Source organism: Camelus ferus, chromosome 24 (genome assembly GCF_009834535.1).
Source record: "Camelus ferus isolate YT-003-E chromosome 24, BCGSAC_Cfer_1.0, whole genome shotgun sequence".
Classification (NCBI taxonomy): Eukaryota; Metazoa; Chordata; class Mammalia; order Artiodactyla; family Camelidae; genus Camelus; species Camelus ferus.
The window spans coordinates 21,408,249-21,480,337 of record NC_045719.1 but is presented as its reverse complement, the minus strand read 5'-3'; the positions used below and the strand labels follow the sequence as shown (position 1 = coordinate 21,480,337).

The window sequence follows — 72,089 nt, the reverse complement described above, 5'->3', positions numbered from 1 at the left end:
ACACTGTGAGGCATGAGGGAAGGATATTATGAGAAATGTGGTACATGAAACTGAGGGAAATAAAGGGCGGGTGCAGGGAATCCTGGGAAGAAGTTTGAAACACCGAAGATGAGAAATTTTCTCAGACTTATGGGTACAAATTAAATGAATGATTGAAATACATTTTAGTGATCTCGAGTACTAATAATTTCTTATTATCATATTTAATGTTTCTGACTCAAACATAAGACATGACAAATAAACATTAAACATGTATTTTAGAAATGTTAAGATTTGGTGGAGGGGAGAGTGTTGAAAAGTTTAACCTGAAAAGTTTCCACATTGTCTCCAGGATGATAGACAACCTCGTTCCTGACTCTCGCAACTGAGAATGAATGCTTGATGCTTCAAAGAATAACACGAAATTGCTTTTGAAGTTCCTGTGATTTTGTTCAGTCTTGATTTGGGTCCTGTTGAATGCAGGCCAGATGGGACAAACTGAAAAACTAAACAGCAGATGTTGGTAGATACCCTGGCAGCTGTTTGATATCCAGCCACATGAATTATCAAAATAAAGCCTTATCTTCAGGGATTCTGACAAGAATGGAAATATTTTGGAATAGTGCTACACCAGTGGATTCTGCTGTGAGCAAGGGTCGAAGTTAGAAAGTTTCCTAGGGCAGAACATGGATTTATTTGGAGGGGCATGAAAAAAATAAATCTTCCAGGCTCCAATGTGATACTGCGTATAACTCTGGTAACTCTGTAAGAATTTAATCTGATTTGGCTGAAGAGATATTTAAGCTTTATTTTCCTAATTTTGTACTTCTGGGATTTCCTATGATTTGCAGAGCTCCCCATAAGAATATTCTTGGTAATTCTCACCTCCAAAAGACTCTTAATAACACTGCTATGATCATCCAATTGATTTTTGAAAGAATGAATTTGGCATTTGTCACTCTTTTTTTCCGTTTTTCTTTATAGACACAAGTATTATTCTCACATTTGGAAAGGCACACCTACAAGATACAATCTAAACCACTCAATAGACACCCCCCCCCCAATTTCTAAGATCCTTCTGAATAAATATGCTATGCCAGCTAGATGTATTTCTGTCCCCCAAGCTTATTTTGGTCATTGGGCCATTGGATTGTTCGTTATGTCATCTCTCCTGTCACATCAGTTATTCCCCATTCGTATGTTTCTATTGTTCAGAGATGAAAGGTGTTCATGCAAAGGCTGTCCTTGACCACTGGGGCTCAGGAGAGCTTCGCTCGATCTGAACGCCTCCTGGAGGGCCGGTGTGCAGGACTCAGCTGACCTGGCTGCCTGGAACTCGTTAGAGGCATCTCTCCCTCGCCCAGTGTTCAGTGGTGCTGGTAGCTTGAAACTGATTGACGTGGGAATATTTACACCATGGAAATTAGCAAATGCTGCAAATTTGGTTATTTGCCACCCTGCCCCGCCCCCAGAGAATCGGTCCTTAAACGTTTGCCAGCACACCGTAGGGTGGTTAGTACATCGAGAACTTGGGGTCTGTTACGCACCGCCTTGGGTTGCCAGCTCATTGTTCACCTCCACGCGCTTTTCTCCCCAGCAAGACTGTTGGGCATTTGAAGGTAGGATAGTTTACTTACATCTTTTATATTTCTCCACACACTTCATCATATATAGCGTTCTAGAGAACTGAATACACGCTTCATAAACATTAACTGATCAAAACAGCCTCAAACTTTAAAAAGGAATGGGAATTTTTTCTTTTTTGTCCTAAGTAGAACTAGAATAAACTTGCCATGTGTCTCCAGGAAACATATTCTGATTTCTTAACAAACAGTATGATCACTGGTTAGCTCTTTAAAAATGTATAAACAGATGAGCCAAACAAACTACAAACCAGGTTACCTATACCATAACTGTTAATAAATATTATCTCAGTTCAAATATCTACTCATACGAAAGCTCAAATAACAGGGTAGACACAGATACTAGCGTTGGAAAATAAAAAAGTTACTCCTAATTATCAACGCTAGGGACGGGGTGAATTGTAAGTCTTAGGCTAGAAGGGAAGTTTTAAAGCAACTTTTTCAGTTTTGTGAGACTACACATGCCCAGAGTGATGACATGCAAAACTGCGACTAATTCTCTTACTTCCAATAACTCAGTTTTTTTTCCCCCAATAATCCACTGTAACCCTTGTGTGACACATCATTTTTCTCCTTTATGAATGTGATGGGAGTAATTCCTTCATTCTACTAAGCTCAGTGGAGCCTCTTCTTTTCCATTGTGTTTCTGTGAAACTGTCTTGATGGTGCTGTTAGCTAGCAGAACCTAGGGCTTGTTTTTCTTAAATGAGCAGTGAAGTAGGCCAGGGTGATTTAGAGTCAAGCGTATCAGCCGGGGACGATGAGTCGTGAGTTCTACAGTCTGCCACTCACATACACGAACACATGCTCACCTACGCACTTACCCCAGTTGTGTTTATCTGTGAGGGTGATTATGAGGATCACCATCAGATGTCAGACACAAAGTTATTTTGAAAAGTAAAAATGTAAAAAAAAAAAAAGTACAAATAAGGAAAAAGTAGACAGTTAATATTAGAGGGAAATTTCTCTGAATTCATAAGAGAAAGCAGGGATCTAATAATATTTATATTTTATTTTTATCTGTCTGCTTTTAAAACCAACCTGTCATTAAGGAACAAACCCAGTAAAACTGTTCTATTAAGAGTGTGCAAAGTGCCATGCCGTGTGTTAGGAAAAAAGAGATGTGGTGAGCATCTTAATCTGCTTGGCTTCTAGTTCGGAAGACAAAAACACTGAGGCAAAATCAAGGGAAATACAATTAAATAATGAATTATACAGTAGAGATGAAAAGAACTGGAGGAGCTGACAGAAAAAGAAGGTGAGTGAGTAAAGCGATGGGGGTGTGGACATGTCTCTGGATTAGGAGGACTGTGACTGCGACCTTAGGGATGGCGCACAGTTTTGACATGTGGATGGAGAGCCATTGCAAAAGGAAGGAACAAGAATTTTAATCTTCTCTGATGAATCCTTTCTCTAAAGACTTCCATCTAGAGCCAAACTGCTTTATTCTATTTTTTTATTTTTTGAAAATTTTACACTTGCCTTAAAGAAGGCACTTTGGTCTTTAAATGATCCTGAATGAGTATCTAAGATGTTTGTGGCTTACACTTTTCTCATCACATCTCATCTTCCAGCTGGATCAGAGTGAAATAAATAAACCATGGAAGAAGTGGTCCTCACCTTTCGTTAATTCCTTGGCTAAAACGATGCCACTGGAAACTCGGTAAAACAACCTTCTCATCCTGAAATTGCAGTGGCCGCCAAAGCAAACCAAGATGGACAACACAAAGGGCACATCAACATACTGTACATATTGTGGGGAATCTTGAAGGTCAGAGCATGATCTTTTACTTCTTAGTGACACATAGTGCCAATATTTGTCCGCTCTTACTGAAGACCAAAGCTCAAGTGAAGGAAAAAAACGCATTGCATGACATTTGTTTTCTGTCCTATATCCTATTGTTATAAACAACCAGCTGTGGTGATTAAATGGTTGGGATTATTTTTTTTTCATGAAACACTGTCCAGACACATTTGCAATGAATTACAAGGAGACAGACCAATATTCCAAAGGACAATGAATCTCCTCTCAAATTTCATGATTAAAAAATTAAACGTCTACCTTATAATTCTTTTTCCTTTAAAAAAAAATTATCCTATGGCACCTGATCTGAAAAGAGGCTGTCTTCTCTGTTTGGGAAGGTGTGTTCTGTAGATTTCACAGATACCAACATTGTGGAATTCTGAGCTGTACGGGACACCTGTTCCTGAGTAAGCAGAGTGTGTCGTGATTATTTGTAAGGACGTGGTGCTTGAACTGGGGCCCACAGGGACAATCCAGGAGTCAAATGTCCACATTCTAAAACCAGATAAAGACTTGGACTTATTTCTAGCTGGTGTCTACGTTCAAAAATATCTGAACTTGCGGTTGAAATTGGATCAGGACTCCATAGGCGGCAAGCCTATCAGTCAGGATGTTTTGTGGTTTGGGGTGTCCATTCATTTGTTAACGAAACCTGACAAAGTCTGGCCATGGACAGTGACGGGTATGGCCAACAGCCACTGCGGCAACCAGACTGGTGCACATCAATGAATATGGGCTTCCTAAGACTCTCTCTTCCAGACCTTGGTGACTCCAGCTGAGCACCAAGGACTGAATAGCACTCTTAGACTGTCGGCAGGAGCAGGGGTAGTGCTGTTAGTGTAATCAACTCTCTCAGCAAACAAACTGTACTCACGTAGCATCAGCGGTACTCACGGTCTGGTGAAGGGGAGGAGCTGAAGGACATTTAACACAAAAGTGATGTATTTCAAATCATCTCCTGAACATAAAAGCCTGTTGTTCTACATATCTGGAGAAAACTAAAATTAAAAAAGACACCTGCACCCCACTGATCATAGCAGCACTATTTACAACAGCCAAGACACAGAAACAACCCAAATGCCCATTGACAGATGACTGGATAAAGAAGATGTGGTACATATATACAATGGAACACTACTCAGCCATACAAAAAGAAGAAAACAATGCCATTTGCAGCAATATGGGTGGACCTGAAGATTATCATTCTGAGTGAAGTGAAGGAAAGAAAAAGAAAAATGCCATATGACATCATTTATACGAGGAATCTAAAAAATAATAATAATAATAAGGCCACAAATGGATTAAATCATTTTGATTCCTTGAGTATGTGTGAGCACATCTGACTGTCCTTTCTGATTGGATTTCTGCATTCTGTTGATTCTTATTTTGTAGTTGGCTTTATTCCTTTGATAACTATGTAAGTTTAAAAAAAGCTAAAGCTCTAACCTGTTCTTAGAAATAATGATCAGTACATATATTAAACTAAAAAAGTGTGCAGTATACTGTATGTATGTATTTACATACCATATAATGTGTATGTGCAGTTGAACTGTAAAAAAAAGAAAAAAAAAACGTGTTGTTCTCTGAACTTGAACAAAAATAAGAGATTGGCCTAAATATTTTAAGACTGCAAGGATACCAAATCATAGTGTCAAACGGATAATGCAAGGGGATGTTTTCTGTCTGTCCTTGGATTTCTCACACTTCCCTCTGCACCACTGCACATCCCTGACGCTCTCTGCACACACACCCCAGTTTGGAAAACCCAGAGCTGGATGTCATTTGGCTGTAAGGCGTGAAATGCCAACTGAACTTCGTGTTTCTTTCATATGGTCAACCTCCTGTCTCAGAGTTTGAATTTCAATTGGCTACCATCGGTTGCCAATGATAAAACTGTCTATATGTGGGCACAGGCGCCCACTTTATCGCCATATTCCTGGTGACTTCACTAGCTTGTGTGTGACTGTTAAAAATCTCCTTCACTATCTTTCCCTTAAGATCTGTCTCATAACCCTCCTCCTGGTCCACATGCTCTTCCAAGGGCAGAAGAGTTTCTTTTCAATGAGAGGACGTTTCCAATATGTCTTAAGCAACTGTGACCTAGAGCAAACAGAGTCTAGGCAAATCAAAAAGGGTCAGTCAAGGAGAAAATGAATCACAAAGGAAAATGTTTTATCTCTTAACGGAACCTGGCAAGAATCCCAGCAACTCTATTGGCCTAATTCTGTCAACTGATCAATATCAAGAGTTCTTTCTACCAGGAAGAGTAGCTGATGTAGGTGACCAGGGCACTTCCTAGAGGGAAGACGGTGTGATGTAAAAGGTTTTCAACCTGGAAAACGATTGGCATTTTTTCCAGTACCCATCACCGTCCACCATCCTTGAAAAACTGGCTTCAAAAATTTCACATAGAGAGCTTAGAGTCTACTTTCTCAGAACAATTCTTCTTTCTTCCTGAGTGCAGGCTGCTGGGGTGTCAATTCCAAATTCTTATGCATGAGTAATCTCACCACACTCGGTAATATATTCCTCTTATGAGAAAGTAATCAAGTACAATGTAACTGATGACTTTCCTGATTCAGTAATCAGTAATTTGTGATCAATTTTACCTGATGGTGACAGGCTGGTGTATAAGTTAGTGCTAATGTGTATTACAGCATTTTATGTCTGTGGAGCCTGTCAGCTGAGTAAAGGAGGGAGGCTGGGATGGAGAGCTCCTCCGCCTCCATCCGTAAGTGGTCCACCACTGGCCTCCTGGTGTTATTAAGGCAAAATTGGAAAAGTTTCCAGAAGATTAAGCAGAAAGCTTACAACTTGCACAAGAGTCTCAATTTTCCAGTGGCTCTGACAGAAGGATAAATCTTCGGCTGTTTTAACTAAAATGTAAGCAAACCCAATGTCTAACTACAGTAAACAAAATTTATTATGATTCGGACATGGCAGTGGTGTTTACATCTAGGTTGACAAAATTGCCAATGTGTGAGACCCTTAGCTAAGAAAAATGTAGCGGGCTGTTTCTTATCCATCAGGCAAAGGAAAGGGGAAGTTTTTGAGAGCTGTGGACACACAAAGTGACTTTGAACACTCCACTTAGACTGTTCGTGCATATGAAACCAGGCCCAGCTTTAAACACACATGAAGTAAGTATCAGACTTTATGGTGTGAGATGCATCGAACTCTGCTCGAAAATAAATTCTCATATTAGATGCAACTAGTGTGTTCTTTCTCTTATTTGGTCCTAAAATTATTTTCAAGGTGGGGTTGATTAAGCCGTTATAACCCATAACTCCTGGCCTGAGAATAGTGACTCATACATCCTTCTGTCTCCAGAAGAAAGACCTGGAGGAGGTGGGGGTCCAAAGGATGGGTTCAGGACAGAAGTTAAAAAAAAAAAAAAAAAAGGGCACCCAGAATCCAGGTTGCCTGGACCATGCTGTTGTGCAAAGTGTGTTCTCTGGAAGAGCAGCATGGAGAAGAATTGAGGCTGATTGGGAGACCTGTTTACTTCACATTTTGACTGGTCCTGACAGTCCTATCTGATTAAATTAAAAAAAGCATGCTGGGCACAACAAACCAGCCGCGTTCAAGCCTGTTCACTGCATGCTGCTCTGGCGCCGTGGAAGCCCAGACCTTCCACCATGTAGCCATTCCTGCTGTAGGGCTGTGTGTAGTGAGCAACGGGTTGACTAGTTGACTGGAGGGTCTGATAAGGTTTTGGTGGGGCCCAAATATGAAGATTTCATGAACAATGTGGAGCCTACATTTCTTCCTATAAAACCTCAGCTTTCTGCTGAAGATGCATGAAATCTTTTCAACAGGAAAGTTTAATTTTATAATTAGAAAAAAAAAATCAAACTCCACTTGATAACTGTACCATGATAATTCTAACTAATATCAAAGTATACTTTTCTAATACCAGAAACCCTGCTGAGAAGCCTTGCAGAGCAGACCCTTAGGAGTTTGGAAGGAGAAAGAAAATGAAGAGAAGTGGGTAGAAAAGAGAAAATGGGGAAAAGACATTTCATGTTCCTCACCAGACTGGCACTAATGGCAAGAGGTGTATAACTTTTTCAGATTTCTCTTGCTTTGAATTGGAACCCAGATTCCTGTGAGCAAAAAAATTGGTTCCAGATGGAACTCACCCAGGGCTCCAAGCCCTCAGTCCCAAAAGTTTCCAATCTGGAGTTGGAAAGAAATTGTTTATCGACAATCAAAAGAAGTCCCACCACGCACAATGCAGGGTATCTTGTTAAACCAAAGAGAATGTGAGAAAGGGTTGAACTTGCATAAGCAGGCAGGACACTCCCAAACATGCCTCACAGTTCTAAACTTCAGTCACAAAGTACGTCTGGTGTTTGCCATTCGCCTGATTGCTTCCTGTTAGTCACCTCAATGTTGACATCACCACAGTTTAACTTGTGAACATCCGTCATCACCATAATCACAAAGACCAGTGTTGGGTAATTTAGGACCTACACGTACTTGCCCTAAAGCCTAATAACTGCTGAGTCAGGAGCATCATTTCACTAGAATTTATTTATTTATTAGAAATCTCCATAAAGTGTCCTGCTTCTAACTCAGAAACAATTTCCTTCATTCTGTTCTAGACTTGCTTTCCTAAAATGTATTTTATTCCAGGTGTATGAACATTATTCCTCCCATTTTCACCATCAGATCATGAACTCTAACAAATGAGTTGTCTAAAATAAACAGTCATTGTGTGCTGTGTATGATTTGCCGTGTGTTTTTTTGTGTATACTCAATGTTTTTCTTTTTCTTGTCTTCTCTTTCTTCCTCTCACTCTTCCTCCGTCTTTCCATTCTTTCTCCCTCCCTCTCTTTCTTTCTTTCCTTCTTTCCACATACCAATCTTCTATTTTGGTTGCTTTTTCTCTCCAGACCTGCAATGCACACCATTTACTTATTTTCATAGGCTACAGACTCACTGTTCTGATTGCTGCAATTACTTCTCAATATTTTATGTACTAGTTATTCCAGAGTTGCAATTTCCTTTTATTATGGAAATAAAATCTTCCCATTGAAACACCTTTAAAAAATTAATGATTTTAGCTTACTGCCTTTGACTCCTGTCCTTTTCTCACTCACAGTATCAAGGATTAGTGTTCTACTTTTGCATGCACCATTTATGGAGTTTACTTACTGACATTTTAGTTAACTTAAACTTTTTGAAATCTTACATTTCATGTTCTACAATGAAGCAGAGTTTTTACCGTGCTGCCCTGCTTGTAATTAGCCACATTGTTCATTTCTTTTAACTGTTTACCTAGGATATTTTACCTACCCGGAGCCTTGGTTTAAATGTGCAAGATTTAAAATTAACAGTAGCTTAAATACATATACCATATTCCTTCCAATGTGCTACTGTTAATCGTCAAACACACATAGATCTTTGAGTAAATGCATAAACAAACACATACATATATTCATATTCATATAGAAAATAGTATGTACTTATCTACAGGTATAATTTCTTCTCCATCATTTCAATCAAACTCTAAGCTTTCTTCACTTTCCAATTCTAAATATTTTTCTGAAGCATCTTTGGCCAATGGCAATTACATATCAATATGACATGCTGATTTTCAAAATGCAAACTTAAAATCTTAACCTTATTAGCACCTTTTAAGATACATCAAATGATTTAATCCACATTTACTATTGACCACATTGAAATTCTTACTTCCAACTTTCTCTCATTATAGTAATATTGCTTGAAGTTAAATAGTTGCTCTTAAGTATCAACTGAGAGTTTTTGACTGATAGATGGTTGCTGTCTCAGGGACAGTTCTTCAAAGCATAATGTCAGGCACATTAATCTTTCCTAAGTCTGAAAAAAAAAAAAAACGTTTCTTATGTGAGCCAAGGGATTTGGCAACTTTGTTTGTCTAGGGTTGAACTGACTGTCTTGAGATGTGCAATACTTTTTCGTTTTAGTATTGTGTCATTACACAGTTTAATAAAGTGTATTACAAGCAACTTCATGTAGAACAACAATTACACAACTCATGTAGGGAATTCACCATATTTTCAACACTAAGACCAAGTCTGAACAGTTCTTCTATGCATCCCATATGTTACAAAGAAATGCTGAGGCCCTCTGGTTGTGTAGTTGGATCGGCCAGGCTAACACTGGGGAAGTTACCCAACTAACCTGAGTTCTGACTTATTTTCTCATAAATATATTAGGGGGAATAAAGCTTATTCCACAGGGAATAAATGAGAAAATGAAATGTGTCCTCAGCATGGTGCAGTGGTATGAAATAAGTGCTCACTAAATGGGAGATTTGAAAGAATAATAATGATACCAAAATCATACTTCAATCATTCTTGTAAATACCAGAGATTTAATTTTTTTTCCCAAGGTGTGTTGGCTTTCAATATAATAGTTTATCTCTGTAGTGGCTGTGTAAGTATTGCAGGGGTAAAAGTGACATCAGTCACTTGAATAAAGCTGAAACTGACACTCACAGAATGATTGACTTACCCAGGGCCCCAGGGCTGGTTTGCTGAGACCTGGGACTGGATCCCATGTCTCTGGGTGAGTCTCACACTGCCCTGTCATGTCTCTGTTTGGAAAGCGGTGCAGGAAAGGAGAACCACCCAGGATCCTAATTACAGGCATAAGAATCAAAGAAATTTCCTAGGTTTTCTTTCCCAAAGGGAAAATGTGGGCTGTTTAGAAAGATTTTATGCAGTTTGAGTGGAGCCTTCAAGGATGGACTGAAACTCATAGCAGTTTGTGTTGCTTTTAACCTTGATATGGCAGGTGAGGCTGGTGTCCTTCATCATGAGGCTAAACACACCTGGTCAGGAGTCAGAAAAACGGAGGGGGATCCAAGGGAAGATGGAATCATTGCAGGCCCATCTGCTACCCCCATGAAGATGGGAGCCAGAAGGGAAGTGATAACTTGTATGAGCTACAAAGTGACAGCAAATATCACAAAAGGGAGGAAGGAGAGAGGGAGGGAAGGAAGGAAGGAAAGAAGGTAGGAAGGAAGGAAGGAAGGAAGGAAGGAAGGAAGGAAGGAAGGAAGGAAGGAAGGGAAAGAAAGAAGTCTCTTTTGGCCAACCCTAACTGGAAATATACAGGGAGGAAATACAAATGTAGTTCAGCCAAGCTGACACTTTACAAAGCTGCCCCAGGAGATTATAGCAAAAGGTGTATATTCACAAATGCTCATTTGTGTGTCTACAAATGCAACTAGCAAGGCAGGAAAATCATGTTACCCAAAGATGAGGTTGTTGTATGTGCTGTGCCTAGAAAATCCTTCTCTGATTCATTCTTTTATTCATTCAACAATACTTTCTTAAGTATCCATCCCACGTAAGGTACAGTACTAGGTAGAAGTTACAAATATACAATTAATTAACAACATTAATCCATTCAGCAGATATTTGAGTGATGTCTGTGTTCTGACATCACTTGGTACCCAGAACAGTGAGACAATATGCAGTCCTTTCTCTTTGCCTACATTACGTCAAATAATGACATTGCAGGCTGTGTGAGTCTGCTGTATCCATTTTCCAGGATAGAAGACTGACACCTTGAAATTATTAAACAACATGCCTTAGACCATCCAGCTAGTGAGTGGTAATAGCAAAACTTGAACCCAGTTCTGTCCGGGACCAAAACTAGTGCTCTCAATATGTATGTGATACTGGCTCCCGTTTGTCATTTATGGACATTTCTTCCTTATCCAGTAAACTCTAAACTCCTCTGGGGCCAATGCATATGTCACATTTACTGTTTTATACTCCTCCCCAGTGTCTGCCACAGCACAATGTATATCCATCAAATCAGCTTCTTCTGTAGTACAACCGTGAGACGTTAATCCATTGGGGACTTTATTTTGCAAGATTCTTGCAAGTATTTATTGAGTCCCTCCCACATGCCAGGCCCTGCTGGGGGTGCCTCAGTAGACATCATACTAGGAAGAACTTCTCTTGTCACAGAAGCTGCAGGAGGAGTGATGTGAACAAAGTTGAATACGTTTCTTTACCCCAGGATTTCTTACAGCCTTTAACATGCTTGTAAAGCAGCTCACATTCTTTAAAAGGGACATCGTGTACAAGACTGTCTCTGCTTGTCTGGTCAAAAGTCACTTTTCCTTATTTACTTGGTTATCTATCTATTTATTTATTTATTTTCACTGAAGTGTAGTTGATTTAAAATGTTTTGTTGGTTTCTGGTGTACAGCATGGTGATTCAGTTATGCATATATATACGTATTCTTTTTCATTATAGGTTATTACAAGATATTGACTGCCATTCCCTGTGCTATAAAGCAGGACTTTGTTGTTTATCTGTTTTATACATAGTAGTTAGTATCTGCTAATCCTGAGCTCCTAATTTATCCGTCCCCCTGCCTCTTTCCCCTCTGGTAACCATAAGTTTGTTTCCTATATCGGTGAGTCTTTCTGTTTTATAAATAAGTTCCGTTGTCTTAATTTTTTTTTAGATCCCATATATAAGTGATATCATGTGATATTTGTCTTTTTCTGTCTGATGTTCTTCACTTAGTATGAACTTTCCCTTTTTTGAGAACTCTCTGAATTATCAACACCATCCTAAAGATGAGATTTCCAGAATTTTGCACAAAACCCACGTCTAAAGAATCTGGCAGAGAGCACGGTGGGACTTCTAACATTGGAACAGAAGCTTAAATGGCTTGCTTTGATTCACATTCCTAACACTGGCCCCATGCCTGACTCCAGGGAGAGTTTTTGTTCATAAAATATCTCCCCTTTCAGGTTCCAACACCCCAATAATATCTCAGTTACCTACTTTTTCAATAAGTTGTTAAATAATTCTGTTAGCTAATAAAGATAAAAGTGTAACATTCTTCATCCCCCCAAAACAAAATGTTTGCCAAAATCTAAAATAATGTACTTTTAGTCAGCTTAATGTACCTTAGTAATTGGTGTTGGAGCAATTTGTGGGCAAATTCCACTCATCACATAGGTAGCTACTTACATGCAGGCCAAGTCTCCTGCAGCATGACCTATTGGATCACAGAACACGAGACAGCAGGGTATAGATGGTCCAGCTGGATCCTGGTGCAACTGCTGAAAACACACCGGGAGAAGGTCTTCTACCATTGATGAACCAAGAACATCGTTGCCAAGGGAAGCGTCAGAGCTCAGGATTAAGAGGAGGCTTTAGAGCCATACCAATAACCTAACCTCTTATTAAGAGTGTCCCCTTGGCTAGATTTATGCTTTCTCAAAGCCGTATTAAACAATATGTGTGAAGTCTACATGTTCAGGGATGGCCTTTTCCTAAGAAAAAAATTGTGGTGTTCACTAAGGCCAAAGAAAAATAAGAGATCAAGTTAGAGCCTCTACAACAGGCATTCATTAAAAAAATTCTTTTTTGGTAGTGGGGATAATTAGGTTTATTTATTTATTTTTTGATGGAGGTACCGGGGATTGAACCCAGGACCTTGTGCATGTTAGGCACGCACCCTCCCCCGTAACAGGCATTTTTTTATGTGTGTACTTCATGTAAATTGAACAATAGAACAATGTATTTTTCTTGGCCTACACTGAGATGAGATCTTGATTCTCTCAGTGGCTTACTCCCTCAATCCTCCCATATATGTATATGTATCTATATGATATGTATTACATACTTGCATTATGTATTGATATTGATATATGTTATCCATGTAATGGAACTGTCCCCATTTGGCAAGCAAAGAGACCGAGGCTGAGGGATTTACCTGTGATGACACAATGAGTACATGGAAGAACCGAGATTGGAAACTGAGTTTCTTTCCCTCCAAAGACCATGCTTTGTATTGTGTTCCCATTCTCTCCTCAGTAACCAGAATTAGCAACTCATTTCCCTTTCCTTAGGTTACTGTCTTTGTTTGTCAGTGAATGAGCAGTAAACAGATCATTTCTACAGTGTCCCTTTCAGTTCTAATTCTCTTTGAAGAGAAATGTAACACCGTCACAACATCTCCTATGAGCCTGAAAAAATATATTTATATCCTCTGTCAATTCCATCTCCCCATTTTTGTCATTAATATTATTATTTTTCTATATGCCTAGGCTTCCTGGGTCCAGCATCCCTGTCTTCCTGTCAACTTTTCAAGTAAAGTGATGCCTCTCATAACATTTTGGATGCCACACCAGTTAATCCCATCGATAGAGGGCTGCGCAATCAAGCTGACAGTTGGGTGATGATTTGAATCGTCCCTGACTCATTACTTTGTGGAGGATTTGGCACGCCAATCAGTGGGGAATGATGTGTCGTGCCTTGAAGAATGACAGTAATCCATTTTCCACCAACTGACGTGATGAGTCCTTGACAGAATCACAAGTTATGGGACCAAAGCCAAGCATGATTTGGCACGTGCCTCTCAGCACTGCCATTTTGCAGGCCCTTAGGGTGTTTATCAAAGCAGTAGTCTTGTCTTCTGCTGTCATCAGCCACACATTCTCAGGAGGCACTCCAACCTTAATAAGCTTGCACAGGTAAGTCGTGGGTCAACTTCCTTGACCTCACCTGGAATACTTGCCCAAAGGGTATCTGTAAAGAAATAAATTGGGCCTCCTAATTACTCCCACCCAGGCTGACACACTTAAATTTATACATCTAAGTGAGAGCTGTCTTTCAAAGTAGTCATTTTCAGAGTAGATACATTTATTCGAACCAGGTTGTCAACATTCAAAATGCATTTGGAATTTCTCTTCTGAAATTGTCTTCAGTACTAGTGTTCAAGTCCCACTACTTTCAAACGGAACTTTTTGAGGTCAGAATTGTATCCTCAGCTTAAAATCTTCCCTGTTAGTCTAATTTGCCACTTGCCTATTTCCCCCCAAAATCCATTCTTAAGGTGTTGAGAATATTTACAAGATGTACTTATAGGTCTAAATGAAAAGCCAAAAGAAGCTTCAAATTTTCTTCTAATAATATCAGACCATTGGATTAAAAGTCCATGTCTCTAAGGTGGTTAATTTGAAAGCCTTGTTATTGTATGACAGATTTTAATGAGTAAGTTCCCATGTATTTTTTTAATGTTAGCAATTTGTTTCTGACACAGTATGTTAAGCACCACCAAGTTGTTTAAATGACTTTGTAAGCTACACCCTTCCTCCCTCCATGTCATTGCCTTATTTGCAGAATACTTTTGGAACATATTACCCTGTCATGAATGATCAAATCCTTAAGTATTATCCCCATATTTTCTAAAAAAAAAAAAATTGACAGCTAGTCCTACATGCTACTGAAAAAAGATTTGTGTCTTGCCTCCTAGGATACGTTGATTAGTCCAAAGAGAAGGATTCCCCATAGAGAAATCTGGGATTCACTATTAAAAAAAAATTGCAGAATCCCTGACAAATACCCAGAAGAGAAGCTTAAAGAAAAGCTCACCATTTCTCAAGCTCGTCCAAGTATACTGGGCTTTCAATGACTATTTTGGTGACCCATTCTTAAACGTGAACAGTCAGGGACCATGTGACACTTGAGGAAAATGGGTTTTATTAGCTTAAATTGTATTTAGCAACATCTCAATAATCCCACTATCTCTGTTAGGCCTGTGGCATTCTTTTCATGTACTGTCTGTCGGGTTTGGATATCTGTAGCAATTCTTGCAAAGTCACCTCTCTCATTCTTTATATTTGTAATATTTTATCTCCTGTCATTTTCTTTCCTGATTATTCTGATCAGAAGCTAAATGATTTTATTGATCTCAAAAATCACTTTGGTTCCATTTATTTGTCTATTATTTTTCAATTTCATTTTTTTCTACTCTGTTATTATTTTCTTTATTCTGCTTAATTGTCATATAATTTGCTTTTCTTTTCCTGGTTTCTCAATGTGAAAGCTGAGATCATTGATGTGAGACTTTACTTTTTCTCATATAGGCATTTAGTGCTATTAATTTCCCCCTAACTACTGCTTTGGTGGCTCCCACAAAATCTAATCTCTTTACATTTTCATTCAATTCAAACCACTTTCTAATTTCCCTTTCAATTTTTTCTCTGACACGTGGGCTGCTTAGAAGTATATTATTTAGTTATCAAATATTTCAAAAAAATTGTCCAGATATCTTTATTTAATCCTGATTTAATTCCATGATATCAGAGAACATACTTTGTATGACTTATATTCTTTTAAATGAATGTTTTATTTTATGACTCAGGACATTCTATAAATGTCAAGGGTCAAGTGAATTGATTATGTTGTTTAAGTCTTCTATATACTATTGCCTTTCTGTCCACTTTTTATATCCATAAAAGGGCTTTTAAAGTTTTGATTACATGCATGAAGTTCTACATTTCTCCTTGCAATTGTTATAATTTTTGCTCCATGTATTTTGAGGCTCTGTTCTTAGGTACATAAACACTTAGGATTGCTGTTTTGTTGATGATTTGATTCCTTTATCATTATAAAATATCCTTCTATATCTCTAGTTTTATTCTTTACTCTAACATTTATTTTGATATTAATCTGACTTCAGTTTTCTTTTGATTAGTGTTAGCAGTGTATATCTCTTATCATCCTTTTACTTTTAACCTATTTGTATCTTTTATTTAGAATGAATTTCTCACAGGCATCATATAGAGGGTTTTCCTCTTTTTGTCTAATCTTATGATCTCTGATGTTAGCTAGACCACTTACATGTAATGTAAATGATTATTGATCTCTAATCTTGTTTTTGTTTTCTATACGTCTCATCAGTTCTTTTTCCTCTATTTGCTTTATTTTCCATTAATTATTATGATTGTATTTATTTTCTTTGTTGGCTTATTATGCATTATTCTTTGTTATTTTTGTGGCTGCATTAGGGTTTATAGAATATGTTTTAAACTTATCACAGCCAATCTTCAAATAATATTGTACTAATTCATACATAGTGTAAGATTGTTGTAATAGTATATACTTCCTTTTCTCTTATCTTGGTTTTTGTGCTATTGTTATGTATTTTAGTTTATGTTATAAATCTTATATTTTAATTATTTTCATTTAAACAGGAATTTATAATATTTAAAAAAAAAAGAAAGAAAAACTCTGACATATTTATCTTGCATAGTTGTTCTGTGTTATTATTTCCTATGTATAAATGCATATTTATGTCCTAGCCAAGTTATCAATCTCATGTGAGCATAGACGAAAGTAGGAGTCAAATAGATGATTTTTCTACTTTTTGACTTTTAACCTTCATACTAGTTTTATAGATGGTTAATTCCCTATCTTTACTGTATGTTTGCCTTTACCAGTGAGATTTCTTCTTTTATAATTTTCTTATTTCTTATTATGACTTTTTCTTTTCTGCTTAAAGAAGTCCTTTTAGCATTTTCTTATAAGGCTAGTTTAGTGGCGATGAACTCCTTTGGCATTTGCTTGTCTGGGAAGCTCTTTATCTTTCCTTCAATTCCGAATGATAACCTTGCCAAATAGAATATTCTTGGTTTTAATTTTTTTCCTTTTAGTACTTTGAATATGTCATGCCCGTCCTCTCTGGTCTGTTAAGTTTCTGCTAAAAAATCAGCTGATAGTCTTATGAAGGTTCCTTTGTATATAATTTTTTTTTTGTCTTGCCTCTAAGATTTTGTGGTGTGGGTCTCTTTGGGTTTATCTTGTTTGAGACTCTGTGTGCTTCCTGGATTTGGATGGCTGTTTCCTCACCAGCTTTGGGAAGTTTTCAGACATGATTTCTTCAAATTGGTTTGCTATCCCTTTTTCTCTCTCTTCTCTTTCTGGGGCCCCCTATAATGTTAATGTTAATACATTTGATGTTGTCTCAGAGGTCCCTTAAACTCTTCTCACTTTAAAAATTCTTTACTTTTTCTTATTTTGATGGGATGATTTTCACTCCACTATCTTCCAGATTGCTGATCTGTTCTCTGTATTCTCTAATCTGCTATTGATCCTTTTTTTTTTTGTATAGTTTTTATTTGTTATTGTATTCTTAAATTCTGAGCAGTTCTTTTTTTAATATATTTTTCTATCTCTTCATTGAATTTCTCACTGAGTTCATCTGTTCTGATCTTAAGTTCAATGAGCATCTTTCTGACTATGTCTTTGAATTCTTTATCTGGTAAGTTGTATATCTCCATTTCATTTAGTTCTTTTTCTGAGGTTGTGTTTTGTTTGGAAGGTATTCGTTTGTCCTCTAATTCTGCTTAGTTTTCTTTGTTTGTTTCTATGTATTAAGATGTTATTCACTACATATTGTGGTCTTGAAAAACTGACTTTGTGTAGAAAGAATCTTATGGGGCCCAATGGCACATTCCTGCCTGTTCACCAGAGCCAGATACTCCTTGGTATCCCCCGTGTGGGCTGCGTATCACTGCCTCTTAAGGTTGGGCTGCAATTATTGCAGGCGTACTGATGGGAGCGGCTCACTCCTTGGCCTAAATTCTACAGATGCATTGGTGGGTGGGACTGGACTCCAGCCCAGCTGGCCAGGACATCAGTCTTGACTAATGCAGGCATCTTGATGTGTCAGGCTGGGCCCCAGCACACCTGGCTGTAAGGCTGGGCTGTCACTGTTGTGGGCCTACTGGTATACAGGGCTGGCCCTCTGGAGCAGGAGCTGCTCTGGAGGTGCTGGTCAGGGTGGGTGGTTGGTGGTATGGGAAGTCCTGTTCCTCAAAGGAATACTGGGAGCAGGGTACATGATGTTAGCTAGGTTGATGGAGAGTGCCTGCCACAGCCAGACCAGCTAGATGGAAGAATAAAAAGAAAAAAAAAAAAAAACTGTCAGAACTTCTGCCCTAAAGGAAAGTTCCACCAGATTCCTGCCCTTGTAGCACATGCCCTAAAATTAGTCAATGAATCTCTATCTTATGTGACCCCAGCACTTTTCAAGCTGCTGCTTCTGTGCTGGGGCTCAGCGAGTTAGTTTGTGTGTGAGCCTTTCAGAGCAGAATCTTGGTTTCCCACAGCCCTCTGGCTCTCCCACATGTAACCTGCACTGGTTTTCAAAGCAAGACCTTGTGGGAACTCATCTTCCTGGTATAGGTTCCCCAGGCTGGGAGCCCAATGTGGAGACAGAACCCCTTGCTTCTCAGGGGGAAACTCTGCAGTTATGATATTTCTCCTGCTTATGGGTTGCCACATCTGGGCTTTTGGTTGTGAATAGACTGCATCTCTGCCCCTCCTACTCATATCAATGTGGCCTTTTCTTTATATCCTTAGCTGTAGAAAACCTGTTTGACTATTCTTCAGAGACACTTATTTTACATGTAGTTGCAGCTGTGGTGTGTCCATGGGAGGAGGTGAGCTCAGGAACTTTCTACTGTTCATCTTGATCTGCCCTTGATACACTTTAGATATTTTAGCTGGAACCAGCTCTAGGTATATGCATCATTTTTAAGCAATTAAATATTATGAAACAATGAAAATAATTGTATGCTTTTTTTCCAGGTTTGGAGTTGATTACTTTGTCTTTGCAAAGTAGTGGAAACAAGACTACATGGTACATTGTGACTGCACATCTTGAAATCTTCTGCAGAGAAAATATATTGCCTTCCCTTGTGTCACTTAAATATTGTAAAATTCTTATGAATAAGAGGAACTGGGAATGACAGAAGAATCTACTAAAATTTTTGCATAGCCAGTTAACTAGGCAAAGATCTGTCACTTGTCAAATTTTAGAGATTTATTAGTTCTTTTTTTTTTTTTTTTTCATATCTCTTCCACTTCTTCCTGAGGTCTGAATTGTAAAAGCTCATCTAGCATCAGAATCCTCAAGGACAGAAGCCACATACTTCTATTCCTTTATTAAAAAATCCTGGTGCTATATTTTTAACTGAACTTCATATACTCGGGATGGGACGGCCAGACCCTTTTATTGCTTTGCTGATCTGCATTATGTCTTCTCTGCAAAAAGGCTCCTGTTCTTTCAAACTCCTCTTCTTTCAACTCCTTAGGTCCAGCATCAGAGACAACTCAAGATGTCTGATTTTATATAAAAGATGATAAATGAGTACAAATAGATCGCAAGGTTATAAACAAATCAGGATTTTAAGATATATTGGGCATGGGTATATTGCCAAAGTTTTATATAATCAGCATGTAGAAGGAATCATGAAAGGGTGAGCCCACTGAGGATTCAAATATTATGTTATTGTTGCCACTGAGGCTTCAGATCACAAATAATTTTATAGAAATACTGGATGCAGACTACGTAAATATTTCTAGCATCATCCTCCACATACATATAATCTGTCCAAGTCTCCAGTTTTGATTCTGTAACCTACTTTCATCACATGATTCATTTGCTAAAACTTTTCTTGAATTCCTTTTGTTTATAAGTAAGTAAACCTTTCAGGCTTTCATCATCTCACCCACTTATTACCTTTTTTATTCTTCTCTTCCATTAACCTTCCACTCCAGGTGGACTAAAATGTCTATCCATACTCCAAGTCTAAAAAATTTTAAAGACTAGCAACAATAAACACCAACAAAAATGGAAACAAAGCCACTTTATGCTCCTTTATACTTGTATGTGTTCAAATTGCCATGTCCTATCCTCTGGTCTCATACCCTGACCACAGCTTGGACCAGGGTGTCCCTTAACCCATGAGTAAATCCTCTGTGAGATGGCTATAAGAGAGTTTCATGATCTATGAGGTAGCTTGGACGGTTTTCCATGTCATCAAAAGACCCCTGTTTGGATCTTCTGTGTGAGTGTGATGAGGTCTTAATGCTTCCTACTTCCCACTGGGAACCCAGGCACCTCTGTTCATTAACATTAGTGAGACCCTCTGTCTTACATCAGTGATTACAGCCCACAAGGAGACTTCCCTTCTGCGACCTCCTAGATCAGTTGTTTTCAGACCCGCTTGTTTGATGTTAGTCAGCTTTTGACAACTTTTCCACCACAATGTTTGTTAAATTGTCATTGCTATTTATATTTCCAGTGGGCTTAATTTCAATTTTCCAGCTATATTTTAAACACCTTGAGGGTCTACGGTATGTTGATTACATGGTATTTTGAAGCATCTGTTTTGATTTCAGGGATCCTTTGATGCAGCTTAAAAGCAAATGCTAAATTACCGGGAAGATGGGTTCATAGTAGAAGGTGCCCTAGGATGATCAACTCAGATATGATATGACGTTCAGGAATGGTATGAAGAATGGCGACAGGGCTTAGACAGGATGTGGTTCAGATGTGAGACAAGGGGCATGAGTACCTGCTGCTTGAATGGTTAATTAAGTAATTGGCATGCTTTACTTTCATTATTTGTACATGTACTTTCATTATTGTACATAATTTGTATGTACATGGAATATATAAAAACGATCCCAGTCACAATGTTCAGCTTTGGAACATGGCCTAAGCCTTTTGAACTCCCCTAAACAGTAACTAGTTCCTCTAAAACCATTTATCACATGAAGTGATAACTGACTGACTGTATGGCCTTCTAGAAGAAGCATTTCTTCTATCATATCCATAGCTAAGGATTCATTACCTGGAATTACGTTTGCATTCTGGTTGAATGATGCAATTGCTCATCTGTAGTTAATGCACTTCAGAATCATTCATACACTGCTCTTTACTCAGAAGCTGGATGTAAAGGTGGCAATAAATGTGGGAATAATTAAGGAAACCCTTATAGAGAAATCTCCCTAGAGGGTTAAGATGTCTCCTGAGAATGAGGCTGTGTGTGATGAGAATGCTGTGCCTCTTCACTGGATATGCAGACTGGTGGGTGCATTCCTGGCTCCATCTTGTTCTCGTAACTTATTTTTCACTTGTTTCAGAGTATTTCTGTGCAGATATGTTTCAATCCTCATCTCTACTTCAAGTCAGTCCAAGTTAAAATTGTCTTAATGGAAGACAGAGGCACAGATGGATTTCATTTGGTAGCAGTATGTTCTGGGATGGGAGAATCTGTCTTCAGGAGATATAACATTTCTCAGGTTGTATCTTCTGTTACTTGTAGGAAATGACCGAGTTGGAAATCATTTGAGATTCAGCATGTAAGAGGCTCTTATGAGTGCCCTATAATTTTATGGCTTTTCTGTGTGAATTGGAGAAATATGCCTTTTGTCTGTGAATGCATGGTGGGGAGAGTGAGTAATGCCTTCCTGAAATTAAACAGGTGTGCCTTCCTTCTGTGGACTGCCTCCTTACATCAGAAGCACAGCTTGGTGAGCCCCTACCACTTACCCTCTTGTCTGTACCCTTGGGTGACGCACAATCTACACAATCATATATGGCAGCCCTGTCTGGTTAGGACAACGTTGTAACCATCCGTCACAGAATATTGGTCATTTGCATACAATGAGTGAAACTTGATTTATATAGACATTTATATATTGTTTATGTTATTTATGTATATTTATATATTGTTTAGCCACATAGATATGTGTTTCTTTTATTAATACACACCTCCGATCTTCTAGAAATACTTGTATTGGGGTTATATGTACTAGGTTCAGCAGGTAGGACAGAACACCATGGAACAAGGAAGCCATCAATAGTTCTATAAGAAAACATCATCATCAATCTTATTTTAATGGATTTATAGTGATAGTCAAATGTGAATAGAAATTGGACCAGATCTTCATCTGTAGCCAGGAAGAAAGCATGCAGCCCAAGAACATTGTGGAAAAGATCGACTTTGACACTGTGTCCAGCATCATGGCCTCCTCCCAGTAACTTTGCAGGCATTTAATAAAAATTTGTTGACTTCTTAAAACATTTCTTTGATATAAATAAGATTTTTATTAGTGAAGTAAAAAAAATAGTGAAAAATAGTACACTGCCTGCAACTGGGAGCGGGCCGACCCAAGAGAGGAAACATGGCGCCGTTCCATTGTTGTAAACACAGCAGACCTGCTTGGCATCTACCATATGTTCCCTCCTTCTGCAGAGGACACTTCCTCTAACAAACACAACTTGCTTGGTGCGCTGCATCATGTAAGTCAATTGATGGTTTCCCCGTGTTCTAGCAATCACCTCCCATTAACCAACGAGTCCCAAAGGAGTGTTGGAGTGGCTGCGTAGTGTGGAACAGTAAGAGTATCCAAAAAAGAGAAAATGGGTCCCTTTCCTTGAAGAACTTGATATCTGATTAAGTCCGTGACAGGGCAACATAAGTCTTATTGTAATCAAGAGTTAAGTTCCATCTTCTTGATCTCATTGTCAGAAATCAGGGAGATCCAACTCATGTATTAGAGGTCCAAATGTGCTACGTTTCTGGATAACAGAATTTGAGTGCATATTTCATTTATTTTTAGTATTGCTAGACGCTAAAGGTAGACAGCTGCACTGTCCTCGGGTTTCCTTCCCAGAAGAGAACAGCAGGAAAAACTTCATCACCCAGTCCGTGTTTCCTCAATTCTAACAGCGACTCTCTCAGATCAGTCCAGGTGAGAACTAACAGAAGGAAAGGCAAGACAAGTTCTTTCTCCAGAAGTGTGTATGTGTTAATGGCTGTGTGTTTATGTGTGTGTGTGTGTGTGTGGGTAGGGGGGTGGTATATTGCAAATATCAGACTTTAAGAGCTGAAAGGTGCCTTAAAAACTGTCACATCTTATACCATCATCTTAGAGATAAAGACACAAAGACCCCTGGAGTGATTAAGTGATTTGCTCAAGGTTACACATTTTAGCCTTTAGCTCATGGAAATTATTATTACTTTTAGTAAAGCACAATCCAGCACTGTTCCAAGGGGCCAGGACTCTGCACCAAACTTTCTCTTTCCTTTTCCGGTGTCATCAGAATCTCCCACTCTTTATTGTGGCGCCTCAGGAGGAAGCAAGGGAGTCTTAAAAACCATCCAGCTCTCCAGATTCAATTGGCAGGTTAATCTAAAACAATTTTTTATGGCACAATAAAGGGCCTGGGAACAGTGGAACATTAATATTTGTTTCCCAAAGAGTGGACCCTGAGAGAATAAAGCTGCATGCAATTGAATTATGGTACCCAGAGTTGGGGGGGGGGTGATGCCTTTCGCGTTGCTTCATTTTACATCACCATTAATCTGGCAGCAGACAGCAAAACCTGCCTTACCGACTGCCGCCAGAGCACCCCGAGAGAGATGTCACCCCCAATCCGCAGGAAGTCAGGCAGCTCTCCGAAGTATCTTAGGTGATTACAATCTCGTTTTCATGATGCAGTCTTAATAAAACAAAAGATGGCCCTCTGACAAAAATATCATCCGGTTTTTACAATGTAAAATACAGCAATTTTATCAGCATTAACGCTGATTGGCTGCCATTAGCCCCTTGCCTTCTAATAAAATTTATGATACCTTTCAGGAGCCCAATTTGATAGAAAGTGAAGTGATTGCCCCCTGCTTAGATATCTCTCTGGCATCTATTCCAACAATAATGCAGTAATTTTATGCATGAAATAGCACAATTGGCATAAATAGTTATAATACTGAGTGCTGTCTAAGGAAGCTGGCTGGTGGAATATTAGAAAGCGTTTCACACTTTTGAAACAGGTAATTAGGATTTTTCTTCATGCTCATACAAGGCAGACTGGAGTTTCATTTTATATTTCATGTTTCATTAAAATATAGGTGTTAAAAAATAAATGTTGAATTTAAAACTGCAGATATTATGAAATTAAAGGTAGTCTGTGGTAGGGGTAGGGGTTCGAAGTGTGTGATGGGACCAAGGAATGTTATATTTAGTTACAGTGAGGTGTCATTTTTTGAAATAGTTTGGACAGGTAATGTAGCCTTATTTCAAGTGTGTTACTTTGGAAAGAATTGATTTAGAAATAAGTTGCATTCAATCTCCAGGTCTTTAACCCAAGAAGCAGTGTGTTGCCTCAATTTAAACTCTAACTGAGGGCTATGCTCTTCATTTAATTGGCAGGTGAAGGTAGACTTTGGGTCACGCGGGATTCGCTGAGCAGTTTTGAACTTTGCATTGGGCTCAACAGTTCCCTGTCTATTCCACGTTTCCATCCTGACCTCGGCTGCTTTCTCAGACCCAAGCCAACCCCCAGTGGAAGCTTTTTGATTCTCTTGAACTGTGCTGTGGTTTTAGGAGGTGGGCAAAGGGCTGTAATGACACCATTGTATTAACCTCCACTTATGACCCAGCTGAGGGCAGGCTTTTAAGTTTTCCCAGCTGTGTCATTAAATTTGTTGCTCTGGCCCCACTGACATGACACCATTGCAATCCCAGCCATAGACTAATGACCACTGTTGCAAAGGCAGCAAGTTATAGAAGACAGTACACAGGGCTCAGAGTATAGAAAACTGGGCTTTTGACTTGTTTGTCCATAATTACACATGTGGAATTAGTACTGACACTGAAACTTTGGGTGCCTCAGTTTCCTCATCCATAAAATGAGAACTGTCCCTTTTTGAAGTTTGTTGTGAGAATGCAATTGCAAAACAAGCTGAAAAAGAGAGGAAGCCAAGCAACAATCCACGGGTGCACAGGGTATGGCTATGCTCCAGTGAGAACACGCATGCAAAATGAAAAGAATAATGATTTTGGACAATAAAAAATCTTATTTTTTTCTTATGATGTTTGGAGATATGAGAGCGAGCTGTGTCAGTGGTTTAAGGAGATATTACAAATTGTTCTCCTAACGTAACATGTACAAGAACCATACCATAGAAAGAGCAGTAGCATTTATTGTGATGAAGTAAAATTGCAAAGTTCCTGGCAGTTTCAACAGAAAAATCATAAAGTAGGAAAGAAACTCAGCATAACTAATAATCTCACTGTAAATTCTGTTCATTATTCCTATCCTGTTTTCTAGGTATTGCAACATAGAGCTGTGGCCTGTTAAAGTTATAATATATTCACATTCTCAAGCAACTCTGCACAAAATATTTAGCCCACCAGAGAGGTGATCATGCAAAGGAAATTGGGGACAAATGCCATTTTCATTAACCTTTATCAATGACATCATCCTAGACAGAAGTCACTTCATGTTATAGTTATGGTGCATCCATAATTAGAGCACCTTACTCAAAGATTTTTGAGTATTTTTTATAAAAGCCATTGAGACTCACATATTCCTCTTAACTTTCTCTTCCTTTATGCCAGTAGGATGATCCTTCTAATTCACAAAGCTGATTATATTCTTTTTGCCATGTGGTGGAGAGAATGTTTGCTCCCCAGGAGAGAATGCCATGGAAGAGACGTGCTAGCCTCCTTTCTCCACATCCTCTCACTTGCTCGCCCGTGAAGGGGGAAGGAGAAGGTTCAGTAATTAATAAGACTGAGAAAAGAGCCCGTGTCTCAGCCCACCTTCTTGCTTCTCTTTCAGATCTTCCTGGCTGAAGGATGGGCATGTCTTGTCGGCTTCCATTTCCCTGTAGTGAGAAACTTTGAGTTCAGTTATGTTGTTTGGTTCACTGTAGTATCTACAGCATCGAGACCCTGGCACATAGTAGGTGCTCTATTAGTATTTGTTGGATGAATGAGTAAATATACCTATGTGTGGGGGAGTGAGTCTGGGTACCAAACTGGAACACATGTTCTCCCTGGGGTGGGTTGCCTGGAGGTGTAGACTAGGAGGAAAAACACTAGGAACCCTGATGATGGCCATCTCCCCACATTCTCAGATCCAGTTTTGTCAAAGAAAGTGGATACTTTCTCATCGGCTTGATTCCTGTGTCTTTTTTTTTCAATTTAATTTAAAGCTTGTAGAAGAGAGGACTGTGATGTACTTTTATTCCCACTTACCAACTTTCACTATCTGCTTGAAACTAATAATTCTAATTTGTTTAATACATAAAGTTCACATTTGTTAGGATGACCAACAAGAACTTTCATAACTTCACACAATTATTCTATAGGAAGAATAGTGGGGCTGGGGTGGACAACTGAGAGCCTCAGTCAGGGGTAAATGAATGAACAGAAGCTCATGAGGAAGACTGACAAGAAATATAGAGAGAATAGAACTGATGTATGTTTCAGTAAAACATACGTGATAAAAATTTGTTGATCAAAAATATTTACATGATAGAGAAAATTACTGACATGATATGCTAATAATAGATACTATTCTTATGTATTTTAATAGCCTTTTTAAAATGAATTTTAAATGTGATTACATCTGACATTTTTTTCAGTTTCAAGATGGTTCATTTTAAGCTCAGACACCTGGGGTCTGTCCACATATTTGTATCCCTAATATGAACTTTGGCTCCAGTCACAGAGAAACATACTCTTATACTTCCAGTAAAGTAGTGCAGAATATGCCTTTTGAAGAAGCAGACTCGTGCCATTGGGAATTGCCTTTTAGATATCTCAAATCCAGGAGGAAAGCTTCTGTGAACTCCCTAAGGTATAAGATGAGGAACCTAAGAGTTTTACTTCATCTAGGTCGTATTCATCACCCTGATTCCCTTTGAAAATTAGCAACGTGCCTTATGCTCTGAAGAAAGAGACATTGATCAGCAGAGGAAGGAATTTCCACAGCCAAGAATCAGAAATTATTGGTACACAAATTTCAGAAAGAACTAGCTACATATAGATTTCACTCTGAGTCTACTTTCGCCCAAGAGCAAAGTTTCCATACGTGAGACTGAAGAGCTAAAAAGAAACTGAGCTGAGCTTGAAAAAGTTCACTTTTTCATTAGTTTATTGATTTAGCGAATGCTGATTGGGATCATGAGTTTGGGGGTTGGCTTTGTCCTCGGCTTGTTTGACAAATTATTTACACTTTTCTGGACTCAGTTTCCCCATTTTGTAAACAGGATAATAATAACTTTGCTGTAATAACTTTACTGTATTATTGTGAAGATTAAATAATATGTACAGAATTGAGTACAACGTTCACAAAAATGATTCCTTTTGATCTTCTTTCCTCTCTCAACTCTTCCCAGTTCCCTATTCTCCTATTCTAAGGGTTGGGGAAGCAGAGATGACCCAGATGTTTCATTGCCCTTAAGAGTTGGCAGTTTAGTGGAGGAGCCACATGATTTAAAAGCAAACTCACTTGTCAAAATGGTAAGCACTATGCATAGGATCCTGTATGCACGCTTAACTCTGCTTGGAGCTTCCAGAGAGGGCTTCGTAGAGGAGTGTCGCAGAGTCGATGGAGCACACCGAACCACAGGAGAGAGCGAAGGTGCTAAGGCCGAGAAACTGCAGGTGTGTTTCCATAACTAGAGCATCAGGTGTTTACAGATGAGAGATCGGAGACGGAGCTGAGCAGACAGAGAGAACCCTGCTAGAAGCTGAGGACCTTCCTCTTTGGGTGATAGGGATTAAAGACAAAAGACTTTAAGAAGAGATTAGCTGGGTCCATCGAATTTTTTTAAGAAGGTCACTCTTGTGACCACATGGAAAGTAGAATAAAAATTGCTTAGGAGTCAATTCAACTCATTCAGGAAAATGTCTTTCACAAAAGAAATGCAGCTAAGGAAAGACCGATCTGAGAGACTTTTAAAAGATGTAACAGAGAGTTGTATGGAATTGGAGATGCTATGAGGGACACACCGAGTACACTCTCCACTAAAGCAAGACTGCACGTTTGAAGTCTGGATCTAGCTGGTAGAAGCCCATTGATGTCGCACGTCAGTGCTCCACCTCACAAGAATTACCAGAGCCACAGGGGAGACTGATCCGCTTCTGTGATAGTTGCCTCTGTTGGTAAAGGGGATAGTTTCATGTTATCCATAGCTCCATAGGTAATGTCTATGCTGAGCGCCATCACACAAACCCTAATAGGTTAAAGGAGGAGTGTGGAGAGAAGAATTTGACTGCTTGAGGCAATTTATGGTAACAAGAGATCCAAACATTTGTGTGTCAGAAGAAGCAGACTTTGCACATGATTTGTCTTCTCCTGCGGATGTGGTGGATCCATACTGGCATCTGATTAATTAATCTTTTACTCAGCTATGTCTTCCTTGATAATATCTAGAGAAATTTGCTGCTTAACACGTATGCATTGGCATAGACAACTGTGACCCCTGCTCCCACGTGAATGGATCTCCCTCTTCCCACTACACTCCTCCCCTTCCTGACCCTCCACCATGGATGATTGGACCTCCCTCCTCCCTACTCCATGGGTCTGGAGATTGACTGGAAAGATGTAGTCAGTATATCAATAAAATTCCGAGATATTAGTTATTTAGAACAGACTTTTTTCCCCCCTCCAATCAATATGCAATTGTTATTTCTATAATCTCCAATGTTAAATCCATAATAAAAAAAAGTCAAGATTCCGTATTCTGGAAATACTAATGTGATACGCAAATACCGTTATTTAACGTTCCACTTGACTTAGTCTTCTTTCCTGAGCAGAATTGTTTCTGGAGCATTGTGTCTTCAGTGGCTGGTGTCTTTTTTGGCCCCCAGGTGCATAAGCTTTGCCCCAGAACCAAGTACATGGAAAATTCTTTCAGATACTGTTAGAGTGTTTCTAACTCTGGGATCAGAAGTAATTGGAAGAAGCCCTTCGTGCTGTAGAAGAACTGCCCTCCTTTAGTTTTGAAGTTCTGAACACAATGTGAGGAACTAAGAGGTAGAAGAACATGGATGGGGTTTCTGCCTTCAAGAGCCTTTACCCTTTAGATGGGATTAAGGCTCCATGTGTATGGAGAGCCATGTAACTATACACTACAGTGTACGATCAACTGTCGGATTATGTGGATAAATGTGCTAAGTTATATATAAAACTACATAGAGTGAAAACAAATACTCCACAAAACAATTGTATAACAGAACGATGTTAGACGAAAACTCACAAAGCAAAACTGTTCAAAGAGGAGAGGATAGGATTTATTTATCGTGAAAGCTGACACTTCGTACAGGTGACAGACACTGTTCCATGCACAGGGACACAGTGGTAAATGAGGTAGTAAAAGCTAATGGGGTTTATAGACTGGAAGAAAGAGAATAGACAAATAATTATTGTAATATCTTTGGGGGCAGTGATGTGAAGCAAAGAGGCAATTCAAGAATGATACGTGAGCTTGGAACTGACCGAGCTGTGGGACCATTTATGCAGATGGGGACCGACTACATGTGGGTGAGAGTGTGAGGTGGTGAGAAAAGGCCTCAAGAACTCTGCACTGATCTATGTTGAGTTTGGTGTTTAGGAATCTGTCGATTCTAGAGTTGAAGGGAGACATAAATGTGAGATGTTAGCCAACAGGTGATGCTCAAAGCCGTGGACTGATGGATTGTCCAAGGCAGAGGGTGACTGTTGACAGAATGAGAGAGAGAAGTCTAACCTCAGGTTGGGAGGGTGAGGACAAACCAGCCAAGGTGACTGAGAAAACAGCAGCGAGGTAAGTGGAAAACCAGGATGCTGACATGACCCGGAAGCCAAGTGAATAAAGTGTTTTAAGGACGAGGGAGTGATAAACTGCGCCAAATGCTTCTGTGGAGCAGAGGAAGATTAGAACTGAGAAGTGACTCATGATTCAGGAGCACGGATGTTGGCTGACCTGACAAGAGCAGTGCCATGGGGCTGGGTGGAAGCCTTGTTGGAGTGGCTTCAAGATGGAATTGGGATTGTGGAAATGGAAAGAATGAGCTTAAATAACTTCTCCACGAATTTTCCTACAAAGGAGAGGAGAAACACATATGAGGGGAATGTGGGTCCCAGGAAGCTGTTAAAATGAGAGGCATTACAACCAGGATTTAGGCTGATGAGAACAGTCCAGTGGGGAGAGTGGCTGATGATGCAGTAAAGAGAGAGAAATAAAACTGCAGGAACAAAGTCCTCTGTGTGTTTTAGAGAGGGTGGAATCCAGTGTGCAAGGGCGATATTTGACCTTCAAGGTGAGCAGGAAAAGGTCCTTCACTGTGACAGAAGGGAAGCATGCAAGGGGAGAGTGCAGGTGTGTTGGTGAATTTGGTGATGGGGGTGGAGATGTTCTCTGACTTCCCTGTTTTATCACTAAAATTAAAGGTGAAATCATCAATGGGGTGAGGAAGAAGAGGGAGCATTAAAAGTTTGAGGGTAAAAGAAAAGTAGTGACTGCGTTCTAGAGGAAATCTTTAGAGTGGAAGTACCAGGGAAATAGAGACAGACCACAGGGACATTCTGGGATCCTACAGGAGATGGATGGTTATAAACTTAGAGTGAAACCAGGCAGCATTATCATGTTGTTTTCATTTTTCTCCCCAACCCGCATTCCATAGCTTTAGCGGGATAGGTAAGGAGGTAAGTTTCACCAAGAAGAGGGGGGAAGGCAGAGGAGAGGGGGTGGTATGCAAGGGAAGGAGTTAAGAGGTTGACCCTGGAGTGTGAGCTGAGGAAGGAGGAAAGAGAAGGCATAAGATGGGTCTTGGACAATGAAAAAGTTATGGATTGGCTACAGATTGGACAAGAGCGTTGATGAAATATTGGTTTGCCGGTAGTGGCATAAATATACTGGGGATTCATGAAGTGGGCTTATAGCTGAAAGTTTTGGAGGAAATGAAGTTACTGGTAGAATAAATTCTAGGGTGTGCTATGGGAATGGGAGGACTTACTGAGGCGGGTAAGACGTGTGGTCAGCATAACCATGTGCAGTTTGAAAATGGATATTGTGTGGAAAAGCAGGTGTGAATGAATATGAGAACAAGTGGATTAAGCCTAAGGATTCATTTGACAAGGAATTTAAATGGAGATAATGAGATATGACCTTGATACCTGAATGACAACACTGGCATAAAAATAATGGTCATTTCTATTCCCAGTCTCTTATTAAAACAAACAAAAGCATATGACATCAAAAAGAAATACAATCTCCACGAGATCTGTTCTAAAGAATTGCTCTGTTTTCTCCTGTGACTTGCTAGTCTAATACCATTTGTAAGAATTCAAAAGCATCCGGGTTGCTATATATGGTTGTAAATGAATCTACACTTGTTTCTAGCAACACTGTCTTATTTTTGAAATCCTATAGCTACTGCAAAAGCATAAATGAAAATAATTACGTGCTATTTAGGAAGATGTAGGTAAACGCATTTAAATTTAAAAGGAAAATGCGTTCAAATCAACAGTGGTTGAAAATACTTCGGGAATTAATAAGAAAGATATTCCTTTCTATACCTGATTCTATATATATATATATTCTTATTGAAGTATAGTCAGTTGACAATATTGTGTCAATTTCTGGTGTACAGCACAGTGCTTCAGTCATACATGAATATACATATATTTGTTTTCATATTCTTTTCCACCATAAGTTACTACAAGGTATTGAATATAGTTTCCTGTGCTGTACAGTAGAAACTTGTTGTTTATCTATTTCATATATATATTAGTTAGTTTCTGCAAATCTCAAACTCGCAATTTATTTCTTCCCACCCCTTTCCCCACCCCGGTAACCATAAGTTTGATTTCTACATCTGTGAGTCTGTTTCTGTTTGTAAATAAGTTTGTCTTTTTTTTTTTTTCAGATTCCACATGTAAATGATATCATATGGTACTCTTCTTTCTTTCTATACCTAATTCTGTATTTTCTTAAAATGTATTTTAAATGTTGACATATTTACTTATAATTTTGAGCAGTTCTTACTCAAGAAAGAATATTTTAATTTGAAAACAAGTGAGCTTCCTCTCTGTTATCTGTTCCTATTTAAAAACCTGAGTCTGTGCTGTGAGACGCCCAACCATGCTCTCTTCTCTCCTTTACCTGCTGATGTGTCTCTGGGAGGACTGTGGGGTGTTCGTGAATTACAAAGTGAGGACAAGTGAAGCCATCCAGATGTGGAATGTCTTCTTGCCAGAGGCTCCTGTGGCTCTTTTTCCCCAGACCAGTCATGAGCACGTTGTTATAAAAACAAGAACATATATTAGAGATAAAAGATATTCACTAATTTAAAAAAGCTGAGTCAATTAATAAGTCAAACACTGCTCAAATAAAGTTTTATATATATATATATATAACTTTTCTATTTACTCGAATAAATTAATTTTAGTTGTTTGAGAAACCATAACGAGCCAGAAAGAGCTACTTTGGCCACCGGCATAAATACTTCATCAGGCTGTCCTGCCAGGTGCCTTTGGAACAGACTCACTGTAGTAAATCGCATTGAGACAGGCTCCACTGACGTGGAAGGTGATGGTAGGCCCAGGTAAGGACAGTTGATTATCTTACTCTCCATTCCGGAAACTTCTGGAGTTTGCACGATCAGACTTGCCTACTCACGAAATTAGACCCCCCCAGGAGCTCCTCTTCTTAAATGAAGGGCAGCTGGTTTCAGGGAAAGGAAGATGTGCCTGAGACCAGACTCTTAACCATCTGTTCAGTTCCTGGTTCTGAACAGGATTGTCGGGCAAACATAGTTCTTAATTGCCCTAAACGTCTATGTTTGTTGCCCGTGAAAGAGTAAGGTTTCCATTTACTCAAAGGGCTTTTTAAGGAAAAAGGAGGGAGAGGTAAATGTTTATTTTTTCCAACACATTCTACGTGCCAGTCACTCCTGGGCAGTTTTCATGTATTATCTCATTTAGGCATCACCTTCATATTGGAAAGAAACAGAAACAATGGTCTTAATCTGCTTCTCTTCCATTCACTGCAGAGCTCACAGTTTTGATAGAAAATAAAACATAGAAAAATTAACTAGAGGATAACATAACAGAGTTAAACAAGCATAAGACTCAGTTATAGGCTATGGTCTAGGGAGGTTTGGTAAAGAAGGAAGGTGTGATTGGGTTGGAACTGGTACATGAAGAAAAATATTAGTCTTGAATTAGAGAAGTTTTTACAAATTAAAGGATTTGTTGATGGGTGTGTGGAAGGGAGGCACTTATATAATCAGGATTTGAATTGGGGACCAAAAAAAGAGGTAAAAAATCTGTCACAGTCTCCTGAGCTTCTGCGTAGCTCAGAAGAGCACCTCACCCTGTCATCAATGGAGGTTAAAATTGTTCTAGAATATTTCACAGATTAAGAAGACTGGTCAGTCTTACACACAGGATGTCTTACCCATTCTGGGGATGGTGTTCCATTACACTCTGTTTATGTACTGTTATCTCTCAACATTTTTTTTTTCTGAATACAAATAACTTTGGGAAGAAGATCAGTTATGTGGATAACCTCAGAGTAAAGTCGTTTCTAAAATCACTTTCCTTCTTGGCAGAGAAAGAGCTGCGTGAGTGAACTGGGCACATGTGCTCGTGGCCGTGGCAGCTCGGGACTCAGGTGGACCCGCCTGGCTTTTTGTCTCAGCTCTGTGTCTCTGGGAAAATTTCTCCACCATTTCAAAGCTAGTTTCCTTGACTCTCTGAAGTCAAGACAAAAGTAATAACCAATTTCTCAACTGTGAAAGGTCTTCAATGAAGTTCCTGGTACATCGTAAGCAATCTGACATGTTTGTTGTTTTTAATCATAAGACATGATAGAGGGCTAGAGAAAGGCTAGTGAGGGGCATGAGGACTTGGGCATCCAAAATGTCTCAAGGATGCTGGCAAAAGGAGAGAGAGAGAGAGAGAGAGAGAGAGAGAAACAAAGAATATCTCAGCTAACTTTATGATTTTCCATTGGACTGCCCTGCAGAGGAACTCAGAGAACCGTTTTGTAAATGGGCCACAGGATTTATTACCAATATAATCTTTTGCAAATTAGTAGCCATAATGTCCTGCACCTGCGGCATTCTAGAATGCCTCCTGTCCCCTTTGTCCCTTTCTTCCCTTCTTTTCTCCTCATGGCTCTCTGAGGATCTTTGGAAGATAGCGTGTCCTGTACCCCATTCCACCAGGTCTGAAGCCATCACCCCCAAGCAGCAAGGACACACTGGCTGCCCTGGGCCTGGGGACAGAGGTGGCGGCACATTGCTGGCCATCTGAGTGGTGCTTCTTATTGTCCCACATAGAATCATCCATCACAGACCGGCAGGTGACCCCAGTAGTGCCAGGGAAAGTCAGACCAATTTATTAGCAAAAGGGACGAAGCCAGAGCAAAAGTGGACGATGTGGGCATGTTCAGCTTCGTCACGAATTTCAGTGTTTGGTGGTTTGGGCGATGTGCCCAAAGTAGCGTTTTGAGGCCAGCTCCCTCCTCGGTCTTCCCAGATAAGTTTCTAATGAACTTGAGACTAAAAACATGTCTGCTGCCCTCCCTGGTTGCTCTGGTCTGGGCAGCAAGATAATGTTTTCTTCCCTTTGCAGGAGTGTAGAAGATACTCAAGGTTATTATTATTACTATTTTTTCCTCTACAGGATGAGACAATTCAAGTCAGTTTGAAATATTTTAAAAAAAAAACCCAATAGTATTTTATTATAAGAGCATCTTTTCAGTATGTTTTCATTCATTTAAAATAAAAACCCTGTTTCAAAGTTTCTTAATAATATTACTATCTTATTTTTTGAGCAGAAAACAATATTAGATTTTTACCAATCTTTTCTGGGTTATTATTTTAGATATAGAATTGTGGATGAGGGGAGGGTACAGCTTAGTGGTAAGGTGCATGCTTAGTACGCACAAGGTCCTGGGTTCAGTCCACAGTACCTTCATTAAAAAAAAAAATAAAGTAAATAAATATATAAACCTAATTACTTCCTCCTCCCCCAAAATTAATTAAATTAAAAAAAATTGTGGATGAGTTATTTAATCTCTTGTGAGTTTGTTCACCTTTAAAATAACAAACACCCAAGCCATATTAATCTGGCCAAATTCCAAGTTAAATAAAGTTTTAGGAAGTTCCCTATCTTTGATGCTTTTGTGTACAGATTGGGGACAGATGAATACCAACAGAAAACTATTAGAGAACAAAAGGGGACAATTCTAATCTGGGGCCAATCTGTGCAGTACAGAGGGTAATGAAGCTGGGAAGATACAGGTGGGAGGGGTTAATGTTAACTGAGTAGCCAGCTCCGGTTTCACAGAGGGTGTGAAATTAAACTAGGTTTTGCCAGATGGATCGGCTAAGGGTTGATACGGAGAACGTAGGAGGGCGATAGATATAGAAATAATTGAGTTGGGAAGGGGCAGGGTAATGTTAACAGTGGCGTTCACACGTGCTGTTAGGCAATACAGCTGAGACAACATTCAGACCAGGAGAACATTCCATCGGTCATCGAGCTAAATAGTCTCCCTGTTTCTTTACAAAATACTTCAAAAATGTACAGAGACAGCATCGGCCAAAGCAATGCTAAGATTGGAGTCAAACAAACCTGGGCTTCGCTTTCAACTTTGTCACTTCCTAGCTGAGTGCCCCTGGCCAAAGGATGTCAATGTCTCTGTGTCAGTTCACCCACCTCTAAGACGGCAGTAAGAATGCATCTACCTCATAGGGGTTCTGTGACGAGCGAAAAGATGGATGTAAGTCAGACATAGTTCTCACTCGGAAAAGATCCATGGTGGTCCCTAGTTTTGTGATTGCCATTGCTGTTATAAATTTTAGTGGTAGCATTAGTGTTCTGACCTTTTCAATACGATTAGATTGATTTTTTTTCTTTTTTAATCGAAGTATAATCGATTTATGTTGTGTTAATTTCTGATGTACAACACAGTGATTTATTTATACATACATATTTTTTTCATATTCTTTCTCATTATTGGCCATTACAAGGTATTGAATATTGTTCCCTGTGCTCTACAGTAGGACCCTGTGGTTTACCTATTTTATATATGGTAGTGTCTACAAATCCCGAACTCCCAATTTATCCCTCCCCACCCGCTTTCTTCTCTGGTAACCGTAAGTTTGGTTTCTATGTCTAAGATTGGATTGGTGTTAACTGGCATTGGGATATAATTACATGCATACAGTCACGAATACAAGGTAGGGGGCCTACATCTAAGGGGACCATATACCCCTGAGGCAATCTCCATCAATACCTGTGGTCTTGACGTAAATACTGAAAACGCTTTTTTTTTTTTTTTCCCTTCTCAAATATGTCCTGGTTTGGCCAAGAAATTATTTGGTCGTATCTCTCATAACCAATGCACAACAGAGAGTTCTGCAGCTTTTTCAGCAGGAGAAATGATGGGATGGAAGCAGTGTTTTAGGGAGATTTTTGTGGTGCTGACATCTAAGAAGCCTACAGAGGGTAAAAGGCAGGAAGAAACGCAAGGGACGTGCTCTTTCTGACAGCACCCTAGACCCAGGGATGATGACGGTGAGGGGCGGAGTTTAAGAGATTTCCTGGGAACAAAAGCCGGGCCCAGGAGGAAAGGGGCACCTTCTCCTTCCTCAGCTGACCCCTAACCTCTGACCCTTCACATTCCTCATGTGGTTCTCAAGCGCTTTTTATGCAATCCTTTGATGGAAACCCTACGATCAGGGGGCCAACTCCAGTCCATCCTAAGAAGGGGGATTGAAACTCCGAATTACTGTGTCATATAAGACATGTGGCATGAACGATGCAGACTTACATCAGAAATAGTTCTTCTGCAGTGATCTCTGACTTCCATGGGTGTATGATGATAATCGTCCCCTGTTCAAGGTGCTCTGAGCACTTATGCTGAGTGACCCAGCATCACGCTCCAAACCTGGGCCTGTCCTATCTCATATCTCAGTGCACATGAGTCTCAAAAGGAGTAGACTTCCCCGTGAAGGTGGGGCAGTTTAACTGAGACCAAAAAATCCACTTTATTACATAAAAGAAAAAAGGCAGGAGGGATAGGATCAGGGACTCTGGTGGCTGGAGAGTGATTTCATTTTTTTTTTATTTTTAATCAAAGTAGAGTCAGTTACAATGTGTAAATTTCAGGCATACCTATAGATACACATACATATTCATTTTCAGATTCTTTTTCATTATAGGTTACTACAAGATATCGAATATAGTTCCCTGTGCTCTACAGAAGATATTTGTTTTTTATCTAGTTTACATATATATAGCAGTAAATATTTGCAAGTTTGAGATTTGGAGAGAGGATTCTTGGCTGAGAACAGTGATGGATGATATTAGGGAGGGAGAGACTGGACTGCGCAGGGCAGAATTCTCTGCATGATTTAGGTGAAAGCAACGGAGACAGACTCCAGGAGGGTGGAGAACAGAGACTGAAGCCTGGGCACTGTGTTGGGGAGAGCAGACAGGAGAGGATCTGTGACATTGGAGACAAGACTCTGGAAAGACAGATCTCTATTCTGGGTATCCATGTGGTTGTGGGCTGTGGGGTATGCACTGTAAACCTTTCTCCATCCACCAAAGGTAATCACTGAACACAGAGCATTCACTATTGCTGTCTTATGCTTCTGGTGCAGGGCACTGTGGGGAGGAGTGGCCCTGCGGCTAAGTGAGGACAGTGAGGACACTGGGTGAGTCTGTTCAGACCCCATGCAGCAGACTTGGAGCTCCATTTGTCCGTACCCTACAGATTTGAAATCTGGACTGGGAGAAAATCGGATGCAGAAATCCTGGTTTTGGGGATAGATGCTTCAGATGTTTTGTGCACAGACTCTGGGCCAGTCAAGTCTGAAAGAAGACCAGACATGTCTTCTTTGGGAGTGTTTTCCTGAAAGCCCCAAACTAATTAAGCTCAGAAAGTTCTAAACGCTAAAGAGGAGCTCTTAATTTAAAGAAAATCTAAAGTGAACCCTCTGGTAAAGCACAGAATCCTTTTGTAATGCAAATAACCCCTCCCCAGTGCCATTATATTATCTTGTAAGTTTCTGAGTTGGGAGAACGCTGGGCCCACCTGTATGCCATTCACAACGCACTGAGGAAGCAGAGCATAATAGATGTGAGCCCTAGGAATATTTCAACCCGAGCAGCATGGTTCACTGTTGTCTATGACATGTTGTTAAATTATTGACACCCAGCCAGGCTTTGGGACACGGGCTCTGCTGCTCAGCGCTAACAAAGCCACCTGAGAGAACGCGGTAATGAGAGAGCAGGGACTTGGTCCGGATGGGGTGAGGCTTCTGGGCGGCAAGTCCTGCCAGAACAGGAGAGGGCTACAAATTATTTGGACTGACCACTCTTGCAAAAAGAAGCATTAATGAAATTCTTACAACAGATGGCAAACTGTCTTTGGATCCTCTGGTGGGGGAAAAGGGAAAAAAAAAAACTTTCAAAGAATATTTTATAGGAATGTATCACACAGAATCCACTTACTCCGAGGACACACAGAGCGCTATCAAAGAGACATTCAGCTAAATTATTGAACAGAAGATGACAGAAAAGAATTAGAGGAAGAAATTTTCTCATCTCAAGTTAAAACAACAATCCACTCTCTAGCCACGGGTAAATCTCTGGGTCCAGATGGTTGCCCGACAGAATTTTAGCAAACATTTGGAGAGATAATCAGGCCTGTAACAGTAGATAATTACTCACTTGTATATGGCTCAGTGCCCCCTCATCTACGTTACTTTCTATAGCAGGTTTTTTGCCAAAAGAAAGGAAGCAGACCCCTGCTCTATTTTTTCATTTGTCGCATTCTCTCTTCTCTCCGAACAGTTGCCAAGAGCCATCTTTTTTATTTCAATGTCCTTATGAAGACCTCTGAGCACATGGGGAAGGGGAGGAGACATTTAACATCGCTGACATGGGATAGGAAAATAGTGACTGGGAAATTCTCCAGGAATACAGGTGAAGTTTCACTTGTCAAGAAACCTCCTCCAATGAATATGTTTAGGGTAGGGGTCTCCCGTTACCCTACTCCCTCACTTCCTACCCCTCGTCTTCCTAAGGGGAGGCATAAGCGCTGGCTTTTGGGGAGCATGCAGGATTGAACACCTGCGCCCGTCCCCTCTCCCCGCCCACCCAGAGAGCATCACGTGTGGAAAGGTCGTAGACGGTTTCAACAGCATTAGCTCACAGCTATTCTGCCAGGGGCTTCATGGAGGCTGATGAGTTTAGCTCCAGTCTGTGCTCTAAGGCTGAGAACAGCCAGGATGAGGCTCCAAACTGCAGGCTTCACTGACCAGAGTGGCTATAAATGTCTCTGCAAATTATTAATGCTCTGGGAAGACCATCATCTTCGGCTCCTGTGGATGCTTCCCCCTCTGCTGCGGAGCATTTTACAAAGGCGAGCTAATTAATCCTGTCACCAATGCCAATGATTCCGGGGTGATTTTTCCCCCCATTCTGTAGATGGAGAAACTGAGCGCCAAGAGTCCTAAGTCTGAGCTGTCAACACTTTGAAGATGAAACAAATTTGGAACAGCCAGTAATTAGTCATTTCCACCTCAGGGAAATCTGTCTACCAGACATCCATGCACAGACAGCACAGTAAGGGTTATTGATTAATGCAGTGATCACAGTTATCATTTACTGAGTGTTTAATATGCCCTGCACTGGCCATATGGCAGAGGGCTCAGTTCTCACCATCCTTCAGAATGGCGACTCTCATCCTTGGCTGTGTGATGGATACCCCTGGGGAGACCTAAAACTCCTGATTCCCACCCCCCAGATCAATGAAATCAGAATCTCTGGTAGGTGGGGACCAGATATCAGCATTTTTTTTTAAAGTTCCCCCAGGCGATTTTAATATGCAACCAGAGGTACAAACATTTTGGAAAGGAAACTGGAAGAGAAATAGAGAAAGAGAAAGATACACAGAGTGGATGATACCATGTTGTTGGCTTTCATTTTGTCTTTCAGTTATGAGACTTGAGTTGTAAGATGAGCAGGAAGGGCTAGTGGAGAAGAAACATGAAGGAAACAGAAGAGAATGGGTCATTAACAGACAAACTTCCCAGAGGAAATGAGACTGAGGATTCGCCATCTTCTCCTTTATGTCTCTTTGTGCACTTACAGATGCCTACGGGAGCATCTATTACCCTAAATTTTTTGTTTGCATGTCTGTCTTCTCTCCAGACTACAAATTGCTTGAGGCATGGAGCAGTAGGGTCATCACACGTATATCCAGCACCTTCAGAGAATGTCTGAGAAGTAACAGTCTCTCAGGTGTTGAGTAAATGAAATAACGAACTTGGGGAATCTAACAGAGAAGCCTCTCCAAGTGTCTTTTACACAGTGTTTAAAAGTCATGCCATGAATCATCCTTTTAGACTAAAGCTCTGATGACCTGAGTTAAGAATTGGTTGCAAGGATGTTAACGACATACCGTGCTACGGTCAGGCATTTGTGCCTCTGCATAAATTGTTTTGACCCATTGGCCCATCAGTCACCAAGAGGGACGAAAGGGGATGAGCATGTAGGCAGGCTGAGGTTAAGCACAGGAGAGGAAAGAGCCCAGAGCGCTGGGGTCTGCTTTCAGGCTTCCAGGAGGGGTCTGCTTTCAGGCTTCCAGGAGGCAACACGGAGGTTTGAGACCAGACATCATGCGATCACTCAGCATCATTTGTGCTCCCTGGGTTTCTATGTATAAGCTCCTCAGGAAATGAATGAATAATAGAAGATGCCACTTTTCACTCAATTGGACTGATTCATCCCAGAGGGAACATTATTTGGTGATTTGTGGACGATCCTGTGAATGCCAAGAACATCCCATGTAACACTCCAGTTCATAACTGTAGACAACAGGGGCCCCCCCCTTCATGGCATCACCCAGTGCTCGGTCCCACCACTGTTCTGTAGCCACAGGGTAAGCTTGCTGTCACCCTGCTAGTGGAAACTGCATCATCTCGTCCAAATAACACTGTACTTCCTTGCCTTGATTCTAGCCCAAACCCACGTTTTCCTCTGCTCTATGATCAGTATTTCTTCATAGTCTCAAATTCCTTCCTACATTTTTTTTCTAGCTCTTTATCTTAATTGTGAAATCATTTCACTTCTAAAATCACTAGTTCAAAATTATTGCCCTCTAACTGAAAATCCCCACCCTTCCAGCCTGCTTTTTCAAGTAGCCCTAACATGAATATTCAGACCTTTACTTTTTTTGTTGTTGTTTTGTTTTGTTTTTTGGGTTTTTTGTTTGTTTGTTTGTTTGTTTTACAGACCTTTACTTTTTGATCCCTATTAAAAAACTTGTTTTTGGCTATCCATAAGCTTTTTTAAAAAAACATACAGACAACTTTATTGAAGTGTAGTTGATTTACAATGTTAGTTTCAGGTGTACAGCAAAGAGATTCGGTTTACTCTCTCCCCTATCCAGTTTAGATTGTTTGACTTATCATTGCAATGAAACCCATTTACACAAATGGTAAATTCCATTTCCCTCTCTGTTCTTTATAACTTTCGTCTGGGACAGAGTCAACTCTTGGGTAAAACTATTGCCAGGAAATACGTTCTGTTGGAAAAGACATTATAGAACAGAATGTTGTAATCCTGCTGTGAATTTTGATTGTCAACCTCCACTGAGTCTCAATAATAGTACTACTCAATAAGTCCATTATGTTTATCTGGTCAGTCTTCTCTCCAGCTCTTACAATGGCTATTTCAAACTTATTCCACTGTCATTAATCTTCTGGCTGTCCGCATTGGCCCCTGCTCATTCTAAGCGAGATGACCTTTCTCCTTACGTCACAGAGAAGATTGATGAGAGCACCTTTGTTTTTCCACCTCCATGTCTATTTATACTCATTCTTCTCTCTGTATGACTTGTTAAAAAAGAGGAGCATTTGTATTTTTATAATATCGATGCCTTCCTGCATTTTTAGGAACAGAACATTCTTGGTCACACATTCCTTCTGTTGGAACTTTCAGCAGATCTTCTTGTAGACTTCTCTCAGCTGTTAAGCAAGCTCCAGTGTCCCATAAATAAAATTTTACTTTCAACTCTACTCTCACCCTTCAACCCTTCCCTATATCTCTCCTCACCTTAAAACTAAACTTTTCAGAAGATTTTCATGCTGTTTCAATGTCTTTATTCCCATGAGTTCTTGAGCTCGTTTTGATCAGGCTTGCACCTAAATTCCTACTACTCAACCAAATTCCCTGCTCACCAAAGTCCACCATGTCCTAAGATCAATCTAAAATTATTTCTTTCCTTTTTTTTTCTTCTTGACTTCTCAGTAAAATCAAACCTTTCTAGCTTCTTCTCCTGGAAATCCTCTTTCTGTTATTGACATCAACATCATATATTTCTGTATTTACTCCTGCTTCTCTGGAAATGCCTTCTCAGTTTTGCCTTTCAAGATTATAATTCTTTAACGTTCAGTCTTAAATACTCTTCCTTTTTTTAAACTTTACTCTCTACTCTTTTCCTGAGCAAGTTAATCATTGAATTTTCTCATTTGTTCACTAATGACTCAAATTTGAAACCCTACCCTAGGTTCTTCTCTGAGCTTTATACCCATGTATTTAACTAAGTGACTGTTTCCAATTGTATGTTTCATAGATGCTTCAAAATCTTGTGCAAAACTGAATCTATGATGCCTTATTGCCAATATGCTCATCTTTTATGATTTTTTTCTTTCTTTCCTTATATTGACGATTTTTCTTATTATTGCATTGACTGGAGCCTCCAATAGAATGACTAGAAATAGTGATAGTGGGCATTCCTAAGCTATCCCTGACTTTAATTGAAATGCTTCTAAAATATCACCATTAAATATGGGGTGACAGTAATCCAGTAGCAGACACTGCTAGTTACCTGTGCAATATGCATTTCCCTATTCAATCGTAGTAATAGAGAATTGCTTTTTCAAAAGGGCAGCAATCTTAATAATAATAATAACAACAATAATAATAATAATAATAATAGTTATAATAATAATAAAATCTTGCTTTTTCAAGCTCCGTTGCAGCTAAAAATGCAGCTCTGGGTAATAGCATATAAACTGCATGTTTCTAGGAAAGCTTTTTGCATCCTTGACATAGACCCTGCCCCTTCCCCTTCTGTCTTCCTTCTTTCTGCCTAGAATCAGATATGATGCCTTTAAGACTAGCAGCCTGCTTTTTCCATCAAACATTGTGGTGGCAGACAAGTAGAAAAATCTGGAGAACCTGAGGCCATTCTTGTATTGCCAGACTGTCTTGGACTGCCACTTCTTAGAATTTGATAGCACGAAACAAATGAAAACTTTACTTATGTAAGCCTTTTCTGTTAGAATTTTGGTTACTCTCAGTTAAAAACAAACCTCATTTTTCTGTACTTGTTGTAGCTTGAATAACGACCTCCCAAAGAGTTTCGTATCTTCATTCCCAGAGTCTGTGAATATGTTACAGTGCATGGCAGAGGGGAATTAAAATTTCAAACAGAATTAAGATTGCTAACTTTAACTGACTTTAAAATGGGAAGATTATCCTAGAATAACCAAATGGGCTCAATGTAATTACAAGGGTCCTTAACAGTTGAAGAGGAAGGTGGAAGAGGTCAGAGTGATGGAGCTGAGTCCCTCTCAAACAGCCATTACTGGCTTTAAAGATGGACGGAGAGGCCACAAGCCAAGGAATGTGGGCAGAGTCTAGAACTTGAAAAGGCAAGGAGGTAGATTCTTGCCTAGAATCTCCAGAAGGAATGAAACCCTACTGACTTCTTGATTTTACCCAGAGACATTGGTGGCAAGTTTCTAACATACATAACTGTAAGGTAATATTAGTGTATCTTTTTTTTTTTAACACTTTTTATTGAGTTATAGTCATTTTACAATGTTGTGTCAAATTCCTAGTGTATGGTTTTTAAACCAGTAAGTTTGCCATAATTTGTTACAACACCTTTAGAAAACAAACAGAGTACTCTTTATGAAGTTCAGAAGTTTCCTGCTATTTTTGTTGGCTAGAAGTTTTATTATGAACAAATCTAAAATTTAACCACCTGCTTTTCTGGCTCTACTATGAAAAAAAAATATGATAAGAAGATCCTATTTTTCATTTCTTCCTTTAATTATTAATACTCTGGATTACACTGGGATGACTTTAGTAAATGTTCTGTGTTAATGAGCACTGCATTCCTAAGATAAACAATACATGACATGATGCTGAAATCGGTTGGCTAACGTTTTATTTGAGAATCTGTCAATATGCTCATCAATATGATTGGCCTGTAATTATCTTTTCTCGTATATAGTTACCTTTGCCTAGTTTTAGGATTAAGGTTAAATTAGCCTTGAAAAATGATTTAGTCATATTTCAACTTAGTCACGTTTCCTCATGTTTGAGAAATTCTGAAGATCAAATATATTTTTTAAGAGTTTGTGAAAACTTGGCTGTGTATTCATCTGGACCTAGTTTCTTTTTGAAAGTTTTATTATAATTTACTTCTTTCAACTGAGTTTTTATTGAAGTACTTTGGTAATTTATATATTATTCTGGAAAACTAGTTATGTGTAATTAACATGTTTTTTCATATTACTCTGATGATTTAAAAATTCTTATTATATCTATTTTATTCCCTTTTTAAATTCTAATATTGTAAATGTATGCCTTCTCTTTCTCGCTCTGTCTCTTTCCCATTCTCTCTTTCTTTTTAAACTCCTTCCCCCATTTATTTTTTCAATCAGTCTTACTGGAGATTTGGCTAGAAATTGCTTTTAATTGTATTATTTTTTCTCTTACTTTATTTAATTTGCTGCTCTGATCTTTATTATTTCCTTGTCTTTTCTTTTTTTCCTAAACTATTGCCTCTAGTGTTAAACATACCTCTAGTCCTATGTTGGTTCTAATTTCCAAATTTGGTTACATCAGCTTGAATTATTCAGTTTTAAATATTTTACAGTTTTCATTGCAACAGTTTCCTCTTTGACATAAGATATTTCAAAGTGCATTTTTAAATATACACACACACATACAGAGGCGTTTAGAGTTGATTTATTATATATGATGTAAGATGGGAAATCCAACAGCATTTTTTTCCCCACAAGTATGGTCAATTTTTAAAACCTCTAATAAATATTCCTACGTATGTCCACGGGGATGCCAGGCCACCTTTCCACCATTGTTATATGTACATGAGTGATTTTGAAGCTGTTTTTAAAATTCATGTTGTCAATTCTTTCTGCCTATGCCAGGCCTTTATGGATTTAACTCTTAGAGGTTTATAGTAAGACTTAATGCCTGGTAGGACCAGTCCCCTCTCCTCACTCTTGAAAAGTCTTGAATATTCTTCACTCTTTACTTTTCCATATGTATTTTTTAAACTTAGTTTATCATGTCTATAGATAAATGAGAGAAATAATTGCCAGCTTTACAATATTGCTTTTCCTTTCTTTGAACACAGTATCTCTCCACTTCTTTAATAACTCAAAGCAAATAAAAGAGTATAATTTGCTTACTACAATTACTTCTTGTCTTTGTTAGATTCATTCCTGGTTATTTGGTGTTATTTTATGATACTATCTTTTCTTTTTTAGTTATATTTTCAGATGTATAGAAACACAACTGGCTTTGGTTATCTTATTATCCAGCCATCTAGCTAAACTCCTCCATAATTCTAGAATTTATTTTGTAGTTTCTTTAATTTTTTTTTTTCATAGAAGCCTCATGTCACTTACAGTAATGAGATTTTGATTACCACTAAAAGAGATGAGCATAGGGCAGAAAGAGGACATTTCCAAACTTTAAGCCTATTTTGTTTCAGTTGCACTAGCTAGGGTTACCAGAACAAGGTCAAAAATCTGTGTTGTTGAAAGTTGGTGTATCATCTCACTCCCCCTTCATTCTTATAACATTTCCTGTTTATATGATGCTTGCTGTAACACACGCATACACACTTTTTCTGTTAGGGCATTCGTTTCTTTTTCTAGTTTGCTGGAAACTTTTTTTTTTCACTTTTTTTCTACTGAAGTATAGTCAGTTTACAATGTTGTGTCAGTTTCTGGTGTGCAGCACATTGCTTCAGCCATACATGAACATGCCTCTATTCGTTTTTGCTGGAAACTTTTAACATGCATTTATATTTAATTTTATGTAGTATTTTATGGAATCTACTGAGGTAATTATGTGGTTATTCTTTTTTCACCTATCAGTGTGTATTTCTGAGATAAACCCAAATTGATCTTGATACATGATGCTCTCTGTATGACGGTGGTTTCAATTGGATAACATTTTGCATCTAAAATTGTGACTTCAATAGGTCTATTGTTTTTCTTGTTATAGTATCTTAGTCTAGTTGTATCTCTTTGTTTCTCTGGGCTGCATTTTGTGGATACACTTTTCAAATTTTTTCCCAACTGTCTAAGTGTTATTGTGGTTGTGACCTATTTTGAGCTTGAATTCCTAATACAGTGTTTTATATTAATGACAATATTTGCTCAAACAAGATTTTCTAGCTACTTCCTTTTTATGGGCACGTTACACATTATATTCATATGTATTTGTTTTATTTCTGCCCATTTTTTCATGATTCTGACATCCAAAGTAATGAAAAGTATGTCTTTCATTATATCCTTAAACATCTGAGACATAATTATCTTAAATTCTTTATCTGACTATCTCATCATTTAATTTTTTTATGGAGAAATGACCCTTCTGGTAGGTTTTGCTTGTTTGCTGTTTTTCAGTTTTTTTCTTTTCTCTTGTACTTATTTGATGATAATTTTTTTCATGTGTTTAAAATTTTGAGTTATATGTATCCTTTTTGTGGAGATTTTTTTTCCTCTAGTCCTCTCTCTACCCCATGCTCATCTCTTTTAGTGGTTTTGCAACACCCTCTACTTGCTTTGCAGGACCAGGTCTCACTAGCGCAGGTGTGGTTTCCTGTTTGGTGATGTTATTAAAGGCTTGCACATCCAGCCTCAAAGCCAGTGGGTGTCTTGGCTCTGTTTCTGATATAGAGTCTTTATCTGTGCCTTTCTGTACATCATCCTGAGAGCCATTAAACTGAAGTTTCATTTTTATTTATTTTTAAATTAACACATAGCAAAATTTACTGGTTTTGGTGTGCAATTCCCGGTTTTGACAAATGCGTGGAATCTTGCAATCAATACCGCAATCAAAATACAGAACAGCTTCGGCATACCCCCTCACATGCACATTTTTTCTGCTGTCTGTTTTTCAAAATTAAACTTCTTTTAGAGAAGTTTTATAGTCACAGAAAAATTGAGCAGAAGGCACAGGAATTTCCCATCTACCCTCTCCCTCCACACATGCAGAGCCTCTCCCATTACGAGCACCCCCCGCCAGAGTGATATATGTGTTAGAATGCGCTCCCAATCTGGGGCTTGCTTATCATACTCTTGATGGTATCTTTCGTAGAGCTGAATTTTTATTATTTTAGTGAAATCCAGCTTCTTGATTCTTTCTCTCATGGATGTGCCTTTGGTGTTGTGCCTAAGAAGTCATTGCCAAAACCTTGGTCATCTAGGCTTCCTAATATATTGCCTTCTAGGAGTTTTAAAGTTTTATGTTTTACATTTAGATTCGTGATCTATTTAGAGTTAATTTTTATGAAAGGGGTAAGGTCTTGGGTCTAGATGCATTTAAATTTTTTTTTTTTTTTTTTTTTTTTGCATAGGAACATCCAGTTGTTCCAACACTGTTTGAAAAGACTTTTTTCGCCATGGATTGCCTTTGTACAGTTTACTATATTTATGTGGGTATATTTCTGGATTCTTATTCTGTTTCATTGATCTATTTGCCTGTTCTTTCATCAACATTTGCTGCTCTTTTGTAGTCAAATCTTCCACCTATTCAACCCATGGGAACCACTGATCTGTTCTCCACCCTTATAGTTCTGTTTTTTTCCAAAATGACATATAAATGGAATCATAAAATATGTTGTGTTTCGAATCTGGATTCTTCACTTAGCTTCAAGCATTTTAATTGTATGCACATTGCAGCATGTATCCATATTTTATTCTTTTTCATTGCTGAGTAGTATTCCATTATGTGAATGACTCACTTTTGTTTGTTTATCAGTTGAGGGCCATTTGGATTATTTCCACTTTGGGATAATTACCTATGTTGACTGAAAAAAAAAAAAAGCCAGTCTAAAAGTTGAAAATTAGGTTTTATTTGGCAGACATTCTGAGGACTTTAAGCCCAGGAGATGGCCTCTTGGAGAGCTCTAAGGGATGGCTCTGAAGAGGTCAGCAAAGACCAGGCCAGTACGCGGGCTTTCCTGTTCTGAGTCCCCTCAGGGTGCACCGCTGGGGGTGGATGCAGGCTGACAGCTTGATGGCTGCAACATCTCTTGTTTGTTGATATGGCAGGCAGTGTTTGTAGTCGACACCTATAAAGCATTTGTCTGTAAACATTTGATATAAATAAGTGGCGACTGAAATAAATGCACAGCCTCAAAGTTGAGAGTTATGTTTTATTTGGTGGGAGGACTCGAGCCAAGATGACAGCCCCTCAGATTGCTCTGAGGGACTGCTCCAAAGAGGTAGGGGAGGAGCCAGGACATATAGGAGTTTTACAACAAAGACAAGGTAGTTGGAACAATAAAAGACTGCTTGTTAACTACAGAAAACCAGGCATCTCAAGTTAAATAATTTAGTGCTTTTCTGTGTATGGGAGGAAGCAAACATTTGGGCTCATTGAATTCATTCCTTTGACAAGCACCTCGCTATCTAGGGCCAGTGTCCTGTCCTTTCTTGTTCTGAGTCCTCTCAGGGTGCACTGCTGTGAGTGGCTGCAGAGGCCGGGCTGCAGGCTTGTCCTCACTGCGGGGTGGCGGCAGCCGCTGATGACTTGATAGTTTCAGTGTTCTTTGTTTACTGATATGGTTGGCAGTATTTTTCGCTCACATAAGCATGTAGATTTTCATTTCACTTGCTAGAAACCAGATAGTCAACTCTGTGTGTGTGTGTGTGTGTTTTATAATAACCTGCTTGTGCCAAAGGGAGGTTCCCTTCCTGTCCTTTCAAACAAAGAGCCTGGATCCAATCACCTTTCTAAAATCCAGGGCACTTGGTCTTCTCTGCCCCAGAGAAGCACCTCTATCTCTCTTTAGATCTGAGGTTAGGAGAGGTGAACCTTTAGCTCCTGTCTTCATCTTGTGCTTCTGCTCCATTCCTGGCCCATGAAAATATTGCTTTTATTTACCCTAAGTGATATATTTTTTGGTTTTCTCATGATATGTCTTGTCCCCAATTACTACATGGCAAAGCAGAGGGGATGATCAGAGTGCCAACTCAGAACCTTCTAGAATGAAAGCCCTGGGATTCCCAGAAAGTCCTGCCCAGGTGAGAGGCACCATCACCTATCCAGCTGAGCCAGAGCTCTAAGAATTTTTCTTGCTGTATCTGTGTAATAGAAGAGAACAAATCTGACTCCGTATTGAATCTGCTCCTTTAGTCTTGACCACTGTGCCCTGTTTTCTAGGCTCAGTCTTGCCAGCTCTGCACCTTTTGTGAAACAATGTTCCTTTAGCTTGGAATAGACAGGAGAGCCTGTTCTCCGGGCGCTGACCTTTAAGGATGTCAGCACTTCCGCACTTCCGCAGAGATGACAAATTGCAAAATAGAGAATAACCTTTGTTTTGTTGGAGGTTTACAGGGACACCACGACCTGGCCCACACGGACAGCTGCAAGAACAAAGAATTCCTACAGCAAGAAGTTTGCAACAACCAACCATACCCCCTCCCTTGTTTTTTTTGTATAAAAGGAGCCTGTATTCTGACTGGAGCAGGATGGTTCTCCAAGACATTAGTCTGCCATCCTCTCAGTCTGCCGGCTTTCCGAATACAGTCACTATTCCTTGCCCAGCACCTTGTCTCCCAGTGCAGCGAGCAGAACGAGACTCGGCAACATCTCCTTGTCCTCAGCTTCTATATACAGTCAAGCACACAATTGTATTGGTTCTTACCTTCTAATTACTTCTTTTTTGAAATTTTTTTTGGCCGGAGGTAATCAATTTATTTGTTTGTTTATTTTTAGAGGAGGTACTGGGGATTGAACCCACGACCTTGTGCATGCTAAGCATGTGCTCTACCGCTCGAACTATACCCTCCACCAGGTAATTATTTCCACTGCCTTCCATCTCCTGCATCTGCTGAGATCCAGGCTTTTGTCGTGTCTCACCAGACCTCTGATGCAGACTCCTCAGTGGTCCTCCCCACTTCCTGTTCTCCTCTTTTCCTCGCTTTAAAGGTTCCGTGGTTTCCATTGACCTTCATTTATAAAGGAATGACGCCCGGGGGGCTCTGTCTGGAGCCTTCCTCATTACCCTTGACTGGGCACCTTCTTTCACTCCGTGAGCTCTGTTCACACTGATCCCCTCTCCCTCTGCTTTGTACCTTCGGGCCCTTCACTGGTGTTAGTCCTTTCTCCTGAAGTGCTTTTCTTTTCTCTCTCTCTCTCTCTCTCGCTCTCTCTCTCTCGCTCTCTCTCTCTCACCAAACTCTCTTTCAAATATAACTTCTACTAGAACTTAGGAAGAAGCCTTCAAGGAAGCGTCCCCTGACTCCCCGGACTTCCTCGGGTCCTGACTCCATCCTCTCGTGACACTTTGTGCTTAACAGTGATTCTTCAATCTGTTGTCGAATGTCTACCTTGCTTTCCTTGTTTACGGCTGTAGCACCTTGAGTTGACAACACTAAGTTCTAAACTAAACACTTTTGTGAAAATGAATAGTTAACAAAAACATGTAAGCATCAGAGGAGTCATTTAAGTAGGATCATTTGATGGACACTAAGGAATTCCGTATCTTCAAATATGTCACCTACTGTTGTCTGAAAGTTTCCCAGTCTTCATTGCTTTTGAGTAAGTGTTGCCCTGTCCAGACTTCTCTTTTAAAAGGCCATTCCTGCTAGTAAAGCGAATACGTGAAGTCGTTAACGTCTGAGTGAAATAAGATTATCAGACTGCTTTCATTCCTAAGGGACAGGCTGTCAGATGACACAGATAGCATCACAGGGGTGAGCGCTTACAAAAGTGGGGTGGTGAGGTAACAGTGAAACAATACTGCCTCCTTCCTTCCCAGAGCATAGAGTTCGGAAATGCATGGATTAGGTTTTATTGTGATGGCTTCATTCACATCCTGGGAAAGCCAGGACAACTTGGATGAATTGATTGACAAGGTTGTCTCTCTAGGCTTAAACAAAGAGGGTGCTGGTTCAGAGAGTGAGTTCATCTCATTGGGGCAAATGCCATTAGAGAGCCTAGAATTTTTTTTTTTTTTTGACTTATTCTTGGTGTTGAATCAGATACTTGGTATCGATGACCCCAACAATTTAGACTATAACTTGGAAGAGAAGTCCAACCTGCTAGCTCAAGTCCTTCTGAATGACCAGCGTGACTGTTGCATGGCATGCAAGTTTCAGGACAAGTACCAAGCCATCAGCTTCTGATAATGTTTTCAGTTGTATCTATTTATTTATATAATAACCAGATATTGGGACAAAGGACTTCTGAAAGTGTTTATAGTGCCTCTAACGAAGGGGTCTTTCTTTCTTTCTTTTCTTTTTTTTTCCTGAGAGCTGCAGCGTCTTGTTACAAGGGAGAACCCTAGGTTATGAAATGTGGATTTTATTAATAGCTAACGTTCATCGAGTATCAAATATGTGCTAGGTGCTATAAATAGCTCTTTCTATTGCTTTATTGTATTTAATCCTCAACTCTACCAGCCAGTTGCTATTATTACCTCTGTTTCTTTTTCGAGGAAAATAATAATTTATTTCACTGGTTCGATTTCAAAGAATGGAAAAAATTACAGTAACCTTTATTTGTAAAAGAGAAGGGATCAGTGTAATTACTCTTGAAAAAATACATTTTACTAAGAATAAAATCCAGAATTATTTGTATTCATGTATTTCTTCATTATATCAAGAACTTCATAACAAATATCCCAAGTTACTCTACATCTCAAAACAAAATTTAAATGATTGTACAAGGCAATGTCTTGAAGGGAATGAGATTAAGCATTTAGTAAAGTAGAATTTTATCATCCTTGGGGTCATCTGAGGTAACATTTAGACCACTCCCCAATGTGGTCCTCACTTCCCTATTCTTCTCACTGTGCTGAGGAGAAATGTTCTGAGCAAGACTTTTAAAGTCATAAGCTCCAAGTACTTTGTTAGCTTCTTGACATGCCTGTACTTAATGCAAAAAGCTTTGAAGAGATGTTCCTGCTGGATTAGGTAACAGTTCACATCAATGGACCTCATGGTTAGACTTTTTCGAGGTCAAATCCAAACAGAGCAAAGTTGGTTTTTCACACGGATTATATCCATCATATAAATATTACATAACTTTGTACCTGCAACCTGATTTAAAATGATCTGTGGGAAGACTTTTTGTCCACAAATAAATTCTTATATAATATCATGAGAAGGTGTAGGGGTACTTTTGTAAGACCGTTCATGTGTCCAGAGTAGAAGGTTGGAGCTAATACAAAAAAAAAGAGCTGTGATTCCTTGAGCCATCTCTGGAAAGGTATCTGATGTTGTAAGTAGAAACAGGTAAATTATATGAAGGAATTCCCAAGGCACTATTATCTCAACTCTACTGATGAAGAAATTGTATCCCAGGAAGTTTAAATAACTTGTCCAAAATCAAGTTGCCAAGTCAGGATTGAAACCCCCAGAGTGATCTTCTCCCTAGATGCTAACCAAGTTCTAAGGGGCTTCGTATGAAGCCAGTCTCAGATGATTCCAGATGACTTCCAGGATCGTGATTGCTATGAAAGAAATTACTGAAGGTTCAAAAATAAGCAACACTACTACAGATATGAGTTGTGTGCATGAACTGAGGAAAAAAGGAAGCAAACTGGGACAAAAATGTGGGGCTAAACACTAGCCACATCTCCTCCAAATACAGCTGCTTGCTCAGAGCATGGATAAGGCGGCCAGGGTTCTGGGGCTGGGCTCAATGAGGAGGAAATAAAAGCCTATCTTTTGATGTTTAGGAAACAAAGCCTAAAGGGCTGGAAAAGAAGTTCACTTTCTATAATGCAAGAAAACATATTTAAGGTTCAGAATTTATCTCAAGGACTAACTTCATGCCTCTGTGGCATGATCTCAAGAATCTTGAAATGCCAACATGAATCTTTTACCCTTCCCAATGTCATGTGCCTGAAAACTTGCTTTTCAAGCTTTATTCCTTTGGTTTCATGCTTTAATCCCCGTGACAATGCAAATTCTCCTTCAGAAGCTTTTCAGCTGAAACAAGTGATTCTAAGCCCAGCAGATCTGAAAAATATGCCAGGCTCCTCTCGGCAACTGGGGTTCACTCTGGCAGTGACTGTCAGATGTCCCCACAACTTCTGGGTGCAGAGTATATGGAATTGTAGGGTGGGGAGTTGATGGGGAGGAAATGGAACATTGCACTGTCCAGAAGGGAGCTAAATGTGGATTTAAGTGAGGGAAAGAAGGACAGTAATGGGCATTTGGAGCAGAAGGGAAAGAAAGAGGGTGGAAACTGTACCAACAAACTCTTCCGGCTTCTCAATTTGAAACATGATTCTGCTAAGTACAGTGATGGGACAGTAGTTAAGAGATACACCTGGCAGCATCTAATGTCATCTAATAGACCTCACGTCCACTTAAGACACCAACATGCTCAACATTGCCCTGACTGGATGCAGGCTGATGAGTCAGAAAGAAGATGGACTTTGGAGGAAAACCTTATGGACTGGCACAGTAGTCTTGAGTATATTAATTAAACTCTCTGAGAATGTCCCTACGATAACATGGTACATGGCGATAATAATATTTACATGGTAGGGTTTTTGTGAAGATTAAGAGAGGCAGACTCCTGAGGATGACTGCTCAGAGACACTTACTAGAGCTTGCGTCTCCGGCATCCCCTTCCTGGCCCCGTGACCTGAATCTCTTCTCACATCTCTCCTCTGCTGTGTCTTACTATTCTAAGCACATCCTTTCTAAGGGAAACCTGCAAATTTAAGACCATGTTTTCCACACTGACCAAGCTTTCTGTCACCTCACTCTCTGATCTCAAGGAATATCCTAGGTCAATAAATTCACACCAGCACTTTGATAACTAAGAACCAAATTTATGTTGCTCTCTGAAGCATACCTGCACTTAAGAAAGGGCAGCAAATTAAGAGCTGGAGCTGTCATAGCAAGAGAAAAGAAAATGAGGCATTGGTGACTGGTTTTTGATGGTGAGTCCAAGCTATGTAACTCCCAAATGTTGGCCTCCATGATTTTAGACCAAAAGACTGATTTCAGCTTTGGGATGAGAGACGCTAGGGAGAGATTTTCAATACAAGAGATCCCAGGGTTGGGTGTAGAGAGCTAGAAGAAGACAAGTCTTTAGAAGTCAAGATGGGGGGAGGGCCCTGGGAAGGAGCAGCCAGTGTGGCTACAGGAAAACCAGAGTGCTGATCACAGTCGTTGCATGTCTATGCTTCTACCTGCTTGGCTGGAAACTGCCCTCAGGTTTGCAGACAGAAGGGACATTGGCTGAAAGTTATCTTTAAGTTCTTGTTTTTCCAGCCTCCTCACAAAAATACCTTTGGTTCATCTCTTCACTGACGTCACCTGTCTGGTTTGTCCTGAGCCATCTTTCAGCTCGGATTTGGAATGTTTTCATTTATTTAGTTTCAGCTGAAGTCAGAAACCTACTTTTTAATTTTTTTCCATGGCCCATTATGACCTCCTTACCCCTCTTTACAACCTGCTGATTAAGACTTCAGGCTTGGAGTCAGACAGGTATGGGGTCTAAGTCCAACTTCACCACTGACTAGCTATTTATTCTTTGGCCCAAAAGTAAGATTATCACCTATCCAAATGCATATTCCAACCTACGTCCTTACCCACCTCTCTTCTCCAAGATATCATCAGTTTTGCCCAGAGGTTGATCTTTCATACAGTCCTGCTCAAAGGGCCTGGGGCAAGTATCTGGAGAATGCAGAGTCCCGGGAGGCCAGAGATTCCATAGCACAGATTGACTGATAGTATATTCCTGTGCTTCTAAAATCAAGCCAAGAAATCTAATCCTCTTGAAGAAGGAATAATGTTACAAAAGAAGAAATGCAGTCCATAGGTTATGGTTATGCTTTCTATAAAGAGAATCCAGCCCCAAAGCCATGATGTATTTTTAATGGATGTATCAATGCTACTCAAGATGTTAACAAAAATCATGGAGACCAAGCAAGCGATAGTGCTGAGGGAATGCATTAGCCTGGGGTGGCGATAATTCAGGGAAAGGGGAAGCTGCCCCAGGCACTCAAGCATTATGGTGCGGAGGAGATGGGGGAGGAGCAGCAGAGTTGTCCATCTATTGATGGAAAGTGAGTGGACTTCAGCTTAATAGGAAAAAAAAAAGACTTTCTTTTTCTTACACTATGAGTTATTCAGCAATGAAAGGGGCCACCTTATTGAAGTAAAATTGTGACATTTTATTGCCAGAAGGCTATTCTGAAATCGTGTTAGTTCCTCTTTTCAATTGACTTGTGAGATGACCAAAGCCAGATTGGCTTTAGTGACTTCCACAGAGTCACACAAGAGGGTTATAGACTCAGAAAACCTGGCTTGAGTCTATACACCATTCCCTTCTGGCTATAAAATCTTATTTCTCCTATTTCTTAGAGAAGCTGAGGGCTTCAAGGGCCTGACTCCCTTCATCAGAGATGTGGCTTGGAAAGCTTGGAGATGCAACCAGAGCAGGGTGATGTTTTTACATCATGATAATATTAGCGTTATCGGTTCACCTGGGTCGACTGAAAAAAATGCACAACCTAAAAGTTAAGAATTATGTTTCCTTCAGCAGACATTCTGAGGACTCCAAGCCCAGGAGACAGCCTCTCAGACAGCCCTAAGGGACTGCTCCGAAGAGGTAAGGGAGGAGCCAGGAGATATAGGAGTTCTTGCAACAAAGACAAGGTAGTCGGAACATCAAAATACTACTGTTAATTCAAGCAAACCAGACATCTCAAGTGAAGGAGTTTAGCACTTTTCCCCGTATGGGAAGATGGAAGAGTCTGGGCTGACTGAAATCATTCCTTTGACGTGCACCTTAGCCCTCTAGGGCCACATCCTGTTGTTTCCCACCCTGAGTCCCCTCAGGGCGCACTGCCAAGGGCGGTTGTAGCAGCCTGATGGCTGCAGCATCTTTTGCTTACTGATATGGCAGGCAACATTTTTCATTCCCACCTGTAATAAAAGCCAAGAAATATATAAGTAGGGATACTATTAATGTCTCATACATATCACGTCTCAAGGAACTCCTCAGGAATGGTGAGACTCAAGCTTTGTCCTCCTCTGTCAGAAACCAGGTGAAGAGTAGCTTTGATATTTATCCGAGAGGAGGGTAAGAAAATTATCAGATGCATAAATGTACTTAGTCCTTAAAAATGTCCGGGCCATGCTCTAGGAGTGGGGAGAAGGGGCTCAGGGGGAGGGAGAGGGCTGCGGAGTGCGGAGATGAAAAGGTGCGGGTTGGGCAGGGAAGGAGCGAACATAGAGACTAAACCCAGAGACCCAGGGACCATCCATGGACCCTCAAGAGACTTAGGCAGTGATGTCACTCGCCCTTTTCACGTTACGGAGAAATTAAGTAGCTAATGCAGGAACGTCATTCCATCCCTCACTCTAGCTTGTGTGACGTTGAGCCCGACACTTAAATATTTGGACGTGAATGTTCTGAAACCTTCCTTGGAGCAAGCTTTACTTGTTTCTGTGAAAGAAATGGACACAATCCCTTCTGCTCGGTTACCTGGGGCATCGGATTCAGTGTGGACAGTGAGACAGCAATTAGTATTTACCCCCGTGCCCGGGGCAGCAGCCAGAGGGGTGGCAGGTTGAGGTGCTTTACTTCTGCGTCCTCTGATACCGCCCCTCCATGCCGCAGGCCGGACTGAAAGCAACCATGAGTAGCAGCTGAGGAAGTTTCTAAACTTAGGAGCTTAATTTTCCTATTTATGGAATCAGCACCATGGCCACAGGTCCTTTTTCGGTTGTTATTTAAACTCACAGTAGGTAAGGTGTGGTACCCTGATGATAAGTTAGGCGCATCCCGGGGGCTCTGCCCACATGGGAAATCAGTCCAAAGGTGGGCGAGCTGCCTCTCAGGCATATGAGGTTGTGATTCATACGCTGGGTGGGACATGACAAGCACATGTGCGAAGATGCTCTGAAAATGAACAAACAAACAAACAAACAAAGACATACCTTTATAGCGTCTTTTTTATTAAGGACAAGAGAAGGAAGCGGGCAGCTTTGTATAAGAACACAACCAGGATTCATTATTTGGGGGTCTATCTTTCGATGTGGGCTTTCTCATTGTTATTTGGGCAATTTGGGACAAGGCTTTTTAAACCTCAGACGATGATAACACTTTCGCCCAACTGAGGAATGAATAAATAGGTGGGCTTAAAATTGTTTCGCTAACTATAAGCTGACACACCACCGCTATTCAGAGTAAGGAAGGAAACTTAGAATCTTAACAACTGACAATGTTATGATTGCAAAAATGTATCCTCAGGCTGTAAAAAGGCAGATGAATAAAGAATAACTCATCAATGATCTCAGTCCAGATAGACTCACCCAGAGCTGGCAACATGTTAGATTCATGCTTTATAATATTGAGACATAATGGGTCAGGGAGAGAGTTTTATTTGACTGCTTTCCTTCCTGTAAATGTGGGGCTCAGACCTACCTGAATACTTGTTCTAACAACCATGACCTCAAAAAGTTTGCTCTGCTAAGATCTAGGTGGAGAGATTCACCGGTACTGTGGCTTGGGTATGCACACTGACAACACAAGGAGGAGAGCTGTGTTATACTGAGGTGCCATTTCAGATACTTCAGATTTCCAAGACAACCCCATGATCCTGTGCTCTGGATTCAGTGCACGGCTTTCAGGGGTGTTGGCTGTATCAGCTGCTCTTAGCCATGAACCAGAGCATCTCGGAGAGACTCTGCTAAGTGCCCACCGGGTCTGTAGCGTGGAAAACACGACTGCCAAGTTAATGGAGAGCTTCTGCTACTGAGGGCTGAGAGATTTCAATCACGGCTGTTGTCAGTGAGTGGGGATGATTGGAGCCATGGTGTATCCTTGTCTGAAAAAAAGAGCAGAAGCTTAAAAAAAAAAAACAAAAAAACACATCCTGAGTAGATGGCAGGTCCAGTTGTGAGCTGCTGCAGGTGTGTAAGCTGACGGGCGCTGGGCTGATTTCCTCCCGTGGGATGGGGAGCCCTCCTGCAGGGCCCTGCATCTCCCCACAGCTCCACTGCTCCAGAAACAGGAGGTTAATCAGCCCAGTGCTTAATGAGAGCGTCTGGAGGAGCTGTTGAGAAAATACTAAAAAATAAATGAGATGGAGGAACAACGGAGACAAGGCAGAGGGCTGCGGTGCGCTCCGAAATGGCTGGTGGGAGAAATTAATGTGGCTGAGACAGATTGACAAGGGCTGTGCAGCTGGGGCCCTGCCCCGGTGCCACCGGAGGGGCACTCTGGTGATAAGCAAGCAGCGCAGAGATGGGGGAACTTGCGAGACTTGGCAGCTCCGGCTGGTGATGCGAGGATGTGTGTGCAGGAGGCAGTGTGGAACGGGGGAGAGCTTTGCTTATATTTTGAGGACTTGAGAATCATAAGATTTCTAAGACAAAGAAACAATTATCTTCTATTCCTAGCATCCTTGGTTACTGGCTTTCTATCAAGCTTAGTACTTAGACCAAGGGGCAAGAGGCAGAAAGAGGGTGTCACAAGATGACCCTCTTGTGCCAGAGCTGAAAGTAAATATCTGTGGAATACATGAATGAATAGAAAATTAAATGAGTTTCCTTAAGCCATGATTTCATGGCAGCGGTTTTCAAACCATTCTCTGAAAAGCCCAAAAGGTCCATGGAAGTATGTCAGGAAACTCCATGCAATTGTTGGTCAAATTACTTGGATGAGTTTATGGCTGTTTGGAGAAGTGTTTCAAAGACCAGACACTCAGTTACGGTTTGATTTAGAATCCTACTAAACGTTAGTGCATAACTGAGCCAGGCTTCAGCACAGCCATCAGAGCCCAAGGTCACGGGGAGAGCTGGTAGCTGAGTTAAGGATTAAGTCAAGAACTTCTGATTTAAGCTCCAGTGCTCTTTCCAACTCGCCAAGCTTGGGGCTGCAGATGCATCAGAAAAATATGAGCCCAAAATACATTAGAGGTTCATAAAAAATTGTCGCTGCCTTGGAAAGGTGGCAAGACTCAGGAGGGCAAAGTGAGAACTGAGCCAAACTTTCAGGCAAATGAGTGTCTAGAAATGGGGACTTTGATAAAACCCAGAGGAGCCAGGACAGAAAAACCACGTGTACATCATTGTCACAAAGAGATCTTAATCCTGCGAAATCCTGTTAGCTCGGGCTCGTATTGTTTGAGGTAACTTGAATAATCCCAGTTTTACACATGAGGAAACTGAGTCTCAGAAGATGAAGTAACCCTACCGAAGTCAAGGTAGAGCCGGGATTCAAACTCAGGCCGGCCAAGCACCGACGTCCCCATTGTCACTGGGTGGAATCAGTGGGCCTCTACAGGTCATCAATAAAATTCCAAAACAAATGGGGAAAGTAATCAGAAAGTGTAGTGATCATCTGAATGCTGACAGGCCCTGAGAACCAGGACCATCGATCTCAGGGCCTGGGCACTGAGAAAGGAAACTACGTCTCACCCTCTACAGTGACACGACTGTGCCACTCCTCCGTCTTTGTTGGCATGCACCTTCTCCCCCAAGACATGCCGAGGTGTGCGAGGTGATGCTCCCAGCGTGTAGCAATTCAGGTTTGTCTTACAAAGAGGTTGTAATAAAGATATCTGGGGAGCTAGCTCTTAATACAAACTTGGTTTTGCAAAGTATTCAGATCCCCAAACCATCTCGCCCTGTCGTCTTTGCCAAAGAGTCGAGTGAGGAACGCAGACCCAGAGAAGCACCAAGCAGGGCTTACAAAAGACTCCCCTTCTCTGCTGAGAAATTTAAGTTCACAACGAAGGAGAAATGTTTTATCCTCTTCACTGCCTCCTCCCCTAAAAATAATAGACACTTTTGCAGTCCCAGTGGAAGCCAGTGTTGTTGGGGAGGGAGAGAGGGATTGTGTCATCTGGAGGAACTAGGGGCAAGAGGCAGAAGGAAGGTGTCACAAAACGGCCCTCTTGTGCCAGAGCTAAAAAGATGAGAAAGTGTAATAATATTACCCGGGTTTCCATGCTGCTCACTGAGGCTTAGAATGGCATGCGGGGGGTGGGGGAAGGATGGATGCAAAAGTCATTTTCTGAGCAGAAGACAAAGGACACAACAAGATCCCTTTCCACCCAGTCCTTTCACAACTTTAAAATTTGATTCCAAACTGATTTATGGAAGTTACATTCCATCTCAAAAGGCTTTGCCATTGACCTATTATCAAAAGCAGAGGTAGGAAGCAGGTAATTGCCTAGGAATATGAAGACGCGGACTGGAGATCTATGTGGTGGGTGGGGCTGCCAGTACGCCCCCGTCTCCATCATTTAGCACGCAGGCTCCGTGACTCGGATGAAACCATGAAACTTGATGGTGCTGCAACTGAACTGTGGGTGGAGTTACAAATGAAGTTGCCAAAATCCTCTATTAATTGGCTTCATTTGAATTATTTTAACCAATTGAGCGTGGTGTCTAGCACACAGCAGTATTCCTAAGTACCGATCACATGATCTGATGGTTCAGATTAGGAGGGCCTCTGATGGTGGCCATGTACCATGTGAGATCCGTGGTCCATGGGCCTGTTTCATTTAACAGAAGTTTTAAAGGAGTCACAACAGGCAAAGGACGACCACAGTCATTACCAGGGTTGCCACCGTGTTGGAGGCAGGAATCAGAAGAGGGTAAAACACGTGGGCAAGTTCACTTCACGCAGGGAAACCAGGCGAGGGAGGAAGGAAGCCGGCTGCTCACACTTTCTCTAAATCTGGAACTTCTCTAGGTTCTACAGAAACAAAACGAAGAGTTCTCCTTCTGCCCTAAAGTCCCTTCACAGGCTTTCAAATCCGAGGTGTTCCCTGTCCTTCGCTGTCAGTTACGCCTTCTCTTTTTGTTTCCCAGCTGCTAGGACTTTCCAAATATTTCTCTCAAGCTGATGATTCTACTCACATTATACTTGCCATCAGTTTTTACATCCTGTGTTTGGTTTTTATTTCCTTTAATTTTTTTTTTTTTTAATTTTGGAGGGATGCTGAAGGAGTTAAGCAAAAGGTGAGCATGTGTGTTGATCCACTGCCCTCAACGAGAGGACCTTCCTGACACAAGCGAACATTTTTAATTATAATGAAGTTCAATTTGTCAATGTTTTCTCTTATGGCTCACAATTTTGGTGTTGCCTTAAGGAGCTTTAATATGGCACCATGCGTAAAGATTTTGCCTGAATATCCGTGAGATATGCTGAGTGGTATATGAGTAATAAAAAGGCCTGTAAGAGCTCAGGGGAGGGAGACACCACTAAGAAGTAGGTAGCCTGGCAGTGTTGCTTCACACTTTTCCAATAAGCTCCTGAATTTCCTAAGTACGGAGATATATTGTTAATGTTTCAAGATTTGGCTTGAGCACATAAAATTTGAGAAATGTATCTATCTGTGGTCAGTGAGCCCTAAACAGAAACACTTAATTCCTAAAGAGCCAGGAAATTTCCTAAGCTCTCAAGCCCTGCCTAGCACCTCTCCCCTGGCTCATCATATCCTTTTATTTCATAGGAGTTTCTTTAAAGTTTCAGTGGACTCTGTGGACATTCTCTTCTGTGATTTCAGAGGAATAAAATGTGTTTATTTCACTTAGCGCTGTGATCTTCTTTGTTCCACTGAGATTTTAGATTCTGTTTATTTCAAATTTACTATTGAGGGACTGAAGACTTACCTGATTAAAAAAAATAAAAAATATATATATTTTTTACTAGCAAAAGCCCTTTCAGATAGCACCACTGAGTTCTCAGTGTGTGCATTGTCAGTATCCAGCACAGAGTAGGTCCTCAACGAATCTGATGAAATAATGAAGTAAGTCATTGAATGTCTGACACAAATCAGAAGGGTTGAACAAAACTTTTAATCCTACACCTCTGCAGATCTATCCATCTCCATATACATGTAAGCACTAAAACCAAGTGTATTACAGATAATTCTGAGGTTGAGAAAAATATTTTTTCTCCCTAATGCTGGAGAGGAAAAAAAAAAAATCTAGTTTCTCTAGTTGTAAAATGAAGGGCACTTTTTTCCCTTTAGCTGTTCTACAATGACATTGGTGTTATTATAAATGTCACTTTATTTAGCTGTTTTTCTGCGGGGGAGGGAGGTAATTAGATTTATTTATTTAGTTGTTAGTTAATGGAGGTACTGGGGATTGAACCCAGGACCTTGTGCATGTTAGGCATGTACTTTACCACTGAGCTATACCCTCTCCCCCGTTTAGCTGTTCTTCTAAGGTGCAGAAGAAATCTAGGTGGGGCACAGGAAGAGAAGCCCTGCATGCTCTTCCCAGAGTCAATGATGGCATTGATCAGCCGGAAGATGGCAGCGTGGCCGGCCCTTCACTGGGATGTCTGTGGGACAACTCTGGTCCTTGTTTGCAGTGGTCGCTGCTCACACTCACTCTGGGGGAACACAGAGCCGGAGCCCCAGCCCCTTTCTTTGACTTCCAGCTTCCCACCAGTGCTCATAATGAGCATATGCTCTGGCTGCATGACCTGGCTTCATTCACAACTAAATCAGGACTAAAGCAGTCTGGATGATAGATAGCAACTTATCAATAATTGAAAAGAAAGGCTCAGCGATGTCCCATTATCTGAATAATTAATGCTCCACTTGGGCTTTGTAATTCCTTAATAAAACTGACTGATTGATTTGCTTAATTAATTCCTCCTTCGACAGGCTTACTGCTTTCTTTGGAGACAGGGATGGGTAAAAGAAAAAAAAAGGTAATTTAAGCTAAGAGGAAAGATTTAAAATCTTCATAAACTTTTAACCTGCTTAGAGTATTATAAAAACAAATTCTGCAGCAAACCTCCCCCCCGTCTTGGCTCTGCCATAAAAGACCCCCAGACGCCTGTCAACAGACACTGCATGTCACCTGGGTATGTTTGGTGTGGCAGCTGATGAAATATTATGCTACACGGCACGGGCCTCAACCACATCTGTGGTAATAAAGTCAGCTCAACTTTAAACACTTTTGAATAAATCGATCTGAATGAACGTTGACAGCAGGCTTCCGTTTAAAGCAGTGAGCTCCGAGCAAGGCAGGGACAGCTACCTCGATGCTGAGTGAGCTGACGGCCCTGCCTGCACGAAGCATCCCTCTGGCTTTACGTGCACCTGCTCTCACTGAAGAACAGTGCCTGTCACTAGAGCTCGGTCCAGCACGAAGTCTGCTGCCACCCTTCCCGTGATGACTGGGGTTGATCAGAGAAGGACTGAATCACCGCCACAGTGAATTAAACTATGAAATGGAAAGAAACAGGTCGTCCAGCAGGTGAGGGGTGGAGGATGGGGATTGAGAAAAAGGAAACTGTGAGTTAGGTGAGGGAACGTGAAGGGGCACAAAGCCCAAGGAAGAGAATTAAGGCCATTTCTCTTAATTCTAGAACCCCGGTGCAATTTGTAGCTAGAAAAATAATACAATCATTTTTAGAAAATGTTAAAGAAAGGATAAAACACATTGAAGATAAATTATTCAATTGAAAGAAGAAAGCAAGCCTTACTAGGTACAAACCTACTTACATTTCAGTGACGCTATTAAGTTACGTACCTGGGGCGCGCAATGGAAGGTTTAGTCTCGGGTTCTATTTCAGTCACGTTTTGCCATGGCATTGCTCTCTGTGGATTTGTTTAGAACTTTGTCTTAGCCACCTTAGGCTTCTATAGCAAACATCGTAGAAAGAGGTTTAAACAACAAACATTTAGTTCTCACAGTTCTGGAGACTGACCTTAGTTCCTGGTGAAGACCCTCTTTGGGGTTTATAAATGGATGTCTTCTTCCTGTGTCCTCATATGGCAACAGGGAAGAGAGAGACAAGGATGGGGAGAGAGGAAATAGAGCAAGCCCTCATTTCTTCTTATAAGAGCACCCATCCCATCATGAGGACCTCTCACTAATCATCTAAACCTCTCAAAGGCTTCACCTCCTGATACCATCACTTTAAGGGATCAGAGCTTCAACGTCTGAATTCTGAGGGGATGAAAGCATTCAGTCTACAACATAGTTAAGAAGAATTACTGGTAAATGTGGGTTGAGTTTTGGGCATGGAAGCCTATTTCTAACTGGGGGCGAGGGTTTTTTGCACTGACTCAGGTTAATGGCAGTGTCTGCGGAGTAGTAAGAACAGGTTTCTTTCCCTCAAATTTTCATGATAAAAGTAGACCTATACCAAAGGAAATGCATTTCCTGGTAAGGCAGCGACCAATTCACAGTATGGGTGGCTCAGCTAACTGGCTGGAGGAGGTTGAAATGATCAGCACTGACTCTCAAAGGACTTGAAACACACGTCTCACAGTCTTGACTACTGTTACAGTGATGGCTACCAGTTTACCGTGACTTTCTCATTTTTAACCAACTAGCTACATGTCTCATATACAGGAGGGACATACCTTTCAAGAATGAACAAATGAGTGGCTGAGAATACTTGAAAAGCATTCTAAGTACAGTTCCGGGAGTGATGTCACAGGCCGTCTTGGTAAATCTCCGTTGCCATCCTGGAAGACAAACATCTTGAGTCACTTTTTACAGGTCAGAAATCTGGGGCCAAAGGGGAGCAGTTGTAGAGAAATAAAAAAGCCAAACTTTGAACGAGGTTGGTTCATCTTTTGTTGACCCCATTTATTTATTACAGTCACTTTGGTTTGTGCAAACTCTTTACCCTCTTACCCACGTTGTCTCTGTTCTTCTAGGCCCCCTCCTCCATGAAGACTACCCTGATTGCACCAGTTTATATCAATTTCTCCTCTCTGAATGGCTTTTGCCCTTTTCATCAGATACCTCCAGTGTACCATGCTTTCTTTTTCATGTGGTTCACTTTTATCTTTTCACCTAGTATATAAACATCTTTGCCATTATAATTTCCTTACAGATAACACAACATTTAGTACATTTTTGGTTATGTAGATATCTCAATATATTTTAGAACATCAATCAATTGACTGAGCGATTTTAGATCTTTCTTTTGAAAGAGTTAAATTATTATATTTTTTGCAAAATAATTGAGTTGTTTTCTTTTTAATTGAGTGTTAACTAAAATGATTAGTTCTGTGTGTAATATGTAGTGAATTAGCTGCACCAGAGAATAGCACCAGACCAATTAAACAAACAAACAAACTAACTAAAAAGAACCCCAAATTTGGTATAGAATTAATGTCTAATCAGTTAAAATGATGAGTTTCTGGAAAGATGTCTGTAGGTTCAGGTGACTATAGAAAGTTGGTGCATAGTGTCCTCAGATATGTTTCTACCAAATAGGAGTATGAGTCAGTCTTGCAAAGCTTTAAAACTAGGCATACGCTTCTTTGTAAGGACTTTCCCAGAATACACCAGTTCCATCAATACTGAAAACCCAGGAAGGAAGCTCCTTCTTTGGTGACACTTTGCAGGTGTCATCAGGGACTCGTCATCAGGGACTCGTCATCAGGTGCAGGGGCAACACACCGCGAGTTAAGAACATTAGGTTATTGAAATCCAATGTTTATTTTTTCATCCATTCAAAAATATTTACTGAGCTTCTAGTCTTTGTGATGCAATATTTTAGGAATAAAATATGTCAAATGGAGGGAGTCAACATTTTAGATTGGCTAGTGGGTGGTGAAGGTAAAGAGAAACACAGAGAGAGAGAGAGAGAGAGAGAGAGAGAATGCTGTGCAGATATCATCATGGAGATGAGCTGTCCTGGCAGAGGGAATTTCAGATGCACTGGTGTGGAAGAGAGCTTGGCAAGCTCCAGGAAGAGTGAGGAGGCCAGTGTGTTAAGAGTGATGGAGCACAGGAGAGAGCAGAAGAGATGAAGGGAGAGAGTAACAGCAAGCCGGTTCACACAGGAAATTGAAAATCATAGGGCAGAGAGTAAGTCATGGTAAGGCTGTATTCTGAGTGAGATGAGTAGCCGTTGGAGAGTTCCATGTGGCACCTGCACCACATGTGGACACCCCAGCTTCTCTTTCCTAATTGCCGCTCTGGACCATCCCTTGAGCTTATAAGAATACTCATTGGTAGCACCATTTGACCTATGCAGACTGGACACAGTAAGGATCCTGTAGAGCTCTTAGAGTCAATTTTCAATTTCATAATCTGGGACAACACTGCTTAGAATTTACTTCTGAAAAGATGCTCAGTCTAGAATTTAGAAGGTTTCAATTTTAGAGCAGCTTTTGTTGTAGCTGCTGATGGAAGGTATTAGGAGTTGAATTAGGTAAAATAGTATCTAATGTATTCTTTATTCAATAAAATTTGATTCCAGAAAAAGTGACAAAATTACAACTATGTCCCCAAAAAAGGCATCACTCAAGGAGCATCTTGTTGGGGTTTACAGAGTCCAGGCTTTACAGTCAATAGACCACTCCACCATCTACTTGCTCATAACATGTTATGACTTCAGTTCAGAGTTAACCACTCTGAACATCACTGTCTTCATCAGCAAATGATGTTGACGGTGCTCACCTTACAAGGCTGCTGGGAGAGAACAATAATTATCTATATATCACATAAATGACACCTGATACCCCATCTATGAGCCCCCACTCTGATGTAGCAGACCGGGACCGTGGCAGGATATTTATGTAAACTGGAGAATTAAGTGAATTTCTCAACCAACCACCCACTTCAGTGTTTCAGGCTAAAGTCATCAGTGACTTATGCCGACCTCACGACTAGAGCCGTTCTGACCTTCACTCTCCCTGCTCTTTTCACGTGTGTGTAAGCCCTAATTCCTATATTACATTTTTATTTCTCGAGGTGCTTTGATTCCATGGCCAGATCCAGACTAATTTATAGAGAATGACCCATATGAAAGACGCAAATGCCTTTTCAGCTACTCAAGTGAAGACAGCACAAGGATTCAATTCCACCGTGACACCCAGGTGTGCTCCAACCAACTTCCTCTGAGGAAATCTCCCTTTGAAAATCATAGGAATAACTAACAGACAAACATCCTTCACAGAGGCTTCAGAGCTCAGAAAACCCAAAGAAAGCTCAGTAAAACACCTGCTCCATGAATAACTGACAATGCTCCAAATATCATTTTTTTCCCCCAGCATTTCCAAAAGAACTAAATTGCATAGGGCAGAACTTTTTCCAGAATTAAAAATTAACTTAGATGTCAAAATAAAACCCTAGAATTTAATTTATCATAAAAGCTGTATTCTCGAATAGAATCTAATGGACCAAAACAGATAAAGCAATTAAATGGGAAATGCTATGAATTAATCTTATTTAAAGAGGCAGTCAGGATGGAATTCATATTTTGAAAGTTACAAAAACCAGCAAAAGAAAAAAAAATCCTTTCCAGCGCAGATAGTGGTGCCATAATTTAAAATAATAAAGCATTGTAAGTACCTAATTTATTCATTTTCTGCAGGTGCCATTTATTCATTTTGACATTCCTCTCAGTTTTGATTGCTGGTGACTTTCCTCACCTTGGGGACATTTTACTTTTTTTTCCACTGTTACTTGTTAAATTTTAGTGGTAGCAGTGTATGCGTTATGTAAAGTGGAAGAGTACTGAAGCCCTGAAAAACAGTTCAAGCTTAAACCCAGTGCTTCTAGAATATTCTATTAAATAGTCCCTCTGTGCCTTAGTGTCTCCCATCAAGTGACTAGAACCTCATATAATAATATAATGGTGAAAGCAATCTGTAAAGATCCTAGAGCATCCTAATTATCATTGTGACTGTTATTAACAGAGTGACTATCATCATCTTCCTTTTTATAAGAATTGCATATAATTAAGGGGTATAACTTGATGTTCTGCTATCTGTATACATTGTGAAATGACCACACACTGAAGCTAATTAACGTACTCATCCCCTCCCATGGTTACTTTTTATAATGAGAAGATTTAAAATCCACCCTCAGCAAATTTCAAGTAGGCAACACAGTATTGTTAACTGTAGTTCTAGAGATTTAATGTACAGCAGAGTGATTATGTTTGGAGGTTTGGCGTTAGATTTCCTCTGTTACTGCTTTTTTGGCCATGCCGTCTGGGGTTCCCCTGTGTGGGCTTGGAGGAAGACCCCCCCAGGTTCTTATCCTGCTTCTGTCACTTCCTAGTGCTGAGCTCTTGTACAAATTCACTCTCTCTGTGACTTGGTTTCTCCATCTCTATAGTAGGAACATTAATAGTACTTGCCTTACAGTTTTGTGCTGCTTAAAAAAATTTCACAGGAAAAGAGCTTAGAATATTAGCTGGTATATAGTAAACATGCAATAAAGGTTAGCTATTATTATTATTATTAATAATTATTTTATATATTTTTCTTTGACTTCATCCTAAATATGTGTGTTATGATTTCAGAGAATCATTTGTAACTTTTGTAACTTCCTTCATGCTTATAAATTTAAAAACAGACTGATAAAAATAAGCAAGAAAAACTCAAAGCCTTATCTTAGTAGATCTTAACCTTTAAAACATTCATTGTAAAATATGGTAAGTCCTGATGTCTATGAAATCTCACATAAACGATGCGATTTAAACAAATCACCAATGAGACAAAGTGCATCGCCTCTCCCCATCCGCACAGCGGAAGCCAATGCGCCTCCCTCTACCTACTGCATCCCGCAGGAAAAGTGCGGTTAATGAGAACACGGCCTCTATTCATTGTTAGTTCTTCCTCTGTTTTTTGTTCTGCAGTGTCTCTTGCTCCCCCTCCAGAAGATTTTGCACGTTGTCTCCGGTCTTCAAAGCCATCCACGGGCTGCCTGCACCTGCCAGTTGACTTCATCTGACTTACTGCTTCTCTCTTCAGCATCCGTTCAGTTCTTCCTGTTGGCTGATCATTCTCCTGGTCACCTCCAGCCACATCTGGAGCTGGCCCCACTGTGCTGCGGTTTTTTTTTTTTTTTTGCTGCTTCTTGGATGGTCTGCCCTTCTCCACACTTATCCAATCCTACCCACCTTCCAGGGTGGCTCCCAGTACCTCTCACCCTAACAAAGCCTCCTCTGTGCCTTGGCTCCCTCGGAGGCTTCTGTTGTGAACCTCAGGGTAATTACAAAGGGCAAACCTCCAGTTCACATGATTTTAACTCCCCACTATGTTTTAAGAAAATCTGGAGTAGATTTTATGAATCAAATTCCTAATAACAAAACTGATTTTTGTTTTTTTTACTGTGTTGTTTAATTTGTTAGGGCTGATTTTTTTTTTTAACTTAAACTTCCTCCCTTTCCTCTTTCTCCATGGCCTCTCCCCATTAGGTATTTGTGTCTGATGATAATGCAGTCTCTTGTCACAACAAAACTTTTTATTTTTTGAAATGAGCTCTTACAAGTTTTTACTATCAACACATATTTACTTAGTAGTTGCTCCTTGGAGTCATATTAAGTTAATGGAATTTCTAAATTAACACTATGGATAAATAGCTAAAGTCAATTTTGTTTATATAACAAGTTTGGCTTCATAATCAGTTCTGATTCTGCTGTAAGATTTAGGACAGTATTTAACAATGGAGAATATAAGTATACATTGATTATAAGAGAGCTCTGACTTTCATTTTTTACCCTCCAGAAAATGGATAGAAGTTGAGAAGATTTGATAAAGGATAAAGAACTATTGGCCAGTCATTAAAGATACATCTCAGAGGTAACCAAGCCCCAAACGTAATTAATCACTTTGGCTCCTGGTCACAAGGAGAAGATCCTGGAACAGCCTAGACTGATAAATGTTATCTGAGAATGAATGATGGATGCTTACCTGAGAAACGACAACAACAACAGAAAGCAACATAAGATTGTTGATCAGATTGTCAAATGGTACCTTGTCTGAGTAGACTTGTCTGACTTGAGCCATGGAAGAGCCAACTCTGGATTAATTAGACAATTATGGAAAAGAAGTCTTGTTAGAATGAAAATCATTAGTTTAAAAAAATCAATGTATGGCTGGCTATAAACAGTGAGATAAGATTAAAGTGAGGAAGTATAGTTAAACCTAGGAAAGCTTGACCCATTGAAGTAGAAACGTCTATTTGATGAGGGAGCAATACTACGGGGTCTCATTTCATTTGCATCATGCTCAGATTCCTAATTATGATAAAATGCAGTTTGGTGTTCGTGTTCATGAGGTAGCCACTCAGTTAAAACTGGACATCTGGAATGCTTCAGCAGGAGTGAGGGAGGAGATTTTTAAGGCAGCAGAAAGGGGGGGGTGGGGAGGCAATGGTATGAGTGAGATCAGAAAAGAAGAACATTGAAAGGAGAAGGATGGGCAGGATGAAGGACTGAGGTTTTCATGCATAGGAACCAAAAAGACACAAATACAGATGAATTTCTTATAAAATAATTCTGAACAGAACAACAACAAAAAATAAATAAATAGGTATAGCATAATGAGACCCATAAAATCCATACAATGAAAGCTTTTTATTTTTAAAAGAAAATATTTTCTTTTTTATTGTTGGCAAATATACATAACATAAAATTAACTGTTATGATTAACTATTTTAAGTGTGCGATTCAGCGGCATTTAGTATATTCAAAATGTGGTGGCATCACCTAGACTTTGCATCTCTGGAAACTTTTCATCATCACAGATGGAAACTCTAAGCCCCCTTCCCTCATCCCCCACCCCCCAGGGAGCTTTGTTCTTCTTTCTGCCTGTGTGGGTTTGCCTCCTCTAGTTACCTCATGTAAGTGGGATCATAAAACATTTGTTGTTGTTTTCTGCCTGGCCTATTTCATTTATTATGTTTTCAAAATTCAATCATTTTGTAGCATGTATTGGAGTTGCGTTCATTTTTTAACGCTGAATAATATTCCATTGCATGTACATACCACACGTTGTCCATTCATCTATTGATGGATGCTCGGGGTGGCTTCCACCTTTTGGCTATTGTGAATGATGCTGTTTTGAAATTCTTGTAGATACATTCCCAGAAGTGGACTTAACTGGTCACATGGTAATTCTGTGTTTGCTTTTAGAGGAACCACTGAACTGTGTTCCACAGTGGCGCTAACATTCTCCCCAACAGCACATGAGGGACTCCAACTTCTCACATCCAGGCTGTCACCTGTTGTTTCCCACTATTTTTTATTAATAACATCAAATAAGTATGAAGTGATTAAATAACATACTTCTTAAACATTAACATAGCAAGAAGTACAAAGATAAAATCTTCAAGGGGAATGCTTACATTGCAAAGCATGATGTATTTTTCAAATGGTAGCCGGAATGCTCACACAGTCTTTGAGGTCTCCCATGGTTTGACCCATCTCTGTCGCCAATTTACCCACAGGTAAGCATTTCTCATTAGGGAGGAGGACACACAACTTATCTTTCACGTATTTACATTTTCCCTCTGCCTCACGTGCTCTGTGTTCTAGCTCAGTAGAGAAAACCTTACTTTCACTCTATCACAGAGAAGGTGATGGCACACGTCCATATGTGCCCTTTGCTCACCATGATGGTGATTCTCACAGATGTAACGCACCTTGAGTGGGAGCACCAGGTTGAGACAGTGGAGGTGTGGAGGAGGAATGAGGGGGTACAGAGGTTATGGACGGTTTCCCAAAAGTACATCCATGATGCTGATGCCTCTGTCCACATCAGAGTAGTCACTGCTATGGCCACATTTGAGAAGTCACCATTTTCTGTAATAAATTAAATGATCAGTTAATCTCCCTGCTACTTATGACTAAATGCCTCCCACGTGTCTCTTTTTTGCTCGTAATTCAAAAGAAGTGCAATACTTAAGCACTGGTAGAACTCACAGTCCATGAAAGCCAAGTTGAACTGGCACGATATGACAACATAAATTAGGAGCTGGAATAATATGCTGCAGGAATTATGGTGAAGGAAGACAAATAAAGATGTGAAAAAAGCTTGGAAACAGAGATAAGAATTGAGTAGGACTTTGAAAGTTGGGAGAGGTCTACTTAAATGGAGAAGAGAAAGGTGGGCATTCTGGTAGTGATGAAAACCAAGAACAAAGACACAGAAATGGTGATATATGAAAGGGGGTGCTTGCAGAACATAGAAGACAAG

At 40.1% G+C, this 72,089-nt stretch overlaps 1 long non-coding RNA gene across 1 annotated transcript; it reads left to right on the top strand.

Annotated features, from left to right (window-relative positions):
• The first annotated feature begins 24,931 nt into the window (after positions 1–24,931).
• On the top strand, positions 24,932–47,715 carry LOC116659543. Its single transcript, XR_004314900.1, has 3 exons — positions 24,932–24,942; positions 25,959–25,963; positions 47,596–47,715. It is a non-coding gene; the product is annotated as an uncharacterized LOC116659543 (long non-coding RNA).
• The last annotated feature ends 24,374 nt before the right edge of the window (positions 47,716–72,089 follow it).